The following is a 72,089-nucleotide window of genomic DNA, read 5'->3' as shown; positions in this document are numbered from 1 at the left end:
ATCAATACAATTGTTTTATTTCTTAATTTTAAGTAATAATACAGTTTATATTGGGTTTTTAGTCAGTTTAAATTTGCATTTCATATGGATCTAAAATACCTATCAAACTGCCCCACCCCATGTATCAAAGTGCCCCACTGGTGGGGCAGAATGATACAAATATGATTTTTTTCTTAAAATCAGTTTATCTCTATACGTCGCCAGTTTTTGCGGTTTTTGCGTAGCTAAAATATAAGCTGACATATCAGCCAATTCACACATCAAAACAAATATTTAAATATAATGCTTTATGGTCCTTAGAAAAGAGATTGAATTTTTATGTATCAAAGTGCCCCCCCCCCCTCCCCCTACCCTTTCTCGATATATTCTTTCATCTTTGCCTTATAAGCTTGTTCAAAGTTTGCGTCTTTTCTCATTTTTCGCTCGTTAGCCAATAGACGGCTTAAAGCGCATTTTTTATTTTCGGGTAGCCAGGTATTATCCTTTTTCCACAGGAGACCTGTCTCCCAATGTCCCGTATCTAGGAGTCGTGTTGATTCATTCATTATTTTTTTTACTCGAACATCATCAGCGTTTTCTCTTGGCTTAGACGCCACCCCGAGTGAATCTATCGCGAAGTGTTGACGTATTAAATCATCCATTTGTTAATCTTGGATGGTTTCTTTCTTAATCATCGTATTCATAACTGAAGCCGTATGCTCTCTTTCATTGTTATTGTTTATTTTTCCATAGGTCGTCCATCCGAGCGCTGTTAGTGATGTAATATAACCATTACACTCACGTAATTCTCGTGTCACAATAAGACGGGCATTATCTTGCCCTATTAATATGCGTGGATAGACCTAGACTTGTTCCGTGGTTGCTCTTCCTGTATCTCTATTGTTTTGTAGAAAGGGTTGAATGGGCAGGTCAAGATTGTTCATCGTATTTACTCGGATTGAGTATTCGTTACTTGTGGGCGAAGCTTGTACTTTAATTTTCACGGATCTCGACTCGTCATCTGTTGAGCACATTCCACTAGCTCCATGAATTTTTATTCCCTGTCTAGGTCCGCGGGCCCCAAGTGCGTCTGCAATACCAGCATCAATTAGTGAAATTGTAGATCCTTCGTCGAGAAGTGCGTATGTTTCAATCTTATCACGAGGGCCACTAATTGTTATAGGGACAATTTTTTACAGCACCGGGTGTCCATTACTGTACGTATTCATAACAGTGTCGGATGCTCGAGTTACAGCTGCGGCGTTACTTGAATCATTATTACCAGCAACATATCTTTTTCGTGGTGCATTATGTAACGTTTTATGATGTAACATCTGACATTTATCAACACCACATTTTCTTTGATTGTGGCACGTGGGTGATCTGTGAGTGCCGTTCAGGCACAGATAGCATATTTTCCTTTCTTTGATAAATTCCCACCGCTCACTAATATTCTTCTTGAGATAATCGGGACACACAAAGAGTCGATGCGTTTGATTACAAAGAAGACATTGCACCCTTTTTTCATTGTTAGCGGTGGATTGATGGGTGAATACTGTATTTTCACGGCGAGTTTTTTTAATTCTGCCGGGTATATCTGAGGATCGAGACCTCCTGCATACGGTGTCACATTGCTAATTCCCATTAGCCACTGAGACAGATCGCTTATAGTGGCATACCTTGGCCCTCCAATTCTTGATCCAAACCATATGAGTCGTGCGGAAAGGGGCAATTTTGCTACCATTTCGTTAACCCTAGAAGCCTAATCTATTTTATAGGTACATAAAGCCTTAACATACGCCTTAGAGGCGTACACATGTAAAAGACAGCCTGCAGGCCAAAATATACCTAATTGTGCCCTATTTTTCGATGGAAAGTTAAAGTTGGTATGTAAACTAAGAATAAAACACAGTTTTATCAATGAAAACTACTATCTCAGGTATTTAATACAACAAATCAAAACGTTATGCTTATATTCAAACAAAAAAATCATCTTCTTAAAAATTAACTTGAACATATGTTTTTTTAAATAATCATGTATATTTGTAAGATTAATTTCTTATTCTTAGGGCAAACATTAAACGTAATCATGATTTCAATTGCTAGCTATAATTTTAGAGCAATCTACACAGACATCAACTTTGTGCTCAGAAAATACTGACTTTTTGCACTTACAGCACACTAATTTTGAAATTCTCTTTTTTTTAGCAGTAAAAAGCGCAGTATTTACGTTTTTTGGGCTACGAAGTTTATTACCTGAATCAGTAGGTTTTGCGAAAATTTGGCTTATATTTTTAAGTCGGAGCTTCAAGTCTGAATCCAAGGCTTGACCAAATCTGTGCTGAGTTGTTTAATGAATTCTCTTTTGTTTGAGAGTTTATTTAATCATGTTGTGGCCATAAATTACAGCAGAATTAACAAAAGCCATGTTTAAGATGCCATAGAATACAGCCATTGACCATCTATTAGTTTTGCGGCTGCACCACATTGAGGAGCACATTTGATCAAATGAATCTACTCCTCCTTTTGTTTGGTTCTAGAAATGAATCATGTCTGGTTTGCTACTTCTGCTTTTTCATCACAACGAGATAAAACGTAAACCATATTTTCAGGTTTTGGCTTGTACGATAAAAGTGTCAGAGGGCCATAAAAACAAAACGTAGAACTGCCAACAGGTCGAAATCTCGAGTTCTTCAATTTTTCGTGCATTTCCCGCTTTTTTGATAGAATAGTGCCCACTAGATTTAATTTGTAATTTAAGCTGGTCCTCGAGAGGTGAGGACTTTATTCATAGCTTAAGTTCTGTGAGATCATCCCGCGTCCATTTTTACCGCGAAGATTATTTCCAGGAACACGATAAATTCGCCCTTAGTTGGCAGATTGCGAAGCATGAGCAAAATCAGATGCTAGGTCAGCTTTTGAAATTTTGAGTCGGCTTCTTCAGTGGGAGCAGATTCTTGTAAAGGGAAAGCCTTTTCAGTTACATAGTTATTCTCATCTTTGCTTTGAATGTCGTCCAAACTGGCTGTCCTTCAGGAGCTGATTCTCCCAGAGAAAGACTATTTTCTTGGTCTAAGATTTTCAAAATATCTTTACTGTTTAATATATTAAACCATGACATGTTGGTATCTGAAACAATGCCAAAATAAACATAAAATGGACGAAAAATTAACGAAAGTAAAAACACATAATCTTAGTTAAAAGTTACACAAAGCCTAAACATACGTCTCGCAGGCGTACTATACCTCAAAAACTCAAAAATGGCTGGATTTACCTTAGTGATACAGGTACCATCGGCGAGCTCCCGTCGGCCACTGGGTAGGTTAAAGAGCACGAGGCGCTAACATCAACCGTTAGAAAGAGAAATAGAATTTACTTTTGTGTGTACGCCTTGTACACACAATAATACCGGATAATTTGGGAAATTACTTTAACGCAGCCGTTGTGTCAGCTGCTGAACGGTCTTTGGGAAGATCAAACCCAAAAACCGCTATTAGAACGCCGTGGTGGTCGAGTGAGTTGACTTTGCTGAAAGGGGACTATAAGAGGGCTTTTAGGGCACTTGGATCCCTAAAGAGGACTGGTGGCACGCAAGAGAAGCTCACATCTCTTAAGACTCGTGTCAGTAGGGCCAGGAAAGCTTTCAAATTATCTATCCTCTCGGCAAAACGAACTGCATGGCACAATTGGGTAAAACAAGTGGGTAACGCCAACCCGTGGGAAATCCACAGCGCAATCGAAAAAACGGGAAAAGGTTCTGACCGGTATTTGACTAGCGTCATATCGGATAATCCCTCTGGGAACTCTGAGAGTACCGATGTGACCAGCACACTAAACACCTTGTTGGATAAATTAGTTCCATTAGACTCAGTAATCGGGGAAAACGACCACCACAAACAGATAAGAGCTCTGTCACGGCTTCAACCTAGGATCCTTGCCAGTGAGGATAGAACGCTAAAAGTAACTAAGGCTGAAATTGATGTTATAATTAAGGGTTTGGGTCCGAAGAAGGCACCAGGGCACGATCGTCTTAATGGTATAATAGCGAAGAACGTCTGGATCCATGCCAAGGAAGAGTTGTTCCAGGTTATGGAAACATGTCTGCGTAGAGGAGTTTTCCCTACGGAATGGAAGAGAGGTGTGCTCAAGATTATCCCAAAGGGAAACGACAAACTCAGGACGGACGTGAAGGCCTACCGTCCAATCACCCTTTTGCCTGTTTTCAGCAAAATTTTGGAAACACTAATAAATAACAGGTTGCAGCAATATCTTTCACCAGCATGTGAGCGACAATTTGGCTTCGTCCCTGGGAAATCTACCGAGCACGCCATTATGTATGCGCTTGAATGGGTGAAGGTCTGTCCAAAGAAGTATGTCATTGGAATCTTCTTAGATATAACTGGTGCCTTCGATCACGCGTGGTGGCCGATGTTGATCACCAAAATTAAAAATAGAGGCTGCCCACCAGACCTTTTTAAAATCAACTGCGATTACTTAAATGATCGCACAATAGAGATCGTTTATGGTGATCAGAAAATAGTGCGTAAGGTTGATAAGGGATGCCCACAAGGCTCCATATTGGCACCTAAATATTGGAATATAAATTTTGATGACTCCTCCAGGTTACCCTTTCCTGAAGGATGCACATCGGTCGACTACGCTGATGATAAGTTGTATCTGGTCTCGGGGGACAGCAGAAGGGAAGTGGAAAGAAAGGCTGAAGAAGGTTTGCGAGCAATCCTCAGTTGGGGTGAGAGGAACAAGTTGAACTTTGCCCCCCAAAAGACCGTGGGACTCTTGATGAAAGGCACCCTCAGTAGAGGAAGAAATCCTTTCATCAGAATGGGAGCCTCCACTATTCAATTTGCAGACTCTGTCAAATATCTTGGTGTAACACTAGATCGATCGTCTTCCTTTTTAACTCATGTTAAAGAGGTCTCCAGCAAGGCCCAGGCCCTCTTCTTGAAACTGAGAAGAATCTCTACAGCTGAGTGGGGGTTGCGATCCCCAGCGCTGCGACTACTTTATAGGGGTACATACGTGGCGCAAGTCTCGTATGCTGCCTCTGTGTGGGAGCACCGTTTGGGGAATTCGCTTATACTCTCGGCTCTCAAGAGGGGTCAGCGAACCCCCTTGCTGGCGCTCTCCGGTGCTTATAGAACCGTTGCTTCAGACGCTTTGCCCGTGTTGGCCGGTATTTTGCCAATCGATCTAGAAATTAGGGAGGTTTTAACGAAGAAAAGGTTGACCAGGGGACTCCCCGCTACCCATCTCGGCGTAACTCTTACGCCAGGCGGTGTCGGGACTCTTCCTGGACTGCTTAGACAAATGAGTGATTTGTCACTCAACGAGTGGCAATCTCGCTGGGATAGGTCGAATATGGGAAGATGGACTTTCTCCTTCTTCCCATCAGTTAAAATCAGAATGGAAGGAGCCCACATTAAATTGGATCATCACATGACGCAAATTTTGTCAGGACATGGTGAGTTCAGGGGAAGACTACATAGACTCTCCCTGTCCCCACATCCAAACTGCGCGTGTGGTAGTTCTGATCAAACCGCTGAGCACATTTTGTGGCACTGTGAGATTATGATGGATGCAAGAGATGAATTATTGGCCGGTTTGGAAGTAACAACGAGACCGGTTTGGAACTCCGATCTCGTCTCGAACAAAGTGAATTTCGAGTGTCTGAGGAAGTATACAAAGATCTGGGTTGAGAGATGGTCTGATCTTAGAGTTGAGTACTAGACTAAAATCGATAGCTTTAACGCCAGGTGTTGCTCCTGGACACAATGGACTACGAGACAATTGTTTTCATGTACATATTTATAACTGTTTTTTTTCTTTTTCTTTCTGTTTATTTACTGTATTAATTAGCATTCTACAAATTTTCTGTTCCTGATTATACTAATGTTTATTATTTGCATCTAATGTTTACTTTCTATCTCTTATTGCAGGTTATTTTGGATATTTTGTAACAGACTGATTCTGCTTATAATTTTTTTAAGATTTTCTTTTATTTTTATACACTGCTTTGTATCTTGTTCTTTCTTTTCTACTATAGAGTGACCTGCTTGCTGGTAGTAGCACTGAACTTATATTTTTCTTGTGTCAGTCCGGCGTACCCCAACTCTGGGGTGACAGAAGACCTCGTCCGTGCATATCAAACTTCAAGATCAAATCACGATGAGGGATCTGTGTCATCGTCTGCTCGCAGCGCCTCCCCTGAGGTCAGGAACTGGACTGAGGATGGGCCAAACGTGGATTGGCGACCTTCCGCCCTGCCTCCAGGTATTCCGACGCTTTCTCCTCATGGTCTTCGGGATATTCCCAACCCCAACTCACACTTCTCGTCGAGGCACAACCGGTTTCCTGGCTTAGGGGCGTGGAACCTGATTCTCGTGAAGCCAATCCAACGCCCAGCTTTCTCTCCCTAGGTCTGCCTGTTAGTGGGTATCGACACCCCCTTCACCACAGAAAGAGGCGCATACTTTACCATTTTTCTTTTTTGTTCTCTTTGTAGGTGGCTGTGTATTATTTTAATTCTTCTCTACCTATTGTTGAAATTTTGTAAATGTGTTTTTATTATATTAACCAAGTAGAATAGAACTTACTAAAATTACTAAAACACAGCACTTGCATACTGCGAATAACATCGTATGCATGGACATTTTGGAGGTCTTGTTTTGAAATTTTAAATGTAGATTCGTTTTTTTTAAAAAATTAGCGTCCTTGCGAGAGCTCTGAAGGGGTACCATCAGTACCTAAAACAGGGCGGGGAAGTGGTGGGCCTCCTCCAAAATGTACGCCTTGTAGGCGTAGATAAGGCTTCTAGGGTTAAGTAACTGGGGTGATGCCAGATATTTTTCCTGCATACCTTCGACTGTAGCCACCACGTTTCGTATGGTGACCAAGTATTCTACAATTTCTTCTGTGGCGGCGTTCTCTTGAAGTTTAGGAAGTCACCTCACACGGTCAAGCATCGTAGCGACGATTGCTTCTGGATGTCCGAATCGTAACTCCAATGTTTGTAGTATTTCAGGCACGTTTCTCGGTTCTACGAGGAGACAGAATACAGCTTCTTTGGCCCGTCCACGTAAGGCGCGCTGCAAACGAAGAAGATTTTCTGCAAGCGTCAACCCGGAAGACTCAGTGGATTGATCAAATTGAGATTTAAATGTCGGCCAGTCTATTGGATCACCATAGAACATAGGGAGATCTTTGGCACTAGATTGCCGTGCTATGAGTGCCGTCATTCTTGAATCTTCTTCGTTAGTAGTATTTCTAGGTCTGCCTTCTCCCCTAGTTGATCTAATGGCATCCGTTATTGCTGTCATTAGTGCCATGGTATCCGGCAAATCTGGCTGATTGTTGACCCACTCTTGTGTGTGTCGTTTTTCCTCCTTTGCCGTGTTTGGTGGCAATGTATGTTGACAAAATTCTTCATTTTCTTCAAAAAATTGCGCAGAGGTTGACTGTATCTGTGGATTCTCCTTGACAGCTATGGTTTCCTCTGGCCTAATCTGCTGAGGCGAGTACGCTGTTTGCGGTTGTTCCTCAGACAGTGTTATGTGGGTGGGCCTTGATCCACCTTGGTTAGCTACAATCAATGCGTTGATGCGTTGCCGTGCAGACTCCTTCTGTAAGCGCAGATTCTCCGCACGGAGTATTCGAATAGTTTCTTCGAGAGAGGGCTAGTTGTCGCTTTCTGAAGACGTCACTGATCCTCTCCTGGAAGCAGGTGCTTCGGCGCCTTTGCCGGAGCGTAGTGACGGTGCCATGTTTCTTGATTTCTGAGGAAAATCCGGCTCGAAGGACCATAAATGTACTGGACACCTACGCCAGTGACATTGACTGTGAATGCCGGTTTCCTCTGGGGGTACCTTGGGTAAGGATTTGAAAAGAAACACAACTTGCGAATGTCGTCGGACAACTGACTGATTGTGCCACTTGTTTGCATATTTATTGAGTTCGAATTCAACACGTCGTCGCATTAATTCGTAGACTGCGTAACTCCAAATTTTTCGAAAATACGTTTTTAATGCCATCTGGTGTTAAAATTAGACCCGCATCGACTAGTAAAACTCTAAAATTTTAAAAAAAATTAACCTTTTAGATAAACACAAATTAGAAAACTGCGTAAAATTATGGTGCCATTTTTACTCGCGAATACTTCGTAACTCCTTAATCCAGTATTGGCCGGTGAGCCGTGCACGCTTCTTGTGTTTTTGACTGAGGAAATTTATTTACGGTGTAATAGTTTTACCGTAAAATTAACTGAGATAAGTTGATTAATCAATTTTGAACATTTTATAACCTTAATTTTAATTGTGAAGTCACGAAGAGTGTTTTGTATCTGTAGTCTAAACTGACGTCTTCTGCACCGTGTGACGCTCTGCCGTAGCTCTCTTGTTTTATGTGCCTCTGCGGTTTCGTAAATACCTAATAGGTCCTTGTTCTGTGATTATCTGTTCTTCAAGGTCACCATCTCTTTGCAAGTGGATCTCCTCCTGATGCATATCCGGATCCGGTTCTTCACTGTCCTCTTCAAACAAACCCAAAATATTTACGGTGGAACGTGCGGCAATTCCATCTCGTCTCTCCTCAGACACAGTCCGTTCTCTGTCAGGCATCTTCCGCGGGTCAAGCACCCCCGTGGTATTCGCTTAGACAGTATAGGAATACGTCAGGTGTATAACACTTTTGAGTTTGTCGGCTGCAAGGCTTCAGCTAATGGTGCATCCCTCGTGATAATTTCCATCTATCGTCCCGGGTCATGCACACCGACTGCAATTTTTTTCAATGAATTTAGATCTCTCCTGGAGTGCACCTCCAATTACAATTGCGACGTTGTTATTCTGGGAGATATAAATATTCATTTGGAAAAGACAGCCAATCCCATGACTAAAAAATTTAAAAAAATTCTGCGTGACTTCGGCTGCGACCAGTGGGTTAACTCACCTACTCATGATGCAGGAGGCACACTTGACGCAATAATTTCCCGGGTCGGTTTTCCTCCGAAAATCGTAGATGTTACGGACATTGGACTATCGGATCATCGTCTCGTAACATCCGTGTTTGCGTTCGATCCTCCAAAACTGGAGTTTAAATCTATTATCTCCAGAAATTGGAGAGAATTCGACTTCGAGACATTTTGCATCGAATTAAAAACCTCGCCTCTCTGTGATAAGGAAAAGTATTGCGAAATGCAGGTAGAAGAGTTAGTTACTCTCTATAATTCTACGCTACTGGCATTAATTGATAAAAATGCTCCTTTCACAGAAAAGATCTGCCGCATTAGAAATTGCAGTAAATGGTTCGATGCAGAATGTCTTCAAAGGAAAAGGGAAATGCGTAAATTGGAGAGGGCTTACAGACGGAACCCAACTCTCAGCAATCGGCAGCTTTGGATTGCAAAGCAAAAAGTGTATAAGGAAGAAGTGACGAAGAAAAAATCAAACTTTTGGTGTGACCAAATTGAGTCAGAAAAGGACCCTCGAAAGCTCTGGCAAAACATAAAGACTCTGTCTGGAGAGAGCAACATCAAGGTTGATTCCTCCCTTGAAGCAAACAGCCTCGCAACACACTTCAGAAATAAGGTTGAAAACATTCGGGCCCTCAGTGTAGTAGGATCGCCTTCTGTCGCAGCACCAAGTCCGCTCTCTGGTGACTTCACTACTTTCGCAGCTGTAACGGAAGAAGATGTCACGCGTGCTGTGATGTCTTGTCCTAATAAACAATGCACACAATACCCCATACCTACCTGGCTCTTAAAGAAATGTCTTCCGGATATAACGCCTATAATTACCGCAATTATCCAGAAGTCACTAGTAAATTCACTTGTACCGGGAACACTCAAAAAATCAATTATAACTCCGATTCTAAAAAAACAAAATCTTGATACAGACAATACGGATAATTACAGGCCAATATCTAACCTACCATTTCTGTCAAAACTGCTTGAGAAAATCGTTGCCAAACAATTGGTGGGGTACTTGAACTCGGCCGGTCTATTTGCCAAAAATCAATCTGCTTATCGACAGTTTCATTCAACGGAAACTGTCCTTTTGCGAGTAATTTCAGATTTGATCATCGGGATGGAAGCAGGTAAGTTGGGTTTGGTATCTGTTCTTGATATGAGTGCGGCATTTGACACGGTAGATCATAGTATTTTATTAAATGTGCTTGAAACCGAATTTGGCGTTCGAGGTGATGTACTCCAATGGATGTCATCGTACCTGTCTGGACGAGTTGCTTCAGTAACTTTCAATAAATATACATCACCTGAAACTCCCATCGAATTTGGAGTTCCCCAGGGTTCTGTACTGGGTCCCATTCTCTTCATTCTATATACTAATCGTCTCGAACGACTCATTCACTCAGCTGGCTTTGAATCACAAGGCTACGCGGATGATCGTTTGATTTTCAAGTTTTGCTCCCCGGATGAAAAAGACGTCCTTAAAAACGAGGTGGTTAGTTTCATTGACACGGTTTCAAGTTGGATGTCTGTTAATAAACTCAAACTTAATCCGAAAAAGACGGAATTTATTTGGATAACTTCTCCTGGAAGACAAGCCCTCATCGACTCCAGTCCAATCCGTATTCAGAATACAAATATAATCCCTTCTACGGAAATAAAATTTCTAGGTTTTACTTTAGACAATTGTCTTTCTCGCAAAATTCAAAAACTGTAAGTGCTGGCTTTTTCCATCTAAGGCAGATAAAATCAATTAAGAGATGCCTTCCCTTTGATGGAGCAAAATCACTCATTAATTCGTTCGTTGTCTCACGTATGGACTATTGTAATAGTGCATATGCTGGCCTACCTAAAAAACAATTCAACAGAATCCAGTCCGTTTTCAATGCTGCGGCGAGAATGATTTTTGGTGAATCTAAGCATTGTCGTATAACCCCGCTTCTAAGGGATCGTCTTCATTGGCTTCGATGCCCTGAAAGAATAGAGTTCAAGATCTGCTTAATGACCTTCAAAGCATTGCAGGGAATGGCGCCAGCCTATATATCGGAATTATGTGTCCGACAAAACCTAAGCGATAGACAGCTTACTCTGAGGTCAGCAGATCTAGATGTTACCAATCGTTTAATCGAACTTTCTCGGTCAAATCGAGCTGTTTACTATGATCGCTCTTTTCGTGTAGCTGGCCCACTCATTTGGAATAAACTTCCCCCAGCCCTTACCAATATCCAAAATTTGGCTGAATTTAAACGGGTTTTAAAAACAAAATTATTCAAAAAATCATATTTAATAATTTAAAATCATTTATATTCTCATGAATCTAAGCTTCTTTTTAATATACTATAAAAAGCCAGGTTTTGAAGTTTTCCGGTAATTGTTTGGTTTCGGTTTCCTCCTTATTGTACTTTTATGTTTAACGTCCACCTATTATATAATATTTTAATGTTTTCCTGTTTTATATAATATTTTAATTTTAAAGTTCTTATTTTTCGTGCACTGTCACTGTCTTTTATTGTTGTCCTCTACTAAAATGGCAATGTTATTGTTAAATTTTATTCTCTGCTTTTGTGTAAACCGTTTATTCTTTATTTCATGTTATGTAATTAATTTTTTTTAAAGGAACACAATAGGAAATTTTATTTTAAGTTTATTATAGTTAAGCGCACTTGAAGTGAAACAACACAAAACTGCGCTATATAAATGTTATGTTATTATTATTATTATTATGTCTTGGTATGCCATCTACTTCGATGTTGTTGACTGAAGTAAGTCCTGTCACCCTTCCATGCACGATGTGCATCTCCCATCTACTGGTTTAACCGCAAGAAGATCGCCCACTTAGAGCTCAGTCAATACTTCCTCTTCTATATTCACTTGCGCAGAAGGGTGTCTCCACGAGTGTGAAGTGTGAACTATACTAGACATCGCAATACCTCGATCGTCCTGACTTTTTGCAGCCAAAGATTGTACCGAAACACTGCCTGCAGGGGATCGCTTCCACTTCTGGCTGCAGTTCTCTTTATTGTTTGATGATGTCGTTCAACTATACCGTTTCCAGCTGGTTGGTATGCCGCGCAAAATCTTTGACGAACATTCCATCTCTTACACTTATCTGTAACACTGTAGGAACAAAATGCAGTACCATTGTCCATGAGAACTACTTTGGGCGGGCCTCTTTCCCGAAACACTTCTTCCAAATGTCTAATAATTGAAGCTGCATTGTGTGACTCCATTTTCCGCCACACGGCAAATCTACTTGGACCGCAATCGATAAATGTGAGTAAACATTTCCTACCGAAATGAGTAACATCAACTGCCAAGCGACTCCAGGGGCCTTAGCATGAGAATCGATCGAACTTAACGATATCGTATTGCTAAGCGTATCTACCGACCATTTTATAACGACTTCCCTAGCATGAGAACACTATTGATATCTCTAACGACATCGATAAGGCAATAAATACAAATCGATATACGCTGGCAATACTGGGACGGAATTGTCTATGAATTGGATAGACGTCAGACGTCAAACGTCAGATTTCAAGCTTGATCATTGTAACCGCCTTGTTTTTTTAATATTTTACGATGTCGCAAGCAATGGTAGCTGGGTAAGTTATTTATTTATCTTTTTATGTGAAAGAATTTCCATTATTATCAAAGAGATATACTTACATTCTATTGTGTCAAAATTTTGAAGTTATTTTTACTAATATTTCAATCATACGCAGTATTTTAAGATATTCAAAATGCTGATATTATGATTTCAGGAAGAGAGTAAGGTCGACGACCAGTCAAATGGACTGCTAACCAGCTATATGGCTGACCATTCGGAGTTCGCCGCTGGAAGGTTTGTGGGACCTCGGGGTTCGGAATTTGGCGGAACAACTGGCAGAATTATGTCCTGCTAAGTCAGACGAGCAGTGGAAAACAGTGAGTATTTGTACCTACCTATACAAACTGGTTGCAGCAAACTTTGCTGACCTTCTAATATAATCTATCATCGAGACACTTGATATAAGACGGTAAATCACTTTTAACCTGACATTATTTTTACATTTTACAGACATGGCGTGACATAGCTTCCCCTTCTCGCCCGAGCAAGAAGAGGAAGCTAACTGACAAGCCAGATGTGGGGGTTCGGATGGTGATGGCGCAGGAGGCTAGTAACGAATCATCCAAGGAGCTTGTGGGAGCTATTAATAAATTCTCCAATATTTTTAAGGTATTTCCTATTTCTCTTCGAATCACTCCCAAATACAGCGCTACACGTGTAAGTTGCCAGATTAAAATATAAAGAAATAGCGTCAATCCATGTTTAGGCCACTGCCAACTTATAAGTGTGGCACTGTACTTTTAAATTAGAATTAAATCTTAGTAGAACAAAATAAAATGCCCAGCTTTGACTTAACTAACTAACTAACCATCACGCCGTTTCCCCGCAGGGGTAGGCAGAGAGGACGGACCGCCAAACAACTCGGTCTTGGCACACACTCCTTGCCTCATTTACATTCATACATCGTCTCATACATACTCTTCTATTATTATTAGCTTTGACTTATTTCATTTATTTATTGTACTATTCCCAATGTACTATTTTTCCATTTTGCGCGGTGGAGTTTTTATTGTTCTGTTTGTTTAGATATTCTTTGTGTTAAAAAAAATTAATAAACATGTAAAATCCAGCTTGGCGAGAAATTCAAAATGAATAAATTAATTTATAATCTTCCTTTTAGTATGTCGACTACCTATTGTTATTTAAATTAAATTAATGAGTTGTTATTTATCATTTCAGAGTTCAATGGATCGATTTGCTGACATTTTTGAGGTATTTCCTGTTCCTTTTTGTAATTATTTGTCAAGGCACCCCGAGACCGGGCAAGATACAGTGTCTACATAGACATGGTGCTTTTCTGGTCTCGTCTCACTGGCACTAATAACTAATTTACTATAGAAGGTAAATTAAGTTAGTAAATTAATGAATTATCATCTCTTGTTTCAGAGATACACGGCAGTGGAACGTGAAAGGGTTTGTTTACTCCAACGACAGTTGGCGAGGTATTTATTTGCTATACATCTATACAGGCTTTTAAAAACATTTAATGTACAAAACTGAACAAATTAAATTAAATATTGCATTATTTAATATGTCACTTGAGAGATTGCGAAGTATGTTCACAAGGGATGGAACACGATTATTAACAATTGTCCTTGGAGAGGCAAGCAGTCCAGCTAGGAGGTACGATGAAAGTAGAATGAATGAGATCTCTAATAAAACATTTCTAATTCTAGACAAACTCAACCATCGAAACAACCGTCAACATAATTTGCTAACTCGCCCAACTATACGTTGCAGTTGGAGTCGGAGGATGACTGCGATTAGTTTTTAGGTTTTTTTTTATAATTTTCAAGATAATAAGTTTTTTGTATACTTTGTGTGTTAAATTTTTATTTTTATTAACGTTTTGTATGTTCATAATTTTTATGTTTCTTGTGAAAAAGTGAAACTCAACAACAAATGTCATTTTTTTACAATTTAGATACATACAATACAATATTTTAAAGTACGTGTTGTGTAATATTGCATGCAGCACTTTGCATATACATATACTTGATTAGTAGCAGTTCTTCAAACTCTTGCAATGTCTCTGTGAGGCGTGAATTGTTTTTACAATGTAGGTACATACAATACAGTGTTTTAAAGTACTATTGAAGTTCTTTTTGAGAAATATTGCATAGAGCGCTTTGCATATATGTATACTTGATTAGTAGCAGTTCTTCAAACTCTTGCAATGTCTCTGTGAGGCGTGAATTGTTTTTACAATGTAGGTACATACAATACAATGTTTTAAAGTACTATTGAAGTTCTTTTTGAGAAATATTGCATGCAGCGCTTTGCATATATGTATATTTGATTAGAAGCATTTCTTCAAACTCTTGCAATGTCTCTGTGAGGCGTGAATTGTTTTTACAATGTAGGTACATACAATACAATGTTTTAAAGTACTATTGAAGTTCTTTTTGTGAAATATTGCATGCAGCGCTTTGCATATATGAATATGTACTTGATTAGTAGCAGTTCTTCAAACTCTCGCAACGTCTCTGTGAGGCGTGAATTGTTTTTACAATGTAGGTACATACAATACAATGTTTTAAAGTACTATTGAAGTTCTTTTTGAGAAATATTGCATGCAGCGCTTTGCATATATGTATATTTGATTAGAAGCATTTCTTCAAACTCTTGCAATGTCTCTGTGAGGCGTGAATTGTTTTTACAATGTAGGTACATACAATACAATGTTTTAAAGTACTATTGAAGTTCTTTTTGTGAAATATTGCATGCAGCGCTTTGCATATATGAATATGTACTTGATTAGTAGCAGTTCTTCAAACTCTCGCAACGTCTCTGTGAGGCGTGAATTGTTTTTACAATGTAGGTACATACAATACAATGTTTTAAAGTACTATTGAAGTTCTTTTTGAGAAATATTGCATGCAGCGCTTTGCATATATGTATATTTGATTAGAAGCATTTCTTCAAACTCTTGCAATGTCTCTGTGAGGCGTGAATTGTTTTTACAATGTAGGTACATACAATACAATGTTTTAAAGTACTATTGAAGTTCTTTTTGTGAAATATTGCATGCAGCGCTTTGCATATATGAATATGTACTTGATTAGTAGCAGTTCTTCAAACTCTCGCAACGTCTCTGTGAGGCGTGAATTGTTTTTACAATGTAGGTACATACAATACAATGTTTTAAAGTACTATTGAAGTTCTTTTTGAGAAATATTGCATGCAGCGCTTTGCATATATGTATATTTGATTAGAAGCATTTCTTCAAACTCTTGCAATGTCTCTGTGAGGCGTGAATTGTTTTTACAATGTAGGTACATACAATACAATGTTTTAAAGTACTATTGAAGTTCTTTTTGTGAAATATTGCATGCAGCGCTTTGCATATATGAATATGTACTTGATTAGTAGCAGTTCTTCAAACTCTCGCAACGTCTCTGTGAGGCGTGAATTGTTTTTACAATGTAGGTACATACAATACAATGTTTTAAAGTACTATTGAAGTTCTTTTTGAGAAATATTGCATGCAGCGCTTTGCATATATGTATATTTGATTAGAAGCATTTCTTCAAACTCTTGCAATGTCTCTGTGAGGCGTGAATTGTTTTTACAATGTAGGTACATACAATACAATGTTTTAAAGTACTATTGAAGTTCTTTTTGTGAAATATTGCATGCAGCGCTTTGCATATATGAATATGTACTTGATTAGTAGCAGTTCTTCAAACTCTCGCAACGTCTCTGTGAGGCGTGAATTGTTTTTACAATGTAGGTACATACAATACAATGTTTTAAAGTACTATTGAAGTTCTTTTTGAGAAATATTGCATGCAGCGCTTTGCATATATGTATATTTGATTAGAAGCATTTCTTCAAACTCTTGCAATGTCTCTGTGAGGCGTGAATTGTTTTTACAATGTAGGTACATACAATACAATGTTTTAAAGTACTATTGAAGTTCTTTTTGAGAAATATTGCATGCAGCGCTTTGCATATATGTATATTTGATTAGAAGCATTTCTTCAAACTCTTGCAATGTCTCTGTGAGGCGTGAATTGTTTTTACAATGTAGGTACATACAATACAATGTTTTAAAGTACTATTGAAGTTCTTTTTGAGAAATATTGCATGCAGCGCTTTGCATATATGAATATGTACTTGATTAGTAGCAGTTCTTCAAACTCTTGCAATGTCTCTGTGAGGCGTGAATTGTTTTTACAATGTAGGTACATACGATACAATGTTTGAACATGATGAAGCACTATAAGTCAGTTTCCTTGTTTAATATATTATCATTCGTGGGAGAAGTACTTTCGCACTAGTTCGTCTCTCACTCTGCGGGCTGCAACAACCCTGCTGACATTTTCAGGCTGGTGCAGCAGCTCAACCTCTCTTAACTCTACATTATCATTATAATAGTCTGTTAATCTGAAAATAGAGAACAATTTATTAATATTTTGTACTGTTGCCTTACTTTTTTAAATGCATATAGTTCAACAAGGAAACTGACTTATAGTGCTTCATCATGTTGTATAGTATAGCACAAGTAATAATTATTTGACCAGCAGCATCGGGCTCATAATGGAGAACTCTGTCTTTCCTGAGGCAACGGAATATAGCCTTCCATGCCCCAAATAGGCGTTCTACGGAACATCTCGCCTCACAGTGCGCCTTTGTGTATCTGTATTGGGCACTCCCCTCGACTGCATTCAATATTGGTGTCATCAGATAAGGCTCGAGTGTATATCCAGAATCGCCTGATTGAAACAAAACACCCATTATAATAGGTACATATAACTACTAAGTTATGATTTTTTTGCCTTTTTTTAAAATGAGTTGTTGAAATACATACCTAGCAAGAAATATGTCCCAATTCTCTGATTGTATAGTCTGTTCATTTCAGTTTTGACTAAACTATTATTCCAAATGAATTGGTCATGGACAGTACCTGGGAAGCGTGTGTTGATGCTCAATATTTTCAACGTAGCATCGCAGACCTGTTTATCAAACATAAAAAACCTTCAATAAAATTTGAAAACAACAATCCGGCTGTTTTATTTCTGAAAAAATATTTACCACTTGAACATTCAGCGAATAAAATCCTTTGTGGTTTTTGTACTGCTCCTCGTGTCTGGAAGGGGTGACGATGGCGATGTGGGTGCAATCGATGCATCCCAGAACATGTGGAAAGTTTAATTTTTCCCTAAAACTACTCTCTACTTGCTTGCGGGCTTCATTTGTAGCCGGAAAATGTATCCATCTTCTGTACAGATGTTCTAAAACTGCTTTCATAAACAGTTTTATGCACTTGCTAACGGTAGTTTGCCCTATCGCCAAGAAGTGATCTTGGCCTACTCCACGTTGGTAGCTCCCTGTAGCAAAGAAGCTGATGGGTGCGAGTACCTGTCAACATCATAAATAATACAACTGATTAATAAACTTCACTTTTGATCATTTTAATCACTTTATTGTGAAAAATTATCATCAGCAATCGAAACAAATTTATTTATTTCACGTGGTCGTTCCAGTGGTGGATAGATTTATATTGTGTTTTTGTTTTACTAAGATATCAATAATATTTAATACTCTCACTTTAATGCATACTGGAAGTCCTAATGTATTTTTTGACACTAGAAAAGGAGTTAATTGATCAATGAGATCTCTAGCCATAATGCGAGATATTCGAAACAATTGTCTGAATTCCGTCTCTGCAAGTTCGAACGGATTTAATTGATCGCGTAAACGACGCCTTTCAATCCTACGATCTTCCCTAACCTGCCTCCTTTCATTAAACCAGAAATTTTGCATAATGAACGACATTATTAAAAAAATACGTATATCGACAGCCAACCAAAGTTTTAACTGACACTCAAGACCCCACGTTATATTCGGCGGGCTTTTAGCAACCGTCGGTCGGAAGTTATCCTATCGATACATTCTCATGCTCGCAATTTTAACGATACCGTCGCTACTTTGACCATAGACAAGGAATTTTAACAATCGTCGGTTGTTATATTTTGATCGTGCTAGCATATGTCGTTAAGTGCTCATTGATGACGTATTTTAACGATATCGTATTGCTATAGGGCTATATCGACTTCTCATGCTAAGGCCCCTGGTTGTCACAACATTAAGATTACCCGCTTCATGGGATGATGGTGGAGGGTCAATTGTCCTGCATTGTACGCAGGAACGCACGCATCTATCGACGTCCTTTCTTCTCGCCTCGGAATCGACCAGCCGGGCAAGATGAAGCGTTCACTTTACTCCAAAGTGATGCTGAGCATGAAGAGTTTCTTCGCTTAAAGCACATGTTTGCTCACCAGTTCCGCTTTCAAGTTTCTCCCACCTATCTTCACACTCTGAGGAGTCTCTTTCACAACGTTTCCTGTCATGGCTACTCTTTGACCGGGTCTTGCAAACCCTAGTAAGTACATCAGTTTTATTTCTACAGGACAACAAGGGTGATCGACAATGTCAGATCAAATTCTTCTACAATCTCCTTCATCAATCCCAAGCGTCACTTAACGAGCATCTCTGACCCGACTACTCCCGGTCAGTGTAGATCTCACCCAGCACAAAACCGTCGCCGAATCTGTAATGATCTCCAGAGTTTGAAGATTTCACTTGAGAGTCAGATTTAATCTCTTAAGGAAGGAAAAGTACCAGCATTTACAAGACTTAAAACAGACATTAGAAAAGGATTACCACTCCTTTAACGATAACCTTCCGCATCATTAAAATCATTAAAATGCATCTAAATAGACTGCCTCGACATACACATACATAGTTGTGTTTTATTTTGTGAATGTAAAATTCCTATCTCCCAAATTTTCCGCTAGGTTGTTCATAAAACTGTTCGCAGAAAAGTATGTATCTTTAGTAAAATACGTATCTCCATTCTCGGTTTTTACGTTAACTTCGTAACTCCAATTTGAAATAGAAAGCCTTAACTTACAAAAGTTTAATGATTGAAAATAAATTTCCAAATATATTATATGTTCGAAACATAAATAAAAAGAATAAGCCGTCTTTCATTTTTTTTTCACTACGAGGTTTTTTGTGCCTCCTGTAAAATTTTACATTTGGGAGTTACGCATTCTACGAATTAATGCGACGACGTGTTAATGTACAGCAATTATTTTTATCTCTAAACAGGTTGCATGAGAGCATCAAGGAACCAAAAAAAAAACTAAATTTTAATTACTACGGTTAAATCCCATTTGAAACATGATACGTGTCCGGTAATAAGCTTCAAAAAGGGATTCGGCGTCGTTAGATGCGTGATAACAGTAAATATTAATTTCCTTAATTATTTTAATGATTATGTCCATCCGCCTGCTGTCCGGTAAAACGATTATAATCCAACCTGTTTCAAAATAGAGTGCCATGCGACTCATAGATTAGTTCTGCAAAATTTATCAAGGATAACGTGATGACCAGCGATTACAACAGATAGCTAAACAGGAACAATATGTCCGCAAGATTCCTCCCATAATGTCTCCTGGAGAAATTGCTCCAATCCTTCCAGTTGTTAAGTGTTTCCTTGACCGCCGCCCGTTCGGTACTAGAAGTGAGTCGTTCGCGAACGAGTCGGCTCAGTGAACCGGATCTCTACACGTATCCGTAAGATCCGGTTCCCAAATCTGACTCACCTGTTCGGGAACGGTGAGCCGGTGACCCGCTTCACTCGTTCGCGAACGGTGAGCCGGTGAGCAGGTGACCCGCCAGACCCGAAGAGTCGACTCACCCGTTCTCGAACGAAGATTCGCATACATCGTTCAACGGATCTCACAGCTCGCGGTTCACTACTGACGTACTGACCGGATTGATCATCGATACTGTAGTATTTGGTTATTAAAAGGTTCGGGTAAGTTCGGGTTTTACCGAACGCAACCTACCGTCACCTGTTATATTGTCGTGTTCGCCAAGAGAGTTCGATTCATTCGCTAGAAGGCCTTTGGGCAACATCTTACTTGCATTGTTATAGTATTATATTCCAAATGGACCATCTTCCGTGTACTAAGTACTTACGTGTATTCAGTGTTTTATACCAGATCCTTTCCTCATAGAATACTGGAGATAAAGGGCCCAGTATTCGTACTCGTACTAGTACTCGTAAGAAGATATCGTACAATAACGATACGTTACAGATACAACATAATTATAATAATATTGGTATTCCCACTTGCATAACATTTTAGTTATTGTGTCGGCACTTATTTAGTTAATTATAACAGGAACAAGGACGAGTTATATTATGTTCATTGTTTATTTTCAGTTAATCGTTGTTATCTAAATAATCGTAAAAAAAAGTAATGTTGGTATTGAGTACCTACTTACATGAACGACGTTTTAAACTATTATTCTCACACCGAAGTTTTTTGTTTCACAACACATTTTTTATATTATTATAACACTTATTTAGGACAAAATTAATTTAAAATAGATTTAAGTTTATTTTTATTGTTTTATATTTTAATACGATTTACCAATTGATTTTTAAAATTAATTTAAAGAAACTTTTTCTATAGTATTAATATTGATTATAGATTTTAATTTAAAAATAACACATCTGACAATTTTGACGATTTCATTCTGGATCTATTTTGGGTGAGAGTTTGACCTGCTTTCGAAAATATTCTTTCACAGGGCACCGAGGTTGATGTTATACATAGTCTTTTTTAAACTAAAGCCGGGTAAATAGCTTTTCTTTGGTACCACCATAAAAGAGGGTCCTCGTGGCGATTGATGAGTGGTTCAGATATGTATTTGTCCAATTCTATAATGCCTGTAGCGGTAGAATTATGTGAAACTTAGTAATAAAAATGATTTTGTAATCAATGAATAAACAATTGTAACTCTAACCTCACAATGTTGCAATAGTGTTGAAGCATTTTTTCCATGTAAGTGAACTCTATTATTAAGAAAATGTATTTTATATAAATTCAACTAATTGTGAATTCTGATAGATTTAAATAATGTCTACTACCTTTAAATATTATCTACTAGTTACCGCTACTTATCAATAGATGGCAATAAGTGCAAAATTTCGAAACAGAATACTTTATATAGCTAATAGTCAACAGATGGCAATACATACAAATTTTGAATGATAATCTGTAAAAACGGAGAGAGAAAATAAAACTACTTAAAAAAAATCCTGACACATCTACAAAATCGTGTATGACCCCAAGATCTCCAAACCAGCGCGAGGAGGGAATGTCTTATGATTCTGACAACGATAGGGAGGACGACGAAAAGATAGCAACTCTAGAGGCATGTAAGGTAAATAATGAATAATAATAATAATAATAATAAAAATGAAAAATATATAGTCGTGATGACTTTGAAAGAAAAATAAAAAACACAAAATGAATTGTTAACGATTACGATTATAGGTATTGATGGTAACAATACCTATAATCGAGTGATAGCTGTGTTTTGATCTGCTCCCGAAATAAATAGTTAATAATTTGATATAGCTTTAAAATTACCCGTGGATGTGTCAGATCCGTTGAGAATTGTTATTTTTACTAATTTAGTGTTTGATTGATCAGTGATTGACCAGTGAATAAATATTTATCAGTATTTTAACAACGAAAAATTAACAGTGCGTCTAAAGTCAACCAAAAGTGTAATAGAGGCAGTGCTCGACCCACAGAGTCTACCAAAATGGCAAATTCAGAAAAAAATCTGAGAAGCAATGGGCATTCAGCAGCAACTAACCTAACACCTGAGCCCTACGCTTGAAACATTGACAATCTGTTGAAAAAATTGGAAATGAAGATGGAAAAAAATATAAGTACTTAAACAAGCAATAATGGAAAAAATTGATGAGGAAAATCAAGAAAGCAGAAGCACAAGAGACTTCATCAGCCGTCGGTACGATGACATCCAGCTAAAGACGGAGACCATTATCAAACTGGTTTCTGAAGTTGAATATATGCGAAAGGAAATAACCAAAAAGACAGAATTATAAAGAGCCTGGAAGTCAGATTAGCAGAAGTGGAGCAGATAACCCGTGAAGACACCCTTGAATATGCAGGGATTCCCAAAACTCCATGTCAGATTTGCTAACCCCCAAAAAAAGACGACAGATTCTGCTGAAAAAAAGCAAATAAACTCAATCACAACACAAGGAAACGGATTCCAGAAGATATTTGTTAGTGGAATCCTTGGTCCCTATTTCAAAGATCTTCTGTGGAGGTCTAAAACAAAGGCAAAAGAAATGGGCTTCAAATATGTCTGGTACAAAGACTCTAAAATAACGATTAGGAATAATGAAGGTGACTGGCAAATACACTACATTAAACATACCGTTGACCTTAAAAAAAGATTAAAGAGCTTGTTTTTTCTGGGGTTCCCCAAGGATCGATCTTAGGGCCTCTTCTTTTTTCCATTTTCATTAATGACATTGCTGAAGTCATTCTTTTTTCTCGCTTTCTGCTGTTCGCTGACGATCTAAAATTATTTCTTCTAATAAGAAATATTGAGGACTGCCTGCACCTTCAAGCTGATGTTGATAACATTTCAGAATGGAGTCAACGTAACAAGCTTCATTTCAATGTCATGAAATGCGTAGTTCTGACTTTCACCAGAGCATTTAGTCTCACATACCACAGGTACACTATGCTCGGTCATAATCTCAAACGAGTTTCAAACATAAAGAATCTTGGGATTATGTATGAGAATAAGTTGACATTTCGTCCTCATATCGAAGGGGTGTGCCAGTCGGCCTTAAAAATGTTAGGGTTTCTTCTCCGAACCGTCAGAGTTTTTCGGGATACCCGTGCTCTGAAGATTTTATACTTCTCCCTGGTCCGCAGTAGGCTGGAGAGTGGTTCGCTTATCTGGAATCCTCATGAGGTGGGGTGCTCCCTCATGTTGGAGAGGGTTCAAAAAAAGTTTCTAAGATTTCTCTACATGAGGGAGTACGGCCACTATCCATGGCTCTACCCGACGAACTTTCTTCTGGACATGCTGGGACTTCACTCCCTGCAGCTCAGAAGGGAGGGGTATGCCGCTACCCACTTATTCAGACTGCTGCGAGGCTATATTGAGAACTCAGCCATTTTGGAGCGCGTGAGTCTCTATGTTCCAGATGACTATCTTAGACAACGTCATCATAGATTATTCTATCTTCCTGCCTGCAGAACTAACCTGCCAATGGTTCTCCCGGTAGGAAGGAGTATATTGCTCCTGAACCAAATCTCCTCCGAGATTGATATATTTGGCGTCAGTGAGGAGAGATTCAGAAGGAAAATTCTTCTGATTCTTGAAAGAGTCTCTCCACATTGACGAGATCTTTCACCGCTGCCTGAAATTTTTTTGGAAATTCCACATTTCTTGAAAATTCTTTTTCTATGTATAAATACTTAAAACAATCTTTTGTAAAATTTATATAACCTAATTTCTTATATGTATTAAATCCTAATTTGTAATTGTATAAGAAATTAATAAAATTTATTATTTATTATTATTATTATTATTAGTTTCTTTGATTGTGAGCCCCACTCTTACCGGTCATTCACTGGGTCGATATCCCCAATATTGGTGAGTCATATCTTATATGCTTATTTTTGCACTGTAACAATAACCACCTCCACACTTTCAATAAAAGGTTGAAACTCCCAGTGATGGCTACGGATTAGTGGAGCTCTCATTCAAGGGAATTAAACTTTTTTTTTGAGTAGTATGAATTATAAAATGGCTATTAACATTAATCATGTATACGAAGAACAAGGTGATCAAATCAACCCTTTTACTACTTTAGATGTCAAAATTTGCAAATATCTTATAGCAGAGATAAAAAACATTACAATTATGCTCCAAAATATGTGGTCTATTAATAAAAACTTTAATGAACTCCAGATACAGCTTAACCACCTAAATATAGACTTTGATATAATTATTCCCACGGAAGGATGGTTGTCAAATATTAATACTCCCAAATTAATAAATCACTACTCTTCCTTCAATTCAACAAAACATGATAGTCAGAACTATGAAGTGGGGTTGTGCCATGAGCACCAACAAAAGACGACTATATATAAATCTGTATTAATCAGCAGCCCAGATTGCAACATCCAAGGAAAAACCATCGCTATAGGACAAAAGGTTAACCAAGAAGAAGTAAGGATTACCTACTCCAAGGAAAAATGACAAGTATTGAAACTTCCACAATTCCGAATTCAAGACCTTACGAACACACAAGGGCACGAACTGATTACTCCTATCACAAATCCTATTGAAAGGAGTCTACATATATCACTGACCGGTGGCTGCATTATCGCCGTAGCCGCATTCCTCGTATGGAAAATCTTCAAACCCCACATCCAAAAGAAGAGGACTATGAATTTAAGGGGGGGAGTGTTATCTACCCCAGAATGCCCCCGATGCCCCCGACCCGAAGATAACACCGAGTACACCACGCAGCCAGCTCTTCACCTTATCAAGCTGCGTTAAACACCAATGACAATATCAGCATCAACGATGGACCCGGACAAGCCCAGCGATGAGAGATATAAAAAGGAACTCAACACCCCAGCCAGGGTTAATCTTCAACCTTCAGTCACCATGGCTTCTTGTAGCTATTGTTGTTAGAATCTCCATTTGAATTTATATTTTACTCACTTGTAATTAATTATCGGTTTTAAAATGAATTCTTTACTTCGTCGACTCATCATTTTAATAAGTTTATAAATGTAAATACCCAAGAAAGTTAACTCCCGCGAACAGCATAAAAATTACGCTCATGTAAAGAAACTAAATAAGGTTTCATTAAAAATAATTATATACATATATACCTATATGTTATTTAATTTTATCCAATCCATCCTCTTAATTTTGCTCGAACAATAGCTTTATGCTATAAAGTTACGGATTTTGATAGGGTGTTCACTATCCGTTAGAGAAGTACTTCCGAAAAGATTATATACCTATATTGCAGAGGGTTATTGGGATTGTAGTTTACTTCAAAACGGGCTTCAAGCGCAAGTTAATGAATTTTTATCACAAGTAAACTGTCTGAAAATCATATTGAATAAGAACTTATGTATTTTTGCAATCAACAGATCTTTCTCTCTCCAAAATGTTCACACTTTTTTTTAAATAATTACAATCAATAATCAACCGATCAAAAAAATAAGAACGGCAAATCATTAAAGGCGATCAATATAAATAAAAATAAGAACGGCAAATCATTAAAGGCGATCAATATAAATAAAAATCCTGAAAAACAGTCATATTATAAAGATAAGTTTGAGGAGGTTAAAGGCAACATAAAGCTAGAATGAAAAAATATTAAAAAAAAATAATAACTTTTTCAGTGGTCCAAATAAAAATGTAGTTTAAATAACATCAGTTAAGAATGGTTGATTAAAAAAATAAATATTTAAATTGCCGTAAACCCGGGCGTTTATTGCAATTACATGTTTAATAGAACAAATGTGAAAGTAACCCGCCTCACTAGAAGGTTTCTGTTCTGAGGCGGGTACATATATTGTAAATAAATATATTCTTATATTTATCTACATTTACTGTGTATCTAATTTAGTAACTGCTATTGTAGTCTATTTTCATTATCTATACTTTAGTTATCATGCTTTATACATTTTGTTTATTTCTTACTTTATAAATGAAAACTTTCTTTCTTTTCTTTACCCAATATAATATATTGTAATGGCACTATTCCCCAAATCAAACACGAGAAACGTTTTTCTCTATTGAATTGGGTGGTTACGTTAAAAAGAAAACATTTTTATTGTCATTAGTTTTTTTAGGATAATATATTTATGTTTTTATGTAATAAAATGTATTTTTAAATAAATAAAATATACATATTTATGACACTAAATTGCGTTGACTAGAAATAAAAAATATAATAATCTATTATTGCTTATAACTTGAACAATAAACCTTTATAATCTGTTGCATCGGACTCTGTTATTGAATAACAGTTTCATAAGCACCATTAATGGACTATAATTTTTTCAAATAAATAAATAGAAGAAACTAAATAAACAGGCGATTGCTAGAATTGGATGATACTATTTATACGATTGAAAAAAATATTTTCATTTGAGTTTATTTAGGAAACATACAGTTGTACATGTGAATTAATTTAAATTTAAGTTGAATTTAAAATAAATTATTTGAGTTAAATAAACAATAAGGAAGGAAGGAAAATGGGATGACTAATCATTATTTACCACTGTATCTCAGCAAAAGAGCACACAAAACAATCACGATATAGTGAGTTCGACCGCGATACCTCCTGGTAATTATCGCACTTAAAGCGATATTATGCACTTCCAAGAGGGTCAACTTTTGTATTTTTATATTTCAATGATATTATTGTGATATATGGTAAAAAGTTGGGTATTTAAGCGATAGATGGCGCTAGTCACAAAGCTTACTTCAGAGTCCGTCAGATGTCGCTAGAGTGTAACAGATGCTTGTGAGGTTATAGTGACCGGGAACAAGATTCTCGAACCAGAGAATTACCAACCCTCGGGTAATGAACATGGAGAAGCATTAGATTTAAAACTTAATTTAAAATTATTTTAATATACAAACATAATTAATTAATTAATTTTTTTAAAATAGAATGGACAAAAAGCGACATCTCTTGTCAATTTCGCATAGTATTTTCTCTGCAGGTGAATGATAACCAAATTGCGGTCACCTGTTACATCTGTTCAGTAGATTCATCTGAGACATGATATTTCGTCAAAAGAGGTCTATTTAAGATAAAAATAATTAAAATATATATTTTTGACAAAATAAAATGTCACAAATTCGGCACTGTGTGTTACGATGAATGTGCTGATTCATCTCTATCATTAATAATTCTTCTCTCTTGTGAGCTGGTTATAACCTTTTCGAGTGCAAATGCAAAGTGATTGCTGATTGCTGCCTGAAACCGAAGCTGATGACAAAAATAGAAGACCTCCATTTGTGAATGCCATTCTTGGGTGAGTTTTTCTGTTCATTTGTATTTTGGTGACTGGTTTGTTATTTTTCTCCCTGCAGAGATAGTTTATTAATCCACAATATATTTTTCATAGGGAAATATTATATTCCCTAGATGATCTGTGCTACCTACACGCCAGATCATCATCCATAAGTTTGGTCCCACGTAGCTCGGATATATTGCTAGCGAAAATTGATTAATATTTAGTGATTTAGATTTGGAAACATGATAAATGGATGTTCTATTCACGTAATTTTTTTGGTGATTTAAGAAGTACCTATCAGTACCAATTTCTAGCATACATAAATAATTTTTCTAGCATTAGAAATTTGCGTATTTTTTTGGTAAATTTCATTAAAGCTCAAATTACTTAATATTATTTAGGTATAGTGAATTTAGTTTCGTTTTTTTACGTATTCTTTGGTAGATTCGAAACATATAATATATTGGAATTGTCGTAATTTTTGGAGAATTCTTATTTACAATACTTGTTAAAACTTGGGGATGATCCTTTTTGAATAAAAACTGGTTTTCTTGACACCACTTTACATTTATTTCAAACTATTGAAACAGGTACAATATTTATAAAGAACTGTGCGAATAACACTGCTACGATCGCTCTGACTTATGAGCTTGTTTATTATCGAGTTATTGTTGAGAAAAGAACGAAAAAACACATAATGCGAGCCTTTTTAAAGACTTCAAAAAACCACCACATGTAAATAAAACATTTGTCATCGTGATGTCTAGCAGTAAAAATGAAACCTGCTATACCGACCAAATTGACACTATTTTCTAAGCAAGGACTCACACCATTTTGGTTAAACGTAGTAACTTCAAATTTCTAGACTACAGATGTCGGTAGCCTGCAAAATTGAACATATTGCCAGGGGGCGGGATTCAAAAATTGCACTAAATTTTTGAATGATAATCTATTTAAAAATAAACTATAAACCAAACAGAATAAACTAAAAATTCTTAATCTAAATATACCACAAAAATACTAACAAAATAATTCAAAATAGCAGAAATTAACAAAATAAAACCCCCTTTTTTTTATGCCCTGCTGGTAAACTTATAAATTTAACTGTATAAATGCTGTTGAATTACTCTATTAATTAACTAAAAATAACTAGAAAATTATTAATCCTATTAAATAACCAAAAAAAAATTCAAAAATGACTAAATAACACACGTCTGCATACTAATTTTTACATATTTAAATAGTTCAATAACACAAATAATATAGTTTACACTGAACACAACACAATTATTGTTCCTTTTTTTTTTTCTTTCTTCTCAGGTCTTCTGCTTGATCCATCCAAGGTGGAGTCGAGAAGATAAGCATCATAGTGTAATGTACATAATCAATCCTTGGTAAGGTCCGGGACGTCAATTACAGGTTTAGTGTCTGAATCCAGGGGCATCAGACATATCTTTGTGATGGGCCTCACAAAGACTCCTTGAGGTGTTTTTAGTGTAACAACTCGTACTACTCCATCCGCTCCAGGGTGTGTATGCAGAATTCGGGCCATTTTCCATAAAGGTGGAGGTAAATGATCTTCCTTTAAAATCACCAGATCGTCTTTTTGCAGTGCCCGTTGAGTGCTGGTCTGCCATTTAGTTCTCTTTTGTAGTTCCATCAGGTAATCTTGCTTCCATCTAGACCAAAAAGATTGAATTAGCGAACTGATCCTCTGATATTGAGTTAGTCTGTTGTCCGGTATCGCCCGGACGTCTCTCTCAGGAATGATACAGGATTCAGTGCCTATAAGGAAATGGTTTGGGGTAAGAGGTTGGTAATCATGGATGTCGTCGGATAAGGAAGTTAATGGACGGGAGTTCAAACAGGCCTCAATCTGACAAATTAAGGTATATAAGAGTTCAAATGTTAATGAAGAATTGTTAGTGATTCTATATAAATGGAATTTTGCTGATTTTACTGCTGCTTCCCACAAACCTCCCTGATTAGGGGCTCGAGGGGTTATGAACTTCCACTCAATACCTCTGTTCACTAAATAATTTTGAATATTGTCGTTGTTTTCCCTCAAGCTGGTGTACAGCTCTTTGAGTCTGCTGTTAGCTCCTTTAAAATTACTAGCATTGTCGGAAAAGATCTTTTCAGGTTGTCCCCTACGGGATATAAACCTTTTTAAACTGTTCAAAAAAGCATTGCTAGATAAATCCGAAACTAATTCCAAGTGAACAGCCTTGGTTGAGAAGCAAATAAAGATACATAAATACGATTTTGCGAGGGAAGCCTTCCTCAGCGTCCCACTTTTAATTAGAATTGGTCCGGCGTAATCTATTCCGGTGATAGCGAAAGGACGACTCGGCGTAATTCTTTCGGGTGGCAAATTTCCCATGATTTGATGACCGGTTCGGGGACGACATCTAAAACATACAACACATTTATGTAATATCTTTTTAATAGTATTTTTACCAAAGATGGGCCAAAATTTTAATCGTATTTCAGCTAACAAAGCTTGAGGTCCTGCGTGTAGGTTTACATAATGGTAGTGACGTATTATCAATTCAGTTAGCTTATGTTTAGCCGGCAAGATAACTGGGTGTTTTTGTTGGTAAGATAAATGTGTAGCCAAATTCAACCTACCGCCTACATATATTAGACCATCATGTAAGAAGGGATTAAGAGATTTTAAATTACTTTTCTTGTTGACGATGCCATGGTTTTTTAATTCTTTCAATTCCTTTTGAAAGGCGTGTATTTGAGCTGATCTTAATAGACATTTCAAGCCTGATTCCAATTCAGCCACACTTAAATTGTCTGAAATTTTACCCTTAACACTTCTGCAGTTATTGACAAATCGCAATACATACGCAGTAACTCATTTCAATTTAATAAATGATGAGAATTTTTCAAATATCTCCCATTCTTGAATATCTGTGGATAATAGAATATTTTTGCCTTTGAGTTCAGGAGGGTTTGAACACGAAATATTTGATATAGGCCAAGCGTTGACTCCCTCGGTCAACCAACTTGGTCCATTCCACCATATTGCAGAATTTATCAATTTATCTGTAGTGGTTCCTCTTGAAAGTATATCTGCTGCATTGTCGGCTGATGATACATGTCTCCATAGATCTGGATCACTAAGTTCTTGTATTTCGGCTACTCGGTTTGCAACGAAAGTAGCCCATCTCGTAGGTTGACCTTTCAGCCAGCACAACGTTATCATGGAGTCACACCAATAATGTGTGTCGATCTCCACTATATTTAACGCTTGTTTTACGTTTTTAATTAATTTAGCCAGTAGCACAGCACTACAAAGCTCCAACTTGGGCAGGGAAATACACTTCAATGGCGCCACTCTTGATTTGGACGTTATTAAATGTGAATGCCGCTTACCGACATGGTCCACCGACACCATGTAAACGCAGGCTCCGTAAGCTTTCTCAGATGAGTCGCAAAAACCGTGTAGTTGTAGATATGTAGATTGCCTGCAAATAATTTTTCTTGGTATTTTCAACACATTTAGTTGAATTAATTCTTGAAGGTAGGACCTCCAGGGTGCTAATATTTCATTAGGCAATGGATCATCCCACGCTGCTTTAGACTGCCATAACTTCTGCATTATCAATTTGGCTACAACTATAATCGGTCCTAGAAGACCTAATGGATCGAAGGTTGATGCGATGCAAGATAATATCTGTCTTTTACTCTTGGTTCGACTTGATGGTTTCATTATTACATAAGAAAAATAATCAGATTCATTATTCCATATTAATCCTAATATTTTCTCAGTCTTTGGATTGTCAGTAATAATTTTTTCAGAATTGCCTGATTCGGCAATCTTAACTTGGCCCGACTCGGCTGACAACTCCAAGACATTGGACCTCCATTTCCTCAAGGTCATCCCCGCAGACAAAAAGATGTTGATTAATTGCTCTTTTAACTCTCTACAGGATTCCATGTCATCTCCTCCGGTTAACAAGTCATCCATATAGAAGTCATTTTCAATGACCTGACTAGCTCTAGGAAAATTTATATTGTTATCCATACCAATTTGCCGTAGACTTCTAGTGGCTAAGAAAGAGGAAGGCCCCAGACCATATGTGACTGTCTTCAGACGGTAATGCTTGAGCACCTCCTGCGGCGACTCGCGCCACACTATCTTCTGCAGGTCACGGTCCGCTTCACACACATTAATCTGGCGGTACATCTTCTCGATGTCAGCCGTCAGTACTACTTGATGTTTCCTGAAATGCAATAGTTGGGTGTATAAGTCCTTTTGTATAACAGGTCCTGTCATCAAGGCGTCATTGAGAGAAATTCCATTTGAAGTTTTGGCGGAGCCGTCAAAAACGACCCTCACTTTAGTAGTAGTGCTTGATTCTTTTATTACAGCGTGATGAGGTAAAAAATAGGATTCACGATCCCCCTTTGACTGGTCACACACCTCCATATGACCTAATTCCTCATATTCACGCATGAATTTTATATATTGTGTCTTCAATTCGGGATTTGACACAAATTTTCTTTCTATATTTTTAAATCTTTTTTCAGCAGTGAGCAATGAACTTCCCAGCTGATCAATGCATGCTCGACGCGGTAAATTTACTACGTATCTACCGTCGTCTTGTCTAGTATGAGTACTAGCAAAACTGGCTTCACAAGCCTTTTCTTCATGATTTAGAATCTTAGTGGGATTAATCTCCTCCAATTTCCAAAATTTTTCTATTTGGTGACTTATTTTATTTATAGATAAATTACAACAATCTGATACAGGCCTTTGCTTTGGGTACATGTGGATTGGTCCTGATATGATCCATCCCAGTTGCGTACGTTGAAGTGTTGGTCCCGATTCGAGTTTCAATCTATCGTTGGTTAGGATTTCCCAAAAGCTCTCCGCGCCCAACAGGATGTCGATGGGTGCAGCTATATTGAAGTTCGGGTCAGCTAGCTCCAATCCTCGTGGTAACTTGAAGTCTTTTTTCGCCATTGTCACTTGTGGTAAATTTGTTGTAATCTCCTGTAAAATCAGACATGATATTTAACTTTTATAATCAGTATGAAGCGAATTCATCTCCACTGAAATTCTCTTTTTTATGTGAGTGATGTTATTATGGATCCCAGAAACGGGTTTGTTTATCAATTCACATGGTAAATTTAATTTATTAGCAAATTCTGCTCTCATAAAATTTGACTGGGCCCCTGAATCAATCAGAATGCGGGCTTTAAAAATTTTATTGTTACTACCCACAACTCCTATGTTGGCAGTTGACAATAATATTATTTTTTTTGCTTTATCCGATGCAGAAAAATTCGATACTGAAACCTCGTTATCAGCATCCATATTGGAGGCCTCCCGCAGAGGTACCTCATTGTGTAGTAAGGTGTTGTGATTATCTTTGCCACAACGCCTGCAAGAAAAGGTTGCCTTGCAACTCTGTGCCTGGTGATCCACCTTTAAACATTTAAAACAAGCTTGGATTGATTTCGTAGCATCAATCCTCTCATGTAATTTTAATTTCAGAAATTTTTTACAATAATAAATATGGTGACCTTTCTCGTTACAATAAATGCAGCTGTTAGCCTTTACCGCTAAAAATACTGATGAATCTTTTTTGCAATTATTGTTGCCTAGTTGTGTTTTATGTAAGCTAGAAAATTTTTTCTCAGAAGCGTTCATCAGTTCCAATACTTGGGCTCTAGCAGATAAACATTTTAAGAATTCCTTTAACGTCGGTAATTCGTCTTGTAATATATATTGTTCCCAATTTTTTCGGGTAGCTGTGTCTAATTTATTTGATTTTATATAAATAACCAATGGATCCCATTGATCTACCTTGACCCCGATATTTTGTAATGCCTTTAAACTAACGTTTGTTTCATCAATTAGATACCTCAATGCTACAGGCTCTTCTTGTTTCATGTCTTTTAATGAAAATAGAGCTTGGATGTGTTTATGAACGGTAGTTCTTAAATTTGCATAACGTTCATTTAATAATTCCCAAGCGGAAATGTAATTTAATTCAGAAATTTCTAGATTAGCAATTATCTTTAATGCGTTTCCCTTTAAAGTTGATTGCAAATAAAAGAATTTTTGTACGTTGCTTAAATTACTATTGTTATGGACTAAAATCTTGAAGGTTTCGACGAAATTAACCCAATTTTTCTGATCGCCATGAAATTCTCGTAATTGGAGGTTGGGTAGTTTAATTTCCACCTTACTTTGATCGACGGATTCGATCGCACCTTTGGCCGTTGCCAAAACTGAGAAATATTGGTTTTCGAAAGCTTCTCGTTGACTATAATTTTCAATTTCGTCTGAATCCGGTAACATTTCAATTTTCTGTTGAACTGCTTCGAATTCATCTAACAATGATTTCACCCGCTCATATCTTAATTTAATTTCATTTACCGACAATGCATTTAAGGAATCCGCGAATCGGGTTAGTTTTCCTTTGATTACGCCGCGTTTGTTTATTAATGACTTCATATTTTCCATTTTTAATTATATTTTGTTAATATCGGTTGACAATTATTTTATTTTAGCAAACACCCGTTTGAAAGAATACCACGACAATCTTGACAATACTATTTGAGAACACTATTCAATAATATTATATCGTCGGTGCATACATAATATGAACAATGTAAGCTTTAGTACATTCTGAGATAATCGATAAAAACTGTTTAAAAAAATAACGAAACGGAAAACGAAAGTTCTATTTATGAACAAAGTAGGAAATATACATTTTATTCAGTAAAATTAAATGTTATTTGCAAATATTAATTATTTTGTATCAGAAAATCACATTTTAATGCGATTTTGCTCACATGGTTCATATTCTGTGCACGGTTTTCGTCACATTGTTCATTTTCAATAGCAGCTGTCAAAATATTTCATTCAAGTCTTGTGTTTAAAGTAGAGATTTAAAATGGGAGACTATTATCACAAAATATATTATGTGAATGTAGTGGTGTGCAAAGGATATGACATTTTGTTTTATTATTTATATCAATTTTTGTATAATATTTTGGAAAAGTATAAATTATGTGAATGAAACTTTTTATTTTAAGATTCCCAAGTTTTAACGACACACATCTTTGTTATCACAACACCCATATTTACACAGAAGAAAATCCATCTCTAAAATATCTTAAAGATAACTAACTAACTAACCATCACGCCGTTTCTCCGCAGGGGTAGGCAGAGAGGACGGACCGCCAAACAACTCGGTCTTGGCACACATTCCTTGTCTCGTTCACATTAATACAACGTCTCATACATGCTCTTCTATTATTCTGACTCTTGACATGGTCCGACTCAAGTATCTGATTCACTTGGTCGTGCCATGTCTTTCTTGGGCGTCCTCGCCTTCTTCTACCATTCACATTCTTAGAGCTCTGCTAATTAAAACTAGTAACCTCCTGACAAGTTCAGTGAGTGGACCATTGCTCTCATTTTTCACACTAGTTTTAGTAAGTTTATTCTTTAAGAATAAATTTAATAACTCGATAATATTAATAGCATAAAATCATACTTCAATGAAATACATAATAGTAAAATAAACACAATATTATATTTTTTAATGATGTTTTTATTGGAATATAATTACTAAAAAAGAGGAAACATAATTCACACTTAAATTATTTGTTTTTTCTCCCACAATTCTACACATAAGTTAGAGAATCATAAAATGGGTGATGATCCTTATCTATTACCAGTTTTAACTCTTGCAAATGCCTGAATTTAGAATCTGATAAAGCAAGGGGTTTGGTGTATAGAGGCAATGGGGGAACATAGCCAGTCTTGCGGCGTTGGAGCAATTCCAGCCAATCCTTCGACTGGTCTAATTTATAGAGGATATCCCCCGACGATAAGTATTTAAGAGCCCTCAAATCTGTGACAACGGGATCCCCTACTTTCTTTCCCGGTCTCAAAGATGTTAGGTTTGTATTCAATGATTCGTAATTTAAAAAAAAGTCGAAGTGGACATTTTTTATATTGTATGGCTGTTTGGGTCGAGCCATTTGCATGCGAGATAAATAATCACTTGGAGAATATATTGGTGGCTTGAAGTAATGCTCCAGCACCGAATGGACATTGTCGGCTTCCATCATAGTATGGCCCTTCTCCAGAAAAATTTGATCTATTGTGACTGACGACCTTTTAGAGTAATCACTCAATGCACTTGCCAGTATTCTGTTCCGATTTTGGTAATTGCAACCATCGGAAATAAGGATGACATTCTTATACTGTAGGGGTAAGCTCTCCAGGTAGTTGATTATACAACTTGTGAATTCATTCGCGGTCACACCTCCATCTGCTTCATGCCACGTGTAGAGAGTGACATCTGCATTGTTTAGGACGTATAATGTGAAGTTGTGGAGTTGAAGTTTCTGCTTGTAGTATACAGCAGACGCTAGTAATTTGGGACATAACAGTACACTCTGCAAGTCCATAGTGACAACTAATGTAGTCTCACTGGCAGATTCTTTTGCTGCATTCTTAGCAATTTTCGCTTAATCCTTGCGTATAATATGCTGCTCATAAACTTCTCCTCCAATAGTACCGCATTTAAAACCCACACAAATATCACATTGATCTTTGCGTGGGTGGTGAATGGAAACCTTTTCAGCTTTTAAAACGTCACTGAATAAGTTTCTGTTGACTTTTGGCACATTATTTTCAGTGCACCAAATACTGAAGACTGAAAGCATGTGTTGCTTCGATAAAAAGAACGATTCCACATATCGTCTATTTGTTTGTGATCTGCAGTAGTGACTCGGAACAACTGGCAGAAGATTAAGCCATTTTTTAATACTATCCACTGCTTTAGTATGCTTGGCAACTTTTTTACTTACAGTGTTAGGGGATACGTTATCCTCGTCATTGACAACTTGATTATGATAGCTCCACCTCCTGAAAGTGCTTTTTGTAATGCTCAACGTATTCATAAACATTTTGTGACACACCTTATATTTATCCCCGTCCTTGGTAAACAGATATACATCACGTCCTTGTGTCTTTTTCGTGCAATCTGCGCTTTCACGACGACGCTGTCTTATAGCACGTACTGCTACAAAGCCCAGGAAATAAGCTCTCTTCTCCGACCAAGTTTTCAATTTCCAAAAACTGTTGAATGTGTGCAGGCGATCCTCTTCCGTTATTTTATGACAATAAAAAGAATTTTTAAGTGCAAATTTGGGTTGTTCGTGTTCACATCTTATTCCCATAGACTTTGCTGACTTCAATTGGCTTTGCTCATATTTCCCGCAATGCTTTTTATATCCGACATACTCTTTGCCCAAGACTCTACATCTCTTATTTTTTTTAATCTTCTGAACAAGTGAATCAGAATCTAATGGTAAAGAAACATTTGTATTATCATTTTCTGGGATCCACTCTCCAGTTAATTCACACAGACTTTTGTCTCCAGAGATAACATCGTTCCGTGTGGAGCCAATGTTATTCGACAGGTTTGGAATAAATTCTCCAGTCACAGGACATAACATCATGTTGTCATACATTTGATTGACTGGTTCAAGATCTTCAACATCCATTTGATTGACTGGTTCAAGATCTCCAACATCCATAACCTCTGATACAGAACTACGTATCGTACTTAAACGTACAATCTCCCTCGTGCGGTTTCGGTACATTCTGGAACAAAATCAAAATTAAATACATAATTCAACATCTTTCCTGCTACAGTACTAGTACAGTAATAAAAATATGAACTCACATAAAAATTTTTGAACTTGTCAGCAAACAACAGTGATTTCTCTACACGTTTCTCTTATTATAGTCAAAGATATATTTATCTGTAAAAGAAGATACACAGATTGAAATATACATTACATAGTACGCACAAATATGACAACAATATAGTAAAATATAGTTAAAAGACAGACAAATACTTACAGATGCCAGTCAGATGATAATGACATGTAATGCTTAGAATAATCATGTATTTCTCTTATTTTTGAGTTAAATTTTAGTATTAAACTTTCCCTGAAACATAAAAACAAAATAACTTTAATATTTTTCCACATTGTGTCAAAATTCGAAGTTTATCACAACACTGGACTCAAATTATTGACGCTTCAAAGGGCAGCCATTTTTCATAAATCCTCGGATGACATTTTGTTACTGTTTTTAGGAAAATACGTGAAATTTATAAAATAAAACATAATAACTTACCGCTACTTTATAAACCAAATGGCCACGAACCGTCAAACAATAATATTATGTCGGATTTATTTATTTATTCACTTCAAAAACAGCTAGAGCGTGTACAAGGTAGAAAATATGCGGGAACAACTTGACAACTGTCAGTGTAATCATAGATGTAGAATATGAACAATGTGACCATAGATGCGGAAAAAAGCGCACATTTAATATGAACCATGTAAAATAAGTTCACATGGTTCTTATTGAGATGCAAAATTTTGACTGCCTGCACATGATTCGTTTTCTATCTCCATAAATATTGGTTATTAGGACATGGTTCATATTGTAGAAGGTGGAGAAAAAAAAACTAAAAAAAACTGTATATTTAGTTCATTTTCGTCAAAAACGTTACATTGTTCATATTATGTATGCACCGACGATATTCTTATTTTCAAGTGGGTAGTGATTTTATTTATAATATTGACTCTATTTAAGATTTATCTCGTTTAAATTACATGAGACCTGAATAAACATAAAATGGATGATAGGAAGGAAAGCACTGAATACTTATCTCAGATTTGCGATGTGGTCCACTTTCCTTAATGATTTCCAGTTTCAATCAATTTTGTATCCTTTTGGCTGCTGGTTCTTTGTTTTTTTTTACATACAATCTCCTGATCGTAATCTGGTTGAAGGATCAAATGTTAAAACTTGGGGACGATCCTTTTTGAATAAAAACTGGTTTTCTTGACACCACTTTACTTTTATTTCAAACTATTGAAACAGGTACAATATTTATAAAGAACTGTGCGAATAACACTGCTACGATCGCTCTGACTTATGAGCTTGTTTATTATCGAGTTATTGTTGAGAAAAGAACGAAAAAACACATAATGCGAGCCTTTTTAAAGACTTCAAAAAACCACCACATGTAAATAAAACATTTGTCATCGTGATGTCTAGCAGTAAAAATGAAACCTGCTATACCGACCAAATTGACACTATTTTCTAAGCAAGGACTCACACCATTTTGGTTAAACGTAGTAACTTCAAATTTCTAGACTACAGATGTCGGTAGCCTGCAAAATTGAACAATACTTACAACATTATTGTATACTTTTTTTGGTTAAGAATATTTTGTCATCTCATTAAAAATGCCGAGAATTGCTGAAGAAGTTTCTGGAGATATTCAGGATAGAACGTTGACTCTTTTGACGGCAAAAAAGGAAAATCTTTTTTTGCGGATGAATGAATTGTATAATTTATCAAATAATTTAAATACCTTCGAGTCAAGAAAAAATGAAGACTTCATGACAAAGTCGGATATGATTGAAGACTTGAGAGTTCAGTTTGAAACTGTTATTGACAAACTTAACGACCGTCAGTTGACTTTGGACGACTCATTTAAACCGGATTTCCAACAATTAAATGCATTTGATGATATTTATTTGAAGGTCAAACGAAGTCGATTTAACCTTCAAAACGCGTCACGCAACGATTCGCGGGATCATTGTATTATTAAATTGCCACCTTTGGAATTACCATCATTTGATGGTAAAATGGGAAATTGGCCTACTTTCTACCAAGCTCTCAAATCTAATGTACATAATAATAGACAATTAACCGACGCCCAGCGTGTTCAATATTTAATTGGTAAATTGACACACGGCGCTTTAAAGGTTACTGCAGGCATTGTACCTGGAGGTGACACATACAATATAATCTGGAATGCTTTGGTAAACAAATTTCAAAATAAACGTGCACTAGGCACACATTATTTAAATAATATTCTTGATGCAAAAAATTGTACAAATACATCTGGCAGTCTTGACTTTTTTATTGAAAATTTTTCTGCATCAGTAGCAGCGTTAAAACAATTAGAGATTGAAAATTTAACTGATTTTATCTTATTTCATTGTGCATTTAGAAAAATTGATTTTCAAATCGCACAGATTTTCGAGCTGTTAGTCAGGAATAAAGAGATTCCGACATATGACGATTTAGTCTCGTTTGTTCAAGATCAGGTTAAGATTTTAGAACGTTTAGGCAATTCAAATGAAGCCGGTAAAAAACTGTCCACTACGTCGTCATTTCGTTCTAACAAAAATTTTAAATCGTTCCTTGCTAGCAACGAGAATGTACCTCGGTTTACGGCTTCGCGCACAAATTGTTGTCTTGTTTGTAATAAAACTAATCATACAATTAAAGATTGCGTTAAATTTAAAAATATGAGCTCTTCACAGGCGCGTTTTGAATTTATAAAGTCAAAACATGCTTGCGTAAATTGCCTTAGTGGAGGGCATACAATAAACGCGTGTAAATCGGTTTTAACTTGTGAGTTTTGTAAAAAACGTCATCACACTTTCTTGCATTTTGGCAGTGATGATAACAATGCTAAAACTCCATCAAGTACCCACGCACACACGTCGCGAACATCTACAGGGACATCTGAAAATTGTGATACACAATTAGAAGAACCTCCGCTAAACATAAATAACTCATGTTCCCTTTCTGTGAAAGCGACACATAATACGATTCTATTATCAACCGCGCAAGTATTCGCAAAGAGTAAAAATGGAAATAAAGTTATTGTTCGGTGCTTAATGGATAACGGTTCACAGAACAATTTAATTACTGTTGATTGTTGCAAGATCCTTAACTTACCAATCATTCCTTTAAACAATTCCTTTGTAAAAGGAATCGGTTCAGCATCCAAACCAATTTTGGGTTACGTTTATTTGGACATTGAGTCCCGCGTGTACCCGAATAATAAATATAATATTTATGCGCTTGTCATTGACAGTATTACAGATCAGCTACCTAATCACTATATAACCAAGGGTGATATGAGTTACTTAAAGGGTATACCTCTCGCTGACTTAACGTGGAATATTCCTGGATGCGTGGATATAGTATTAGGTGCACAACTGTTCCCATATATTTATCTAGGGAACAGGGTTGAATCTGGTAACGGCGAACCTCCGGCATTAGCAACAGCTTTCGGTTTTGTGTTAATGGGTGACTACCCTAGTAATGTGCTTAATACAAGTACGTCATTTTCAGCACTTGCGCTTAATGACTTAGTACAAAAATTTTGGCTGTTAGAGGAAATACCCAACATGCAATTTCTAAGTCCGGAAGAGACGGAATGTGAGAATTTATTTATATCATCCATTTCTCGCACCGCCGACGGAAGGTATTCTGTTGCTTTACCTTTCTGTAAAGACCCGAAGCAATTGGGTAATTCCCTTGCTACTGCTCAGCGCCGATTTATGGCTTTGGAGCGAAAATTTAAACATTCACCGGCTTTGCGGGAGAATTATAATAAAGTTATTCATGAGTACATTGAAAACGGTTATTTAGCAAAAGTTTCAAGGTCGGATATTACCGATGACGGATATTACATTCCGCATCACGCTGTCACTCGCCCGGATAAACCTATGCCTCGGATTGTACTTGACGCGAGCGCTAAGACACATACAGGATTGTCATTAAATGACGTGATTTATACTGGTCCGAATTTGCAAGCCGATCTTTTTTTGCTTCTGTTAGACTTTCGTCTTTTTCCCATTGCTATTACTGCAGACATAAAGCAGATGTATTTGCAGATTGAGGTTCCAAGCAAGCATCGCAAATATTTGAAAATTCTATTTCGATTCGCGGACAACGATCCCATACAAACCTTTCAATTCAATCGGGTCCCTTTCGGACTAACAGCTAGTCCATACTTGGCAATGCGCACTGTTCGACAGTTGGCCCAGGATATGAGACAACATTTTCCGGACGCTGCCAATGTGGCAGAGTCTAAGTTGTATATGGACGACCTGGTATATTCTATTGTAGATGAACCCAGTGCCGTACGTCTGTCGCGAGAATTGATCTCGTTGTTTAAGTCCGGTGCCTTTGATTAGGTAAAATGGACTAGTAATTCTTCAGTGGTACTTGAGAATCTTCCAGATTCTCACCGAAGCCCAGTGGACTTTACTGTTGGTTCTAACAATGCCGCTAAGGTGTTAGGCCTTTCGTGGGAACCAGCTGATGACAGCTTCTTCTTTACGTCTTCTTATGTTCAGGAGAAGTGCACGAAGCGGAACATACTCTCCATAGTAGCCCGCTTGTTCGATGTTCTCGGCTTGGTCGCCCCTGTCATTCTGTATGCGAAATTACTTATTAAGGAGCTATGGCTGTGCAACATTGGTTGGGATGATATACCCCCTGAGAGCGTTATTCAAAGGTTTTCGGCTCTCACACAGGAATTTCCTTTAATTTCGACAGTAAAAATTCCCCGCCATGTTGGCGTCCTAAAGGACAGTACAGTGCTCGTTGTCGCCTTCTGTCGATGCGAGCATGAATGGTTATGGCTGCGTGATTTATTTGCACACCACTGATCTCTCTGGAAATATTTCAGTGAGGTTATTGTGTGCGAAATCAAAGGTATCTCCCACGAGAGTGACAACTCTCGCTCGTTTGGAGCTTTGTGCCGCAGTTTTGATGTCAAAATTAATACAACGGTTCAAGATAGTTATCGTGCGCGTCTTTCTATTGCAGGAACATACGCGTTTTCAGATTCTACCATTGCGCTCTCCTGGATACATTCCTCACCGCATCGTTGGTCGGTGTTTGTTAGCAATCGTGTAGCTCAGTGCCAGGAAAATTTGTCTCCGGAAAATTTTTACCATGTCGCCGGTATTGAAAACCCGAGCGATTGCCTTTCTCGTGGCATGCTACCCTCTCAACTCGTTTCACATGATTTATGGTGGAACGGCCCATCATGGATTCGCCACCCACCTTTGGAATGGCCAGTAAAACCGTTTCGCCCCACCAATACCGGTGAAATGCCTGAACACAAAGTTAATGTGCTCACTGCAATGGTTCTGGGTGAACAATCGGTTCTGGGTGAACTGGCCCAGCGTATATCCACTTGGGATAAACTACTAAGGAGTGTCGTTTATATTCTCCGATTCATAAAAAAGATATCACCTTCCTCTGGAATTGTCAATAATCTTGTGACTGCTGAAAAGGCTGTACTTCGTTCCGTGCAAAATGCTCATTTTTCAAAGGATATTGCTGCACTTCAGAAAGGCAAATTCCACTCCAAAAGGCTTCAGGGTTTGTCTTTATTTCTTGATGAGGACAATTTGTTACGTATCGGGGGACGCCTTTCTAAATCGGACTTACCTTTTGAGGTTAAACATCCGATATTACTACCTAAACATGACTGTGTTGTAAATCTTATCATAGATCACTTTCATGTCATGAACTGTCATACCGGTCCAGGACTTCTTATGTCTATATTACGTCAGCGCTATTGGATATTAGATGCTAGGACGGTTATTAGGGCAAGGGTGCGGAAATGCAACTGCTGCTTCCGCTCAAATCCATCACATCCTACCCCAAAGATGGCAGATTTACCTTCATATCGTATTACTGAAGCAAAAGCCTTCGTTCACACCGGTGTTGATTACGCGGGTCCTCTACGTATTACGCTGGCTCGTCGGAGAGGACAACATTCGCAGAAGGCATATATTTGTCTGTTTGTATGCCTTGTGACCAAGGCCATTCATATTGAGTTGGTCTCTGACTTAACTTCAAATGCTTTCCTGGCTGCTTTCAGCCGTTTTATTTCACGGCGTGGCCCTGTGTCGTGCTTGTATTCGGATAATGGTACCAATTTTGTGGGTGCAAAGGCACAATTGGATGACCTTTACAAGTTTTTAGTTGAATCGGAATATGAGCCCGCGTTAAAACGAGAACTCGCCAAGCGTCGTATCGAGTGGAAAATGATTCCACCACGCGCACCCCATTTCGGAGGTATATGGGAGTCTAACGTGAAAAGCATGAAAACTCACTTATACCGAGTGATCGGAACTCAGCTTCTCACTTATGAGGAGCTTCAGACTGTGTTAGTGCAAATAGAGTGCATAATGAACTCTCGCCCGCTCACATCCGTATCTTCCGACCCTGATCCGGAAATCATAACACCTGCGCATTTTTTAATGACTACACCATTACAATACTTACCTGCATCTATCCCGACGGGCAGTAAAATTAATTTCGCTCAGCGCAAACGATTATTGGATAGTATGGTTCAGTCTTTCTGGAAAAAATGGCGTGTGGAGTATCTGCACACTTTGCAAGTCAGGCAGAAGTGGGCTACCCCTGATCATCCGATTGAGATCGGAACTGTCGTTCTAGTGGGACAGGAAGATTCCCCTCCGTTGAACTGGCCTTTGGGTGTAATCACTGAGGTCCATCCCGGATTGGACAAAATTGTTCGCGTTGCGACGGTGAAGACACGATTTGGGTTCTTCAAACGACCGGTTATCAAGTTATATCCCCTTCCGACTCAATAATTTGCTTACTTCTATTTTTTGTTTTTATTTTTTGTTATTTTTTTTGGTAGTTCAAATTATCTCCGACTATGCCATGATATTCCGTTACAGTTAATTGTACTCTTGTCAGTTGAACTTTATTAAGTTTATACTTTTCGTTCTGTTGAAAGCTTTTTTTTGGTGACCTTCCGACGTAATTCTTGGATATTATATGTGAATAGAGTCACTTGAAATGATTTGACGTTTATTTATTTGTACGTTGTTCTCTTACTTCTTTGCAAGTTCTGAGAACTTCCAAGGCGGGGAGTATGGAGAAGCATTAGATTTAAAACTTAATTTAAAATTATTTTAATATACAAACATAATTAATTAATTATTTTTTTTTAAATAGAATGGACAAAAAGCGACATCTCTTGTCAATTTCGCATAGTATTTTCTCTGCAGGTGAATGATAACCAAATTGCGGTCACCTGTTACATCTGTTCAGTAGATTCATCTGAGACATGATATTTCGTCAAAAGAGGTCTATTTAAGATAAAAATAATTAAAATATATATTTTTGACAAAATAAAATGTCACAAATTCGGCACTGTGTGTTACGATGAATGTGCTGATTCATCTCTATCATTAATAATTCTTCTCTCTTGTGAGCTGGTTATAACCTTTTCGAGTGCAAATGCAAAGTGATTGCTGATTGCTGCCTGAAACCGAAGCTGATGACAAAAATAGAAGACCTCCATTTGTGAATGCCATTCTTGGGTGAGTTTTTCTGTTCATTTGTATTTTGGTGACTGGTTTGTTATTTTTCTCCCTGCAGAGATAGTTTATTAATCCACAATATATTTTTCATAGGGAAATATTATATTCCTTAGATGATCTGTGCTACCTACACGCCGGATCATCAACCAGAACATTAGGGCGGAACGAAATTTTTTTTTTTCTAATTTTGTATTGGAATAGTTGTATTAAGTTGCCAATTGCTATCAATTACCTCAATTAAAAATATAAATAATTTCAGACAACGGTAAGAGCCCCCGCCAAGACATCGAACATTTACAAAAACGACAGTTTAGGGGATATTTGCGCAGCCTAGAAAATAGTACAGAATTTATTAAAATAGGTTTATATTATTTAAAAACATATTCAAACATAGTTAAATAGCTATTGCAATCAAAGATTTCTTTATTTTAATATACTTTGGCGCTGTAACAGAGGTGCAAAGTGCGGGACGAAGCGGGGGGCGGCACCTGATAATCTACGAAATGCAGTGTTTTGTTTAAACTACTGTCGATATTTGTCTCAGGTGAAAGGTCGCACGTCAATTACATTCACGAGTACTTATTGATAAACGTTTTTTAAGTTAATTAAACTGATTTCTAGAAGACAAAATTTAAAATGTCCGATATTTGGTGCAAGTGTAGAGTTGAAAGAGAATATCCTACCTACGTATCCTAATGTGATGAAATTCTACGAATGGGTTAGACAAGACTTAAAAATAAGGAATAACACAATAAAAGAACCTACGTATTTGGAAATTGCCGTAGTAGTTTGAACGAAAATTGAAGAATTGTGGATAAAATCTTCTATTCCAATTGTCACACACAAAATAATTTTACAGTTATTAAAAAGTAATCACTCGAAGTGTTATAATTTGAAAAAGTCTTTGAAGAAACTTAAGGAAGAAAAGTTAGAAGAGTTCAGAGTACAGAGTAGAAAGATTTTTGACATAGCTGCAAGTAAATGTCAAGAATTTGTAAGCTGTACTTGTTTGAGAGAAAAAAAAAAGTTCCAAAAAAGGAACAAATGTTTTTAGAAGACCAACGCACTAACTGATAATGGCTTTAGGAAGAACTGATCTTTTCCATAGTAAAAAAAATGCTGAATAGAAGATTACGTACTCTCAAACAAGAAATGAGGCATAATAGATAGGATGAAACTAAGAACAATAAGACAGAATGAGACGCGAGCAAATTTTAACCGAAGAAAGAGTACCAGAAATTCCTTCATTATATTTCGATGGAAGGAAAGACAAGACGGCTAAAACTGTTTTAAAAAGATCGAAGAGGCTTAGAGTGATTGTACAAGAGGAACATATTTCGATTATAAAAGAACCAGGTACTATTTATGTTGGGTATGGGGTTCCAACATCGGGCAGTGCAAGAAATATTGAAAGAGCTATCCACAGATTTTTAACGACTGAAAAGATATCACTAGATGGTTTAATGGCTGTTGGCTGTGATGGAAAAAACACAAATACAGGGAAAACAGACTATCTCGACCATTGCAATGGATAATTTTTCTCTTACACTCCAATGAGTTACCATTGAGGCATTTGTTTACCAATTTGGATGGTTCTACTGCAGGACCTAAATCATTTGCAGGTCAAATTGGTAAAGCATTAGAAATATGCGAGACGCTGCCGTTGGCTAACTTTGAGAAGATAGAAGGTGAACTACCTCCACAAATATCCACAGATCTCAGTACAGACCAGAAATATTTACAAGAAATTACTACTGCTGTCATAAATGGATCCTGGTCTCCTGGATTTATTAAAGAGAAGCCCAGGTAAACTACCCCATGCCCGCTGGTTGACAAGAGCTAACCGCATACTGCATTTGTATATTTCTACAGAAAATCCACAACAAAATCTTGTGACTTTAGCAACGTTTGTCGTATAATCATACGCTCCTGTCTGGTTTACTATAAAAACACATTCATCCTGCAAAGATGGTTCAAATCATTTATGGAAGCTCATTAACAGCACTAGATATTTGTCTAACGAGTTGTTAGCAATAGTGGACCCTGTTATAATTTGAAACAGTTACTTCGCTCATCCAGAAAACTTGTTGTTGAGTATGATAACAGATTCGCGTAAGCACATTAGAGAACTCGCTGCAAGACGCATTTTAAAGGCTCGTCAAGTTAATAAAAAATCTGTTTCGCGCATTTTTGAGGTGCCAAAAGTGAACTTAAATGCATGTTCTTACATAGACATGATTGACTGGCAACAAAATATATACGAACCCTCAATACTGATGAATATTTCCGATGATCAATTACAAGATCTTATTGAAAATGGAGAAGATACAGTGTTGAAGTTTATGAGACTGACTTGCCACACCCAGGCTGTGGAAAGATTTGTAAAAGTTGTGACAGAAGCAGTTCTAAGTGCATTCGACAAGACAAGACGAGAGGGATTCATAAAATCCAAATAAGCATCTCGAAAACTCATGCCAAAGTTTGAAACTAAAAATGGTTTTTTGCTATAAAAAATGATTTTATTCATACCAACATAACTTTCTTAATCTGTGTTAAATTTTGAAAAAATGTTTTTATTGACTAAAACCTACTTTTATTTTATCATTTCATGCATAACATATTATATTTACTTATTATTTTGTTTATAGGGTGTTTAATACAAAACGTCTATAAAACCTTAAAAAATAAAATTTCAAGTCTATGGCGGGACCTCAAGATGTCGAGTTAGAAGTTCCAAATTGAGAAGTGTTATTTAGAATTACATAAAGCAACTTTTACTTGGTATTCCAATTCGAATTTCGAAAAAAAAAAAATTTTAATACAAAAGTGTTCCACCCTAATGAACAGTGTAGCTAAATCCAGACCTATTTATTGTAACGTAATAAAAACAATTAAAAGTAGAACCTTTTACTTTTTAGCAAAGAGTTCCCAACCCTTAAATCTGCTAAGTAAGACAGATATAACAATTATGTCCACGAAAAGCACCAACATTTTGCTTTTGAGGTGGTACTAACCCTTCTCTTGTTTTCAAAAATTATACTTACACAAATTTAAAATATTAATTTTCAATTGTCATGTTCCATAATTCGAATTGTTTTCCAGTAAGGTAATGTGACCGGAGAGGTGGGCACTATATAAATGCCATTGCGGTAGGAACGAAGAAAATTCTCATGTAAAGACTAAACACAATCTAGACTGAAAATTAGTTTTTGCTAAGCACATCAAGCAAATTATTTCAAAATCCTACAAGAAGCTAGGGTTCCTGTTAAGAATAAGTAAGAATTCAAAAAGTGCCAGGACTACAGAAATGTTATCTATATTGGTCAGAAGTCCACTGGAGAATGCTTTCACAATAAAATATATACGTAGATTTAGAATATAAGATATACGTAGATTTAATCTCAAATGATCTACCAGGTAAGGATTGTTCTGTATATTACCTCCATATATAGTTCGTTATAACATAGATAATTGTAGAAATGTATTATATATTTGTAAAGCGCCCTTTAGGTGATTTTGCACAAAAACGGCGGTGAACAAAAAAACGGCGGTAAAGTTTATTATTATCTAATAAAATAAAAATTGAAATTTTTACGTAAGAAATACAACAAAACTACAAATAACATAATAACATTACATAAAAAGTAACAAAGTAGACATTGTTTCTACACTGCTAAATAATAAAATGGATGGTTAAAAATTGCTACCCGTCATTGGTTTAAATGTTCCAACGTGTTGGACTAGGCGCACGACGCTTCTTTATATAGAAGCCAACAACACTAATTCAGCAAATAACTTTCAAATCACTCGCGTATATCTAATAGGAAAAATTACTACTCATATTTTTTTAGCATGATTGTATTATTTTATAAGAACTTAAACTTATTTTTTCATTAAATTTTTATAAGCAGTCAATGATTCGTGCAAAAATAAACCCAGATTAAAAAAAATCTGCTCATCTCTCCACAAACTTTCCTCTTTTTAAATAGTTTTACTCATATGGTTATCCAGGTGAAATTACTAAGACATTGAATATAGATACATAATAGGTACTCTTATCAAGTATAATTTAATACACCTTATTAATTGTATCATCATTAAGCATATCTAAAAATAAAATAAAACATATTATTAAATGTATAAGAATAATATCGCGATTTCCACAATGGTTTACTGTTCTGAGGCGGCATGTTGTAGTTTTTGAAATGATTATCTAAATGTCTTTACATTGTATTCATCATGTTTGGAAGTTATTATAGCAAGTTATTGTTAGCAAGTTATTATTAATTATCACTTAGTTCTCTCAGACATGTTTCATTTTAGTAAGTATACTAAATAGTTGATGTGTTAGGGAATTATATAGTTTTGCACCATGAAATTTAATATTTCAATCTCCAAAAGATGTATTGAAATAAGTTATTACTCGGAATTTTCGATTTTTTCTCTGGTTTAGTATTTATGTTAAGCAGCGGGATATTTAGATATTTTAAAATAAAGCTTTTATGGATTGAAAATTTAAAATATTTCATATGTAGGAGTTCTAAACAGAACGTTTAGAATTGTCTTAAGCGTAAACTTATTTTTGGGATATGTTGAGCAGCTCTAAGTGAGTGATCAAGGCAGGTCTCTATTCATTGGTCCGTAGACTTTCATTGGCTCCAATTCCAAGATATTCCATGTTTATATTAAGTGTGTTATAGTAGGACAGAGGCATGCTAAAACTTGATAACGTACGTCCTCGTACGATTGATTCATTAGAATTCAAGTAATACGGGAGTTTAGTCATCCGACCAATCCCCTATGGATGTATGGAACGGTTATGTTTCATATGAGTCTTCATATGGTTCGTCAGCTGGCTTTTTTGAACAGTTGCACTCAGAATATGAAAAAAAAATTCTCCACTGTACATCAGTGTTTATTTCTTAAAACTTGCTTTTGGAGACCATGGATAGTTGCACTCGGAATATATAAAAAAGGTTACTCTCTAGAGTGATTCAGAATGTGATTCGTCAGAATACTTTTATGAGAAAATGAATTGTTGCACAAAGAACATGAAAAAAGTTTTTCTCCAGTGTGAGTGAGCATGTGTTTCGTCAGGTTACTCTTTTAAGAAAAAGAATTGTTGCACAAAGAACATGAAAAGGGTTTTTCTCCAGTGTGAGTCAGCATGTGGCGCGTCAGATTGCTCTTTCGATAAAATGAATTGTTGCACAAAGAACATGAAAAAGGTTTTTCTCCAGTGTGATTCACCATGTGGATCGTCAGACTGCTCTTATGAGAAAATAATTGGTTGCACAAAGAACATGAAAAAGGTTTTTCTCCAGTGTGAGTGAGCATGTGTGTCGTCAGGTTGCTCTTATGAGAAAATGAATAGTTGCACATAGAACATGAAAAAGGTTTTTCTCCAGTGTGAGTCAGCATGTGGCGCGTCAAACTGCTCGTTCGAGAAAATGAATTGTTGCACAAAGAACATGAAAAAGGTTTTTCTCCAGTGTGAGTCAGCATGTGGAACGTCAGACTGCTCTTATGAGAAAATAATTTGTTGCACAAAGAACATGAAAAAGGTTTTTCTCCAGTGTGAGTCAGCATGTGGCACGTCAGACTGCTCTTTTGAGAAAATGAATTGTTGCACAAAGTACATGAAAAAGGTTTTTCTCCAGTGTGAGTGAGCATGTGTGGCGTCAAACTTCCCTTTACAGTAGACGAATAATTGCACTCTGAGCATTTAAAAGGTTTTTCTCCATTGTGGGATCGCATGTGTACCGTCAAATTTCCCTTTTGAGTACACGAATAGTCGCACTCAGAGCATTTAAAAGGTTTTTCTCTAGTGTGAGTCAGCCTGTGGCGATTCGGATGGCTCTTTTGATTAAATGAAGCGTTGCACAAGGAACATGAAAAAGGTTTTTCTCCACTGTGAATCAGCATGTGGCTCGTCAAATATTTCTTATGGAAAGATGAATAGTTGCACTCGGAACATTTAAAAGACTTTTCTCTAGTGTGAGTCAGCATGTGGCGATTCAGATGGTTCTTTTGATTAAATGAAGCGTTGCACAAGGAACATGAAAAAGGTTTTTCTCCACTGTGAATCAGAATGTGGCTCGTCAAATATTTCTTATGGAAAGATGAATAGTTGCACTCGGAACATTTAAAAGACTTTTCTCCACTGTGAGTTAGCATGTGGCTGATCAAATAATTCTTTTGAGAGCATGAATAGTTGCACACAGAACATAAAAAAGGTTTTTCACCGATGTGGGTCAACATGTGCCTCTTCAAAAGCCCCTTAAGAGAAGCCGTAAATTGCACTCAGAACATGAAAAAGGTTTTTCGCCACTGTGAGTCAGCATGTGGCTCGTCAAATTTCCCTTTTGAGAATATGAATAGTAGCACTCCGTGGTTTCCACTGGTTGTATCTTCAGATCTGACGATAATTTAAAAAAAAGATTAATAGTTGGCTTCATGTGACTAATTACTTTCGTGTGTTAATAAGTGCAGAAAAGCATTCCAAATTCACATAAAAGTAAAAAAATAGGTTCCCACAGGAACAGGTGACTAATTTGTGCTTTGCACTTATTTATACTTTTGAATTGAAACGCCGAGTTGTATATGGATTTACTTTATAAAAACAATGTTTTAAGAAATAGTGTTTTCAATGTAATGTAAAGAAATAAAAATTATAATTCTATTAAAACAAAAACTATTCATAGATTATAGTTTTTAGCTACAGAAAATATTCATTCAAATTCATCTTAAAATATCTCATCAGTATTTTCAAACGTGTTGCAGCAGAATATACCATTGTATTGTAAGCTGTCAGAATTTACTACGAAATTACAGGTTTTAAACAAAATATTAGGTAGCTGAATCGTCATCTTGCTCCCTACATGCTGAGTTGGTTTTCTGTGATGTTCTACCCTTCAGGGTAGTCAGCCGTGGACTTCTTGCCACAGACTTCCAACACTCCTTGGATGGAAGATACCTCTTTCAGTAATACATAGGTTACTTGTTATTAACTGGTTTATTAGAATATCGCGTGTACAATATAACCGCGTTGGTCAACCTTTATCGGAACTAGCTAGATTCGATCTGCCAGAGGGATTCCAAATGAAACCTAACCTGAAGCTGAGATGCCCTCTGTCGTCGGAGGCTAAAACTAAGAGCACTGCCATCTGTGTCTAAAAGCCCGAAGCTTTATACACAACATCTTCCCCCTGTTAACTAGAAACCTGTCTACGATATTTCATTGTTACAGTATTATTTTTAAAATCACGAATCTATACAATCGCAAACAGATGTCACTAAAATCAATATTATTAAAATCAAGAACTAAATATTTGAAAATATATCATTACACACAAAATTAAATAATTCATTAAGCACTGACTCTACTCCAAAAAGATGTTGACTCTATAAGTAGCTGATTCTTTCCCTGGAGGTCATTTCAAAGACGTCTGGGACGAAGTCGTCCCGCCCATGGTGCTGGTTCATTTTGTGGTGGGCTTCTGTTTCTCCCTGGAGACCTGAAATCAAGAGAACTCCGGTTAAAATCTCTCAAAAGGAGTGACGTGTCAACCTCATCTGCCCAGCATTTCGTCATATCAGACGCGAAAGGTTCACTCTCTGCCTCTTCCTCTCTATGCTGCGGACATCCTCTCAGTTGATCAATATGCCTTTTCCACGACATCTGTGTCCCCACAATTTTAATAATATACAGTTTTTTTCCCAGTCTTTTTTCAACAATTCCTTTTGCCCAAGAACATTTATTCACTTGTCTGAAGTCTCTCGCTAAACACTTCTGACCTATCTGAAAACTTCTACAAACAACCCCACCGAAATTCCTAAACTGATTTTCTTGACTTTTATTAATATTCGCATTCGCTAAATTCTCTGTCGAGGTTGCTACGTTTCCTTCAAAACTTTTAGGTAAAAGGCTACTAAAGGTTGATTTTAATCTCCTACCAAACATTAGCACTGAGGGTTCAATTCCAGTTGTGGAATGTGGAATATTTCTATAATCAATTAAAAATTCATATAATCTATCTTTATAATTTGACTTAAATACGTTATTAACAAGAATTTTCTTTAAAAAATTCTTCACTGTTTTTACCGAGTTTTCTGCCTGCCCATTGCTTTGGGGATGACGCACTGGCGTTGTTAAAAACTCAATATTATTATACTCTAAGAAATCTTTGAACTCCTGACTAGTAAAAACGGTTCCATTATCAGTTACAATACAGTCCGGGTACCCAAAATTTGAAAAAATTCTCTTCAACTCATTAATCGTATGACTTGAGTCTGCTTTCGGTATTTCCACGCAATCTACCCATTTTGAGAAAGCGTCGGAAATAACTAAAAACATTTTCCCCGAAATTGGCCCACAATAATCCAGATGCAGCCTCTTCCATGCTGATCCTGAATTAGGCCAGACTGATAAATGACTCTTAGGTGGTAACGGCCTAACTGCTGCACAATCTTTGCAACTTTGAACGATTTTCTCTAAGTCCTTGTTCATTGACGGCCACCAAAAATAACCTTTGGCTAATCCCTTCATTTTTACAATGCCCAAATGCGATCTGTGTAACAAATCTAAAACTATATTCTGAAGCGAACTTGGAATTATAATTCTATGTTGCCAAAACAAACAATCATTTTCAATAGATAATTCATTCCTTTTCATCCAGAATTTCCATAAAAACCTATCGCGATTTACCCACTTGGGCCACCCTCTACGAAGATGCCCTAAAATTCCTTGAATTTCTGGGTCTGAGCCTGTCGCTGCGACTATACGCTTTACATCTAAGTGTTCACACTTTTCTATATAGCCTATGAAATCGGAACCTAGATCGTCTTCCGATTTTTCCTCTGAGTTTTCCAACGGCAAACGCGATAAATAATCCGCATGATTATTAGCGATTTCTAACCCAAAAATATCCATGAAATCTCTACCTACAATTAGATCTGAACCTCCCGCAACAATTATAAATGTAACATTATTGTTTTTATTTTTGAACTTCACGTCAAAAATAACTTTGCCAATAACTTTCAAAGGATTCCCTGCGTACCCAGTAATGATACGGTTATCCGCCAATAATTTTAATGAACCAAAATGACGCTTAAAGATTTCTTCCTGCATTACACTTAACGAAGATCCCGAATCGACCATCGCTCTAAAATGCTTGTCGTTAATTATAATGTCTGCTGTGAACGGTTTTATTGAAGCTATCACATGATTATTACAACAAAAATCCTCAACAATTGGATTTACACTATTTGAAAAGTTATTATTCACACAATATTTTTGCAGATGACCTACTTCATTGCATTTGTAGCATCTCGCATTGCGAAATTTGCATGAATTAGTACAATGACCCGTTTTCTTGCAAATTCGGCACTGGGTTTTCGCACCCGATGGTACTGTATACGTCGGTTTGTTTACAGATGAACTCGCGGCAAACTTTTGTTTATTGCCCTTAGAAAAATGCCTACTGCTAGTATTCTTACTGATGATGTTAACCTCTGATTTAACTGAATTATTTGGAACGTCTAAAACTGACATACTATTAGCTATTTCCTCTAGTTCGCTAAGTGACAATTTCAGCCCTTCCAAGTAAATCTTGTCTTTTATGCGACCCGGTGATAATCCAATGGCAAACATATCTACTAAATTTTTCTCCAACCTAGCTTCAAACTCACAATAAGTTGACAGAGACCGTAATCTAACCCCAAAATCTTTAATGGATTCGCCCGCCTCTTGTCTTGCTGAAAAAAATACTTCGCGTTCTTTGAATACTGAACGCTTTTTATTGCAATGTTTTTCAAGAAGTGCCCATAATTTTTCAAAAGATACGTCCGTAACTCTAAGTGGAAAACACAAATTTATCAACAAAGAGAGTGTATCCGGCTCCAAAAGATTTAACAGAAACGCCCTTTTTTTATCCGCGTTAATCTCATCATTTATAACGAAAAACTGTTCTAGACGAAGCTTAAACACGAACCAATCTCCCTCGGGATGATTAAAACTCGGAATTCTTCCCGATTCCATATCTACACGAAGCACAGACCACAATAAAAACACACAAGAAAAAAAAACAAAACCCGGAACAATAACCTCCAACAAAAAAAACAACTACTTAACTCAGGAACTCTTCTCTCCGCCGCCAATCTTCCAGAAATTCCTTCAAAAGTTGCTATTATCCACCGCTCGCCTTGGCAATAGATAGATGCTGCAAACACCGCACGTCCTGGCAATGTTTTATTGTTCCAAATTAGCTCCACCGCTCGCCTTGGCAATGGATTATTTTCCTTTGTTAAAATGGTCCTCTGGTAAATTGCCTCTTAATTCCTAGAACAGAAATCGTCGATCTTGTCTCCCTTCTCCACGAAGGAAAACACAATTGGAAGTCACCCCGTGACTTAGCCCTCACGTTCCCGGTTGACAAAATTTTGCTGCCGTGTGACAACAAAAAAAAATTCTCCAGTTATCCTTCGACTGCGCCAGCTGTGATGTTCTACCCTTCAGGGTAGTCAGCCGTGGACTTCTTGCCACAGACTTCCAACACTCCTTGGATGGAAGATACCTCTTTCAGTAATACATAGGTTACTTGTTATTAACTGGTTTATTAGAATATCGCGTGTACAATATAACCGCGTTGGTCAACCTTTATCGGAACTAGCTAGATTCGATCTGCCAGAGGGATTCCAAATGAAACCTAACCTGAAGCTGAGATGCCCTCTGTCGTCGGAGGCTAAAACTAAGAGCACTGCCATCTGTGTCTAAAAGCCCGAAGCTTTATACACAACAGCTGTGATGTTCTACCCTTGAGGGTAGTCAGCCGTGGACTTCTTGCCACAGACTTCCAACACTCCTTGGATGGAAGATACCTCTTTCAGTAATTAATAGGTTACTTGTTATTAACTGGTTTATTTAGAATATCGCGTGTACAATATAACCGCGTTCGTCAACCTTTCTCTGAACTAGCTAGATTCGATCTGCCAGAGGGATTCCAAATGAAACCTAACCTGAAGCTGAGACGCCCTCTGTCGTCGGAGGCTAAAACTAAGAGCACTGCCATCTGTGTCTAAAAGCCCGAAGCTTTATACACAACATCTTCCCCCTGTTAACTAGAAACCTGTCTACGATATTTCATTGTTACAGTATTATTTTTAAAATCACGAATCTATACAATCGCAAACAGATGTCACTAAAATCAATATTATTAAAATCAAGAACTAAATATTTGAAAATATATCATTACACACAAAATTAAATAATTCATTAAGCACTGACTCTACTCCAAAAAGATGTTGACTCTATAAGTAGCTGATTCTTTCCCTGGAGGTCATTTCAAAGACGTCTGGGACGAAGTCGTCCCGCCCATGGTGCTGGTTCATTTTGTGGTGGGCTTCTGTTTCTCCCTGGAGAGCTGAAATCAAGAGAACACCGGTTAAAATCTCTCAAAAGGAGTGACGTGTCAACCTCATCTGCCCAGCATTTCGTCATATCAGACGCGAAAGGTTCACTCTCTGCCTCTTCCTCTCTGTGCTGCGGACATCCTCTCAGTTGATCAATATGCCTTTTCCACGACATCTGTGTCCCCACAATTTTAATAATATACAGTTTTTTTCCCAGTCTTTTTTCAACAATTCCTTTTGCCCAAGAACATTTATTCACTTGTCTGAAGTCTCTCGCTAAACACTTCTGACCTATCTGAAAACTTCTACAAACAACCCCCCCGAAATTCCTAAACTGATTTTCTTGACCTATAATAATATTCGCATTCGCTAAATTCTCTATCGAGGTTGCTACGTTTCCTTCAAAACTTTTAGGTAAAAGGCTACTAAAGGTTGATTTTAATCTCCTACCAAACATTAGCACTGAGGGTTCAATTCCAGTTGTGGAATGTGGAATATTTCTATAATCACTTAAAAATTCATATAATCTATCTTTATAATTTGACTTAAAAACGTTATTAACAAGAATTTTCTTTAAAAAATTCTTCAATGTTTTTACCGAGTTTTCTGCCTGCCCATTGCTTTGGGGATGACGCACTGGCGTTGTTAAAAACTCAATATTATTATACTCTAAGAAATCTTTGAACTCCTGACTAGTAAAAACGGTTCCATTATCAGTTACAATACAGTCCGGGTACCCATAATTTGAAAAAATTCTTTTCAACTCATTAATCGTATGACTTGAGTCTGCTTTCGGTATTTCCACGCAATCTACCCATTTTGAGAAAGCGTCGCAAATAACTAAAAACATTTTCCCCGAAATTGGCCCACAATAATCCAGATGCAGCCTCTTCCATGCTGATCCTGAATTAGGCCAGACTGATAAATGACTCTTAGGTGGTAACGGCCTAACTGCTGCACAATCTTTGCAACTTTGAACGATTTTCTCTAAGTCCTTGTTCATTGACGGCCACCAAAAATAACCTTTGGCTAATCCCTTCATTTTTACAATGCCCAAATGTGATCTGTGTAACAAATCTAAAACTATATTCTGAAGCGAACTTGGAATTATAATTCTATGTTGCCAAAACAAACAATCATTTTCAATAGATAATTCATTCCTTTTCATCCAGAATTTCCATAAAAAACTATCGCGATTTACCCACTTGGGCCACCCTCTACGAGGATGCCCTAAAATTCCTTGAATTTCTGGGTCTGAGACTGTCGCTGCGATTATACGCTTAACATCTAAGTGTTCACACTTTTCTATATAGCCTATGAAATCGGAACCTAGATCGTCTTCCGATCGATCCGGAAATTCACGAATAAAATTATCCTTATATTCCTCTTCAGGGTCCACCGAATTAATTGTATTTTGTACTGAAGCGATTTCTAACCCAAAAATATCCATGAAATCTCTACCTACAATTAGATCTGAACCTCCCGCAACAATTATAAATGTAACATTATTGTTTTTATTTTTGAACTTCACATCCAAAATAACTTTGCCAATAACTTCCAAAGGATTCCCTGCGTACCCAGTAATGATACGGTTATCCGCCAATAATTTTAATGAACCAAAATGACGCTTAAAGATTTCTTCCTGCATTACACTTAACGAAGATCCCGAATCGACCATCGCTCTAAAATGCTTGTCGTTAATTATAATGTCTGCTGTGAACGGTTTTATTGAAGCTATCACATGATTATTACAACAAAAATCCTCAACAATTGGATTTACACTATTTGAAAAGTTATTATTCACACAATATTTTTGCAGATGACCTACTTCATTGCATTTGTAGCATCTCGCATTGCGAAATTTGCATGAATTAGTACAATGGCCCGTTTTCTTGCAAATTCGGCACTGGGTTTTCGCACCCGATGGTACTGTATACGTCGATTTGTTTACAGATGAACTCGCGGCAAACTTTTGTTTATTGCCCTTAGAAAAATGCCTATTGCTAGAATTCTTACTGATGATGTTAACCTCTGATTTAACTGAATTATTTGGAACGTCTAAAACTGACATACTATTAGCTATTTCCTCTAGTTCGCTAAGTGACAATTTCAGCCCTTCCAAGTAAATCTTGTCTTTTATGCGACCCGGTGATAATCCAATGGCAAACATATCTACTAAATTTTTCTCCAACCTAGCTTCAAACTCACAATAAGTTGACAAAGACCGTAATCTAACCCCAAAATCTTTAATGGATTCGCCCGCCTCTTGTCTTGCTGAAAAAAATACTTCGCGTTCTTTGAATACTGAACGCTTTTTACTACAATGTTTTTCAAGAAGTGCCCATAATTTATCAAACGATACGTCCGTAACACTAAGTGGAAAACACAAATTTATCAACAAAGAGAGTGTATCCGGCTCCAAAAGATTTAACAGAAACGCCCTTTTTTATCCGCGTTAATCTCATCATTTATAACGAAAAACTGTTCTAGACGAAGCTTAAACACGAACCAATCTCCCTCGAGATGATTAAAACTCGGAATTCTTCCCGATTCCATATCTACCCGAAGCACAGACCACAATAAAAACACACAAGAAAAAAAAAAAAAAAACCCGGAACAATAACCTCCAACAAAAAAAAACAACTACTTAACTCAGGAACTCTTCTCTGCGCCGCCAATCTTCCAGAAATTCCTTCAAAAGTTGTTATTATCCACCGCTCGCCTTGGCAATAGATAGATGCTGCAAACACCGCACGTTCTGGCAATGTTTTATTGTTCCAAATTAGCTCCACCGCTCGTCTTGGCAATGGATTATTTTCCTTTGTTAAAATGGTCCTCTGGTAAATTGCCTCTTAATTCCTAGAACAGAAAACGTCGATCCTAGGCCTCCACGGCCCTGGATAACCAATCTTGTCTCCCTTCTCCACGAAGGAAAACACAATTGGAAGTCACCCCGTGACTTAGCCCTCACGTTCCCGGTTGACAAAATTTTGCTGCCGTGTGACAACAAAAAAAAATTCTCCAGTTATCCTTCGACTGCGCCAGCTGTGATGTTCTACCCTTGAGGGTAGTCAGCCGTGGACTTCTTGCCACAGACTTCCAACACTCCTTGGATGGAAGATACCTCTTTCAGTAATTAATAGGTTACTTGTTATTAACTGGTTTATTTAGAATATCGCGTGTACAATATAACCGCGTTCGTCAACCTTTCTCTGAACTAGCTAGATTCGATCTGCCAGAGGGATTCCAAATGAAACCTAACCTGAAGCTGAGACGCCCTCTGTCGTCGGAGGCTAAAACTAAGAGCACTGCCATCTGTGTCTAAAAGAGTTTAGTGTCTAAAAAGTTTTTACAGAACTGGCGAGCTTCTGCAGCAACCAAATCAAAACACTTGATCATTTAGATTTTCTTACTTCCTTAGAAATGTAATAAAATTAACGGCATATATTATTTTTGAAATATTTTTTCGTTGACCTTAAAATAATCAGCATTCTGGTTTTTTGTTTTGATTAACTGGACTACTAAGAAAGAAAAACATTTTACCTGCTGTCTTGACAGTTCTTTCGACGCGTTCTAAGCACTCCTTTTTAACATCCGGCAGGTCTAAGTCAATTTTCGGGTATTGAAATCCCCCTTCATCTTCTTCTCGGGGTCCAAGCTCCGCCTTGATGGTAACAGACTCTATATTAAAGCAACCTGAAAAACAATACAACAAAGTATATTAACCGTAAATCTACAAAAAAATTGTATTTAATTAAAATTAAAATAAAATATTTTCGACAAAAGATAACATTGATTGACCACACAGGAGCAAGAAAAAGGTGAACAGACTTTAAGGTTAATTTAAGATATAAAGTTGTCAGATGTCACTTTAAGGACCGATCTTTCAAGAAGGAAAGCCATTTACTCTTGACTACCTTCAGAACACGGTTTTGTTGTTAAAAGTCAATGGAATGATATTTTCTTTTATAAATATCTGTGTATATTTAGTTAATGGACACGAATATATGTCGAAAACAGATGAGGTGACAATTCAAAGAAACGGGAATATATTGTGAGCAATATGTAAGTTAAAAAAGTGCTTTAGTTTAGCTAAGATATATTTTAAAGTAAATGCATCCTGTCCTGCACGACATTTCGAAACGGACATAGATTCCGAACATCTGAATTAAACATTCTACATTTTATACGTATGCAATGCAACTAACCGTCTGTCTGAGTACTCTCCGCATATTCCAAACATTCCTTCTTTATATCGGGAAAATCGAAATCTATATCCGTATACGGTATTTCATCTCCGTCTTCTCCCTGAGTACTTTGTTCCGTCTTGATGGAAACAGTCTCTTGATTTGGAAGATCCATGGCACTGCTGTGGTAGCGTTTGGCAATTGGTTCAAGACCAAACAAATATACCTAAAACAGAACATAGTTATGACGGAACCCTACTTTGTTTGTGCTTTAAACATTTGGTTTCGCTTGTAATATTCTGTAAAAACAGAGAAATAGTATACATAACGCATTATTGGAAATTACGATATAATTACGTTTGTACCTTAACCTTGAAGATAAAACATATGAAAAAGGTTGAAAAAGTCGTCGTCAATAGTCAGATAACTCTATATTTATAAATAAATCGGTATTAGCGTTCAGCTTTGGGTACCGATTGGCGTAAGTTAAACTAGGAAGTTTTAGACATTTGAGCATGACATAAGAACAGTGGTCACTTCCAAAATGAATAGCAATAAAAATAAGAATTATCACTAAATTATTAATGTAAACTATCGTAACTATACTTAATAACTATCACAAGAATGGAATTATACATTTAACTGCGCGAGTGACTGATGAAACAACGGACGGTAAAGAAAACATTTGTCAACAAAATATATGAGTTATACATAGACAAAGCACTCTTTTGAGGGTGAATTACCTAATACAATTAAAAAAGTTATACATAGACAATAGAGTCGTAGACAATTTTTTAAAATAATTAAATTAAAATAAATTTATTTATTTCATCAAAAAAAATTGCAGAATATATCATTAGTTCGTAAAATATGTATATGTAAGTTATTAACAATGAAATTGTTGAATAACTAATGTTACAATTAAAGTTTCTAATAGAAGAAAAAGTAAATATGTATTTAAGATTGTTATATAGATATGGCATTATATACTATATTTTAAGTTATGCATAACCTACCTCACTAGGCGAACCTGTGTTGAGGCAGATTTTTTCTCGCATTTTGTCTATGGTTTACTTATAAATGCTTAATATAGGTTCCTATACAGCAATACATTATTTTAAGTTACATTTTTATTAGCATATACACAATACAAATACAGCAAGTTTAGCACAATATATCCTATAATAACTATCAATGACAAGGCGTTTTGTAACATTACATTTCATTTATACAATATAAATACAGCAAGTTTTAGCACTATACAGTATTATATTTTACCAAAGTTCAAGGTAAGATTTGTCAACAAGGTGTCCTCAAAACCATTTGATAAATCGATTATATATTGTCATTCAAATACTTTATAATATTATCATCATTGGGGTGCAATATTGAGAATTATATTTTTTGTAAAGTAAATAAATATCATATAACAATACCACAATGAAGTGACAGTTGTGTTTTACTCTGCTCCCTAAATTAATTAAATATATTATGTTTTAGCGAACATTTTGCACACAACGTGGCTTTCTGTTTGCTTGGAAGAAATTTAACAAATTTAAAAGTAACGAAGTTGAGTGGATTTAGTGACATTACATTGCAAAAATCGATTTTGAAGTAAATAGTCATCACAGTGATAATATTGCTGCCATCAATTTATCTATGAGTACTACCTGCAACCAATGTAACAAGGCACTACAAACGTCTGACTGTATGAGGTGTATAAGTTGTAAGAACCAAATGCATCTCAGCTGTGCCAAAATTACGTCTGCAAATTTTAAGAAGATGTCGGAGGAGGGTCGGAGGATGGACGTGCGCCAAATGCAAAACAGGACAATCACCGCTTCCAGCAATCTCAACTTTGTCGACTCTTCAATTCTTCTTAGCGAAATCAAGAAACTCTCCTCCCAGCTCCACTCAATTAATTCAAAACCAGCTTCCTTTGAACAGACAATCGTTCATAATAATAGCACAATCGAAGACTACACGAACAAAATTTTGGTATTAGAAGAAAAGCTAAAAGAATGGATAAGCTTGAAGTCAAAGTAATCGAATTAAAAAAAATCGTAACTTATCTGGACAATACAAACAACGAAAGAGAACAGCAGCTGCTCCTCAATTACATTGAAATTTTCAGTCTCCCCGAAAATAAGGATAAAAACCTAGCAGACAGTCTAATAAAAATCGCATCTAACTTTGGACAAATCATTAAAGAAGAGGACATTGAATTCATTAGTCGAGCCAAACCTCGCCAACATTCTCAAGACGGAATAGCAGCAGCTCCCCGTGATGCTCGCCCTCGAAACGTGGTGGCTAAATTCATCTCCAAAAGGAAAAGGGACGAACTACTTGCGGCCATTAAAAAGAAGAAGGGGGTCGACTGCAAGAGCGTAGGTGTTGCAGGAGGTATATTTAAATGTAAATTTTATAAATGATCACCTCACCAGAAAAAAACAAATTGATACTAAGATCAGCTTAAGAATTAAACAATATAAACAAATATGATTTTTAAAGGGTACGAAACTCAAAAATTTATATAAGAAAGAATGTTACCTCTCCTACTATCCTCGTCTCTGGTCAAACCGTATTGAACAATTTAACTCAATGATTTCTTCTAAACTTAATTTTAATTTGATTTTATATAATTTTTGCTATCAACTTATACCACTTTTGTACTCAACTCTAATTCTATATACACACTACTCAACTTACTCAAAACACTATAACATAATACACTCACAACTGCGCAAATCGAAAACCATGCTCACCCCAGTGGACTTTTGGGTATGAGTAAACATAATAATATGTATTTTTTTTACATATTATTCTATTTACTTGGAATCAAAATTGGATAGTAGTTTCTCTTTAACATGATGCATAACACCATTATAATTTTTTTATCAAAACGCACGTGGCCTCCGATCCAAGACGAAAGAATTCTATCAAAACGTCCTGATCAACGAATTCGACATAATATTAATTAGCGAGACGTGGTTAGTTGACAGCATATCCGATGACGAGCTGTTTGATTGCCGGTATAACGTATATAGAAATGACAGAGATACTAATCGAACGGGTAAAACTAAAGGAGGTGGAGTTGTTATAGGTATAAAAAAGACATTAAAGTTCGATCTCAAAAGTCATGTACATCAGAAGCCGAGGATATATGGATCTCACTATTACTAAGACATAAAAAATCACGTTTCAAATGTTAATATTTGTTGCTCTTACTTACCAGGAGTTAGTCCTAAGTTGTCTAATGCACAGCGTTTCTCTATTATCAATAGTCATACAACTACCATATCTGACTTAACTACTGACTTTCTAAATAACATTTTTCTAGTAATAGGCGATTATAATATGCCAAATGTGAGCTGGAACTCTACGTATCAGCCACTTAGTATTGACCTCTGTGCCTCTACCCTCCTTAGCTGCCTTTCGTTTTCCAATTAAACACAGTATAACGAAATTTATAATACCCAAGGACGAATTTTAGATCTCGTGCTCGTACTACAGTCATTGTCTCCGCGGCTGACTCGCCACTAGTAATCGAAGATGCACATCATAAATATATTATAGTTGAAGTAAATATTCCTCTCCCTGCTACCATCCTAAAACCCCAGATAGTAAAAATGTTCAATAAAGTAAACTACGAGGTAGTTTATTATGCTCTCAGAAACTGTGATTGGTCCTCTTTCGTTAATGAACAGGATGTAGATGCTGCGGTACAACATTTTTATGGTATTATTGATGCCCTGATAGATGATCTGGTTCCAAAGAAAGTGACCAAATAACCAAATTCCCAACATTGTATTCGTCGTCTTTAATTAACATAACTAAAGAAAAATTAAAGTTTTTCGTGTCTAGAAACGGTACAAGAATCCCCTAGATTACCTATCTTTTTCAATACTTAGCAAAATACAAAAGAAAATTTCTAGTCATACTCATAACTTCTACATTGCTCGATTGGAATCAGATATACAAAATAATGTTAAAAAAATATGGAATTATGTCAAGATGCAAATAAAATCTCCCACTATACCAGAACATATAACCTATCATTCGACGACGGCCCCCGGAAGACCCACGGCCTTCACCAGTACCTGATACATCAACGAGTCCGGTCATCAGCAGCGACGTCGACTCACTGACCCGCGCTTGACCAGCACTTCACCGCCTGCATCCAGAGTCTTCATCATCGGTCCTGGGGGCTGACTCTGTATCTCTCACAAGCGTCCGTTTCACTGATTTTGGTACTCTTTAGCAAGTCGTAAACCCGAACTTAATCGAAAACTCGAACTGACAGCTCGACGTTTCGGTTTAGATCGACGTCTGCCGACGCTCCCTGTCATAAATAAACCAATCACTAGATTGATAACTCCGAGCTTTTGTAGGGGGAAATTTTGTCCACTATTTTTTAACCGATGACGTCATTACAGCCTTTGTTTTCATAGACAAGGTAGCCGAAACAATAAAAAAAAGGCGCGGCCATAGACAATATGATCTTTCCTAGGTGCCCACCTAGGAAAGATCATATTGCCATTCATCAGCCTAAAATATTATTTAAAAAATAAATGTTAGAAATGTTAACAAATTCTCTCAGGACGACAAGGTTCCAACTCACAAAGTGCGGTCCTGCAAAAATGAGCTATAAGATATCTTTCCTTACGGCACATTTTCTCAGGACGGCGCTTTGTAAGTTGAAAATCTGTCGTCCCGAGGCCGTCGTAAAAATAGCTTCAAATTACTTGAAATTTGAATTCCTATACTTTAAAAGGAAAAAACATTTTCAAACAATTATTGTGCTTTTCTACGACAGTGTTGAATGTTAACATTTCTCTGTTTATTAGAAAAATGAAAAACTTTGTTACATGTGAAGTATTTTTATTTTATTTCACTAATATGACAGAAACAAGAAACACAAATAAATTTATAAGCACAAAACACATTTTAAATGTAAACCAAGTCTGCGACTGAATCTTTTTGTTGTTTCAAATATTCATTTGAGTCGCTAATATTGTTCTAAATGATAAAATATTTCAATTTGAGGTTTTAGTCATAAAGTTATTCAAAAAATAATATGAATACAGCATTCACGAGCACAAAACATATTTTAAGTGTGTACCAAGTCTACGGCCGAATCTATTTCTGGTTTAAATATTCATTCGAGTCGCGAATATTGTTTTAAATGATTAAATATTTCAATTTGAGGTTTTAGTCATAAATCTATTCAAAAAATAATATGAATACAGCAATCATGAGCACAAACATATTTTTAGTGTGTACCAAGTCTACGACCGAATCTATTTCTGGTTTAAATATTCATTCGAGTCGCTAATATTGTTTTAAATGATTAAATATTTAAATTTGAGGTTTTAGTCATAAATCTATTCAAAAAATAATATGAATACAGCAATCATGAGCACAAACATATTTTTAGTGTGTACCAAGTCTACGACCGAATCTATTTCTGGTTTAAATATTCATTCGAGTCGCTAATATTGTTTTAAATGATTAAATATTTAAATTTGAGGTTTTAGTCATAAATCTATTCAAAAAATAATATGAATACAGCAATCATGAGCACAAACATATTTTTAGTGTGTACCAAGTCTACGACCGAATCTATTTCTGGTTTAAATATTCATTCGAGTCGCTAATATTGTTTTAAATGATTAAATATTTAAATTTGAGGTTTTAGTCAATAATTCAATCCAAAAATAATGTGGATATCACAGAAACAGGAAATGCTGGGATATATAAGCACAAAACACATTTCAAATGTGTGCCAAGACAATATAGAACACAGAACAAGAAATACAATAATATTGAAGAACAAAATACATTTTAAAGAAGGCGTTGAAAGACATTCATTAGGACGTTGAGTAATTAATACAAAAAAAAACAATATAATAATAATAATAATAACATGGCATTTATATAGCGCAGTTTAGTGTCATTTCACTTCAAGTGCGCTTAACTACTCGTATAATAAACTTAAAAAAATGGTAATTCAGTATTAGTGGTTCTTAAAATTATTTCTACACCTGTGTACTGTACTGTGTGCCTTACCCAAATACAGATCTAATATTATAACATTAAATACACTGTTTATACAAAGTGACAAAACTTAGAATAACAATAACAGCAGGACAGGACAAATCACGAATATTAAAACTAAAACATAATATAAAACAGGTGGCAGTTTATGCTCAGAAATAAGAATTTTCTCAGCAGACACTTATAGACACTTGCAGTGCTTATAATTATGACAAACAAAATAATTAAGACAGCCATTTCAGTCTTTAATTAGAGTATTTTAAATGACGTAAAATGGCCACTATCCTCATTGAGTCCGGTCCATTATACAGTCTTGTGTTTTTGCCACATTTTTTTTATTGATATATACACACCAAGAATTACAGATGACGGGCACAGTGAATTTAATAACTGCATCGACCAATTTTTGTTTTGTGTCCTACAATTAATCCAATAAAAACACACATATTTGGCAATAGTTTCGATAAGCGGACAAGATTTAATTTTTCACAATTATACTCAACATAATGAATTTCCAAAGCATTGATAGAAATTTTTTTATTCAGGTAATTAAGGTAGTCTCTCTGTAATGTAACACTGTATTCAACGGATAAAATTTAAGAATTCATGGGATCATATGGATCACCAATGCAAGATGATTTACAATATTTCAAGCCAATGATTACATTATTCAAAACAAATGAAAAAATAATGATTATCAAACAAGAAACTATAAATATTCTTACACAAGGGAGCATCGTTTTTTCGTGTGGCGACTGAATTACTACCGCTGGGTCGTACAGGAACACTTGAATCTGAAAAAAAATTATCTTTTAGATCGAGGAAAGGAATTAAAAGATCTGCAGAATGGATGAAGACATTTTCGAATATTTTTCAAGTAACATAGAACAGATGTTTACCTTCATAATCTTCCTTAATCCTTTTGGAAGACGGATTCATATCTCACAAGACGTAATATGGTCTTTGATGACATCACACGGTCCTGTAATGTAGGGTCCTGGCGGAACATGATTTGCACCTATATTTTCGTCACAACGGGTCCGATATTGTCGTAAATCCGGATAACTACCAATGCCGGGAAGATTTAAAGTCGGCAGTGCGGAACTTCGAAGTGATCCATTCGGCTTTTTTGTTTCTGATGGAGAAATGGCAGCCACAAACGAATATAGGTTAAGATACGAATTCGATTCTGTCGATTATACAGGCCCATTTGCCGAACCTGCGCTCCTCAAAGCTTCCGTGTTTTGGATATTTATGTCGAGTCGATTGTCTGTCAGTACAGCCCTTCACACAACACGGCTTGATAACTTTACCTACAGACATTTTCACATAACAAACAACTCAAAACAACAATATGAACTGTCAATATGGCGTCACATTCACATCCGTCACATGGTTTCAGGCATTTCCGGGGAGGTGGAACGTAGCCTCTCTTTCTGTTACACGGGTCTTATGCTAGAGAGAGTGAGAGATCAAACCACGACGGCTTTTCATTGGTCGGGCTGTAGCGACGTCATCAAAAACCAAAAAAAATATCGGAGTTATACCCCCCTGCTCCCTGTATTTTGACACATAAATCAACTATCTATAGATTGATAACTCCGCCCTCTTTCCATACGTTTGGTTTGGTCAAGTTTTAACCTTAGATCTGGCAAATTTGTAGACACCACGCATCGCTGACGTCACACCACACCATCGACAAAGAATAGAAGAAATTTTTTAAAAAGGCGCAACCATAGACAATATAATTTTGCTTCGGAACCTACCGAAAACCCAATTCATTAGCCTAAAACATAAGTAAAATGTCACCCAAGACGACAAGGTCCCATCTGACAAAGCCCTGTCCTAAGACAGAAATGACCTTTAAAGTATCTTCCTTTACAGCTCATTTTCCCAGGACAGCGTTTTATCAGAAGGAAGCTGAAAAACAAACTCTTAATTACATGTACAATAAGTTTATTTTTTAAATATTAAAACGAAATACAATAATATAAGCACAAAACACATTTAGAAGGTGACATTATAAGAAATTACTGTATCAATATATGACTAGCTGTTGGAAATGATAGTTTTTTTTCTTTCAACATCCAACGCTATTGAAAAAATATTGTCAAAAAGGCAGTCAACGATTAGATTACGGACTCTTACGCGAGTCGGGGGGCCAACAGCTGGCGGCCTGAAAACCGTGGTGTTACTTCAAGGGCGATCCCCGGCGTGACTGTCGAATCCTGTCTCGCTTCGCCTGTCCAGCGAGCGGGCCAGAAGAGAGGGAGGCACTGCCGTATATCTTCCACTATATCCGACTCGGTAAGATTTCCACGAGCACTCATATCGATATGATATTATGTTCCAAAGTTCAATAAAACTTTAAAAAAATAATTAGAACACAATCTACAAAAATAAAACGAAATTTTCGGTGACTTGAAATTTATACGCACAGACCAACATGCGGTAGAATACTAACAACTGACACCCACAGTGCAGATCGATACCGAAGTACCAGTAAGAACGATACCGAAAGAAATAGAAAGGTAAATTAGTAGTAACATGTGTAAGGTGGAATGGGTATATTTTAAACTCGAATAAAGAAGATCCTAAAGTCTAGACCCTCATATAGTCATAAATCTGATATGGGAAAATAGCTAGCGACCCAAGGCAATAAAAACCTTCGCCCAAGGCGCTAGGCTATTTTGCAATTATTTGAAGGTCGTAATTTTAAATGTAATTTTAAAATATTTAACAATAATTATAAATCTACACATAAGAGTAATTGTTAACTTAGGTTAAGAATTTAATTTGCAACCCGATATCAATTAAGTGTATGTATGCATTATGTTAAGATACCTAATATATATTTTTTGAACCTTGTTAATCGGAAGACCAGATTCAGCCATCTAGCGGTGAGAATGGCGATGCAAGCGCCATGGACCCGAACAACGAACCGAAGTGGTGTAAAGCGGAACCACTATAGTTTCATCACCCCACGACAGGCGTGCGAGGGTCGCCGGATCACGCAGCTGAAGACAGATTTTTCAGCAACGAACAGTTACCATCTCGCCTCCGTCGAGGAACCTCCTGCCCTCCCCCTTGGAGCGGTCACCGAGGCTCTTCCCATAGCCCCGTGAACTTCCGTCCAGGAAGCCAGAGGGATCGCCAGACTTCCGTACAGGAAGCTGCCCTCTAAGGACTCGCTGCCTGCCGACTCCGCCCTTCGGAACCAGCCCAAGTTGCCGCTTGCGTCATCAGTGATAAGTGCGATCGTGGAGATCCGCGAATCCAGAATCATCGTGAAGGGAAGTGCCTGAACAATTTTGGTATATTTATTTCGTAACGCGACCCAACTTTTAAAGACATTGAATGAACAATAATTTAGGATTAAGGAAGCGGAAAATTAATTTTAAGAATTACAATTTAGCCTAGATTTAAACTAACCCTTAATTTTATACACTTTTTTTTAATAAATGTTAATTTTGTTTGTAAATAAGTAACTCATTTTTTTTAATCGTTCGTCCTTTTTCTTTTACATGCATAGTGTTAATATTAAACTCTCTTAAGTTGTTTAGTTATAACAATTTAATTTATGTAAGGTATTCATTTTAAGTGTAGTGATATTTGCGTTGCACGTTTTTAGTTTTGATTTAAATTTGAGTATGTCGGTTATTTGTGTGATGCTACGTGGAAGGATTTTATAAACTTTAATGGCCATGTAGTGTGGTCCTTTTTGAACTATAGTTTTGTTTGCTTTTGGATTAATAAGTTTTCTGTGAACCTTGTTGCGTGTTTATTTCTTTATTTTTTGTGGGAACTTTTCTGAAGATGATTAACTAAGAGGCATTACTCCGTTGTATATATGTCCGTCACTGTCATAAGTTTGAGATTTTTAAAAATTGGTCTACGTGAATCCAGGTGGTCAGAGTTTGTAATTTTTCGTAGGCATCTCTTTTGGATAATAAAAACATCTTTGAGGTTTACTGAGTTTCCCCAAAAAACTATTCCGTATTTGATCATTGAGTATAAGTATCCATAGTATGCGGTGATTATGACTCGATGTTTATGATATTTTTAATGATGCCTAGAACAAATGGAAAGCAACTGATTTTTGCTACAACTTTAGATACACATTATTTCCAGTTTATATTTGCATCTAGTTGTATTCCCAGCAGTGAACAAGTTTGGGAAGGTTCGATATGATTGATATATAGTTCAGTTTTGTATGTGTTGAGCTACAGATTTTCTGATAACAGCCAGTTTGCTATTGATTGACAAGTCTCGTTTGCATGTTTATTAAACTCCTCAACATCACCAGTATATTCAAATAACAGAACAGTGTCATCAGCAAACATTGAACATTCTGTGCCAGCAATTATTGGAAGTTTTTTATCCACTGGAGCGACCACGCGAAATAAATAATTTTGCCTTGATTGCTCGAGATATCCAGACGATTATGGGGCACTATTCTCTTACCTGTTATAGCGCTGTCCTTTTAATGTGTACTGTGTGTAAATGGTTGTGATAATGTAGTTGAACAATGACGTTAATATTTATTGAAAGTACGGTACACTATAAGTTACAACACGAATTTTATCAGAAGGGTTTTTATGAAGAGCTAAGAACTGCCAACTGCCAAGGCGGACGTGGGAAATATAAGTGCCGAGAGCGCCGTTTTTGGGTGGCGATCCATAAAAATATGTTTCCATTATTAAAAATATAAATTAATATAAAAATTATTATTTAAAGTTATTTGCCAGTTCTCACCTTTACATAATATTCGAAATATTCGAAAAAATCCTTCATCGGTATTTGTACAGCCATGTCAAACCTCTTCTTGACGATCGTCAACATGGGTTTAGACCCCAGATGTCAGTATCATCAAATCTACTATGCATTTCCGACTTACTATCAAGAACTCTCGACCAAGGAAATCAAGTAGATGTTACATACTTTGACCTTGAAAAGGCCTTTGACAAGGTCGATATCGATGTCCTATTAAAAAAAATAGCTACGTTTGGCTTTTCCAAAAAACTTTTGTTACTTTTTGCTTCATTCTTCACAAATCGCAAGCAATACGTTTTTTATAAAGGTTCTCGCTCTGCTGAATTCCTGGTTTTTTCTGGAGTCCCGCAAGGATCAATTCTTGGACCGCTATTATTTTTGTTGTTAATCAACGATATTGGCTCAATCATCACTCATTCCTCTTATTTATTGTTTGCTGATGACCTAAAACTCTACCGCATAATAAAAAATCTCGCTGACTGTGTCCTCCTACAAATCGATGTGAACTCTGTCGCAAACTGGGCAAAAATTAACTGCTTAAGCTTCAGTGCACCTAAATGCAATGTAGTCTCTTTCTCAAGGGCAAAACAGACGATCATATTTGAATATTCAATTAACGATAACATTTTTCATCGCTTTAGTCAAATAAAAGATCTAGGGGTTACTTTTGACAGCAAAATGACATTCCACCAGCACACAAATGACTTATGCAACAGAGCATATAAACTGCTGGGCTTTGTCATTCGCAATTCAAGCTCATTTCAAAACCCACTAACAATTAGGCTACTTTACAACTCACTGGTGCTAAGTGTACTGGAGTCGAATTGTATTATCTGGGCCCCATTTGAAACATCCTATATTTTAAACATTGAAAGAGTTCATAAAAAATTCCTACGTTTCTTATTTTTACGCCTCTATGGAAC

The 72,089-nt window shown here is 36.7% G+C and overlaps 2 protein-coding genes and 2 long non-coding RNA genes across 11 annotated transcripts; 1 reads left to right on the top strand and 3 right to left on the bottom strand.

Moving 5' to 3' along the window:
* The first annotated feature begins 16,590 nt into the window (after nucleotides 1-16,590).
* LOC149409104 (uncharacterized) lies at nucleotides 16,591-17,571 on the top strand. The gene is made up of 2 exons (XR_016305272.1): nucleotides 16,591-17,314; nucleotides 17,431-17,571. It is a non-coding gene; the product is annotated as an uncharacterized LOC149409104 (long non-coding RNA).
* Nucleotides 17,572-28,762: 11,191 nt separating this feature from the next.
* Nucleotides 28,763-31,951, bottom strand: LOC149409103 (uncharacterized). 7 transcript variants are annotated; one of them, XR_016305267.1, is made up of 3 exons: nucleotides 31,529-31,951; nucleotides 29,741-29,898; nucleotides 28,763-29,166 (listed from the first exon to the last, which is right to left on the bottom strand). XR_016305267.1 is itself a non-coding variant. In XM_089650126.1 (3 exons), exons 1-2 carry the CDS (start codon nucleotides 31,929-31,931, stop codon nucleotides 29,810-29,812), a joined length of 492 nt encoding a protein of 163 aa, XP_089506252.1. In that variant the 5' UTR covers nucleotides 31,932-31,951; the 3' UTR covers nucleotides 28,763-29,166; nucleotides 29,783-29,809. The 7 variants fall into 7 exon arrangements, 3 of the variants coding, with proteins under 3 accessions (XP_089506252.1, XP_089506254.1, XP_089506251.1); XR_016305268.1 differs by having other exon boundaries at nucleotides 29,749-29,898; XM_089650126.1 differs by having other exon boundaries at nucleotides 29,783-29,898.
* Nucleotides 31,952-35,052: 3,101 nt separating this feature from the next.
* Nucleotides 35,053-38,078, bottom strand: LOC149409102 (uncharacterized). Of its 2 annotated transcripts, XR_016305266.1 has the most exons (3): nucleotides 37,401-38,078; nucleotides 37,222-37,300; nucleotides 35,053-37,139 (listed from the first exon to the last, which is right to left on the bottom strand). It is a non-coding gene; the product is annotated as an uncharacterized LOC149409102 (long non-coding RNA). The 2 variants fall into 2 exon arrangements; XR_016305265.1 differs by having other exon boundaries at nucleotides 35,053-37,300.
* Nucleotides 38,079-41,662: 3,584 nt separating this feature from the next.
* On the bottom strand, nucleotides 41,663-50,497 carry LOC149409101 (uncharacterized). The gene is made up of 4 exons (XM_089650147.1): nucleotides 50,289-50,497; nucleotides 49,960-50,174; nucleotides 45,178-45,236; nucleotides 41,663-41,800 (listed from the first exon to the last, which is right to left on the bottom strand). The coding sequence occupies exons 1-4, from the start codon at nucleotides 50,495-50,497 to the stop codon at nucleotides 41,663-41,665; spliced, it is 621 nt and encodes a 206-aa protein (XP_089506273.1).
* Nucleotides 50,498-72,089: the final 21,592 nt, after the last annotated feature.

The sequence above is a fragment of the Hesperophylax consimilis genome, unplaced genomic scaffold (assembly GCF_061612785.1).
Source record: "Hesperophylax consimilis isolate HC1 unplaced genomic scaffold, BYU_Hcon_1.0 scaffold_36, whole genome shotgun sequence".
NCBI lineage: Eukaryota > Metazoa > Arthropoda > Insecta > Trichoptera > Limnephilidae > Hesperophylax > Hesperophylax consimilis.
Note: the sequence above shows the minus strand (reverse complement) of the source record. Positions and strands in the feature narration are given on the sequence as shown.

Excerpts from the sequence above, each read along its gene's own strand:
- LOC149409103 (XM_089650126.1), bottom strand. The coding sequence starts at position 31,931 with ATGGAGGTGTGTGACCAGTCAAAGGGGGATCGTGAATCCTATTTTTTA. Across the intron at positions 29,899-31,528 it reads TAGAAGTCTACGGCAAATTG|ATGTCGTCCCCGAACCGGTC; the intron begins GTATGGATAACA and ends TGTATGTTTTAG.
- LOC149409101 (XM_089650147.1), bottom strand. The coding sequence starts at position 50,497 with ATGCGATCCCACAATGGAGAAAAACCTTTTAAATGCTCAGAGTGCAAT. Across the intron at positions 50,175-50,288 it reads AAACCTTTTTCATGTTCTTT|TTTGACGCGCCACATGCTGA; the intron begins GTGCAACAAATT and ends TCGAACGAGCAG. Across the intron at positions 41,801-45,177 it reads ACCTCTGTTACAGCGCCAAA|AATGACAGGGGCGACCAAGC; the intron begins GTATATTAAAAT and ends TTTCGCATACAG.